This window comes from Akebia trifoliata, chromosome 8 (assembly GCF_017979445.1).
Source record: "Akebia trifoliata isolate Shusen 1 chromosome 8, ASM1797944v1, whole genome shotgun sequence".
NCBI classification, from domain to species: Eukaryota; Viridiplantae; Streptophyta; class Magnoliopsida; order Ranunculales; family Lardizabalaceae; genus Akebia; species Akebia trifoliata.
The window spans coordinates 33,679,084-33,738,518 of NC_141382.1; the positions used below are offsets into that span (position 1 = coordinate 33,679,084).

The 59,435-nt window shown below is 34.8% G+C and overlaps 1 protein-coding gene across 1 annotated transcript; it reads left to right on the plus strand.

Moving 5' to 3' along the window:
• Positions 1-2,850: 2,850 nt before the first annotated feature.
• Positions 2,851-19,447, plus strand: LOC147396570 (clathrin interactor EPSIN 3-like). The gene is given in 15 exon segments (XM_086451443.1): positions 2,851-3,021; positions 4,446-4,575; positions 4,662-4,713; positions 4,848-4,927; positions 5,004-5,082; positions 13,320-13,403; positions 13,538-13,683; positions 13,986-14,321; positions 14,579-14,620; positions 14,767-14,862; positions 14,943-15,100; positions 17,301-17,343; positions 17,345-17,474; positions 17,878-18,535; positions 18,633-19,447. Coding segments are annotated over 14 exon segments (2,382 nt in total). The 5' UTR covers positions 2,851-3,021; positions 4,446-4,540; the 3' UTR covers positions 19,076-19,447.
• The last annotated feature ends 39,988 nt before the right edge of the window (positions 19,448-59,435 follow it).

Here is a 59,435-nt window from a genome sequence, read left to right on the forward strand (position 1 = left end):
TGTGACCAAATGGATTACTACATTGGCAATTCAGCAACACAAGCTGTCTCGATTTCATTGAAAAACTCATATTTAGAAATAAAAAAAAATCTTTTTGAACTTGATCAAAGTTATTAAAAATGAACGGTTACCGAGCTCCCAAATTTAAAATGAAAATTTAATGGTGAAAATAACTTTTTTAATTTTTTTTCAAAATCCTAGAATTTCGTCCTTGTGGTATCAAAACATGATTCTAGATGCACCTAAATTAGTAAAAAAAACATTTTTCTTTAAAAGAAATTTATACATGTTCCCACTTTTTTGTGAATATTAGAGAAGTGAGATTTTGAAGATTGACATTTTGGAGACAACAATGGACCTCCCATTCCTATTAGTCCATTGTATCGAGGGCATCCTTAATTTACAAAAATCTCCATCTTAGGGCATCTTCAATTTACAAAAATACCCATACTGAGGATGTCCTCAATACACGTGGACCAATAGGAAGGTGAGGTCTCTTACAATCTCCAAAATCATACCTAGAGATATCCATTGTGTTTTGAAACTAATGACATACCTCTCTTGACATCAATCTTCTTAATAGACTAATGGAAAAAAGACTCATCCATCCATTGATTGTCTTTTATTCGCCAATCTTAATGAAATCCAATGAAAAATAATTTACACTTTCCTCTATCATTTTAAAATAAAAATGAAGTATAACAAAATAATTTTGGAGATTAGTGACGAGCCCAACATTTTTCATAGAAAGAAATCAAGATTATTGATCGATCATTGTTAGAAATTGGCCCCCATTGATAGAAAATCTTGGGCTCCACTCCTCATCATTGCATATGGTCATTCAAAATTGTGATAAAATATTCCATTCAAAAATGATCGCAAGACTAAAACCTTACGTTTGCACGCAAAATTTACAAATTTATTTATATTTAATATTTTTATTATTTATATTTAAAATTTTCTTATTATTTAAAAAAGAGAGCTGCTTTTGCCACACCAACTTTTGATAACATCACCCCAACTATGTGAAATTCTTTGGTAATTTACACAAGAATTGGTGCGACATTAACAAAAGTTGGTGTGACAATAACAACTCCATAAAAAAAATCTAGGGATTTTTCCCAAAACGTGCACAACTTATGTTCAATTTCGATTTCGGTAGACTTACCTTTTAATTGCCAAAACATGCATTTCGAGTGAATTCGTCACTTTTATAATCAATGAATTCGTTGATATATCTATTAATTCATAGATGTTAGAAGTGATGAACTCAAGAGTTAGTAGGTTATAAAAATGACGAATACATGTTTTGAGAATTAAAATGAGCAGTGTACCAAACTTAAAATTTCGTTGTATTCAGCACATGCTTGGTTGACCATTTATCCGATTTAGGCTGGTTGTTTGACGTGACCGTTAGCAATGAGTCTCTTTTCGATGTGTCAAAACGTTCGATTACTATAAATTATTAGTGATCACTGACTAATCATTTTCATCTATGTTTATCAGGCGTGTATGTGATTCCCAAATATACAAATCATTCGTATATGACCACCTTTACATTACAAGTTCATTGGTAAAGATAGAGAAGAATAAACCTAGATTCCAGTTATGACTTCACTTTCATATGCGTCCCATACCACGTATGAGCTTGGTGGTCCCTACCGTACATCCCAGGATAGTACACCACTCCGGATGATATGACGCACTATCCCTTCAGGCATTCATAGACTCTTTAACAGCTATTTATATATATTATTTTCATTTGAAAATAAAAGAGAAATTAACAATACAAGGTTGAGAATAGATATCCAGTTTCCTACCATGCAACTGTGGTCATTCGACAAAAAATAAATAATGACATTCACCCAAAAATCTATTCAAGTAAAAAAAAAAGGAGAGAGTTGCAATTGGCACCACAACTTTTATTTATTACACTCCAATTTAAAATAAAAAAAGAAGCACATGATTGAAAATAAGTAAAAGTTGGGGTGCCAATAGAAACTCTCTTGTGTTTTGTTGTTATACGAGCCTAATTATAATCGTAAACACTACTGAAATTGTTTGAACAAGTCTTACAACGTTGAGATAATAATTTGAGCCAAACCTTTGTAATAGTTAAAGAGTGTGTTTTAATCATTAATGGGTGTGATAAATAATGAGAGTTGCTATTGACACCCTATCTTTACTTATAACACCCCAATTTCTTAAATAGTTTATCACCCGAATCTAAGATTAAAACACACCATTTAAACATTATAAAGGTTTGGCTCAAATTATTATCTCAAGATTACAAAACATTATGATTTGTTCAAAAAATTTCAGTAGTTATTTACAATTATGATTAGGCTCATATAAAATCTTAAATTAAAAAAAAAAATAGAAACCTAGAGGAAAAAAAAAGAGAGATTCTATTGGCACCCCAACTTTTACTTATTCTCAGTTCTTATTTTTTTTATTTTTAATTGGATATAATAATTAAAATTTGGATGCCTATAGCAGCTCTTTGAGTAATTTGAGAAAGTAGGTGTGCTAATAACAGTTCTAAAAATAAATTGGTAAAACAACATGCACCACACGTGCGTTCCGCCAGTTGTCTTAAATTCTTAATACAACCTTACAAAGCTTTGGTGCGGTGTCTTAGTCGCTTTTTTATTAGATTAGAGGTGCATTCGCACCCACTCGGCAGATAGAATAACAAGTACGTGTCAAGAGTCAGACCACTGATGTTCGTCAGAAAGTATTGTTCGAGGAAAATGGAACGGTTCAGATCGTGGGGATGACGGTACTACGATATGTATGGAAGATACTATCATCTCTCCCTTTATTCCATCCTCTTCCGAATTTTAGGAGAGAAAAACCCTCATTTTCTTCCCTGTCAAAATACGCGTACGAGTGGAGGTGAAGGAAGAAGAGCTGATCGCAATTTCCGCTCTCTTGGTCGATTTTCTGTCTCCTTCGTTCCACCACCACAGATCTGGACTTTGATCTTCTCTTTCTGTTGAATTCTACCTACATTTGCAGGTCTGATGATCTTGATCCCGGATACTCTCGATTATATTTTGGTTTTTGATCTGTTTAGTTTCGATTATAAGGCTTCGTTTAAAATTAAATTCATTATGCTTGAATTTTAGAAGAGGATTTAGCTTGATTTAGTATTGGATAATTGAATTTAATTCGAATTACTGATACTTTAATGAAGCTTTTGCATCTTCTTAACTTGTAGATGTTTGACTGTGGATTTTATGTATTTAAATTATTCTTTTTTCTTAATTTTCGTATTAAATGGGTGGAAAATGGGCTAAATTTTGCATCTTAATTTGTTTGATGAGACTTTGGTTTTAGAATTTTTTTTGGCGCTAAATCATAATCATGATTCGAATTTTCTTTATTTAATCCCAATGAAAAATGCCTAAAAACGTTTAAAGTTGCTGTTTTCCGTCCGATCTCTGCTTGAGAAGCATGTTGGCCTTTTGAGATTAATATAAGGTTATCAGTATTGGCAGATCTGAATAGATTTCTTGGGGATCTAGAATTCATCTCTTTTTTCTTGATTGGTTGTACTACGACACTCGTAGGTTCAGTTTTATATGGATGTTGCAAATTCAGAACAGCACCATCTTTGTTATCTCCCCAATGATTTGGGTTTGGAAACATGAATCTATTTCACCATTTAATTCTATATGTAGATACATCTTCTGTTAATTGATGTTTCATCCTTTGATTTGTGATAGAGGGCACCTTTTTACTGACACGGTTGTTGGTTTTGTTGCACCTGGCCAAATTATTTGATTGGTCTTCCTTGGTAGTTTATTTCCTATTGGGTTGCTCCTAGATTCTGTCTAATGTGTTCTTCTATTCTTGCATTTACATTCTTTTCAGGTACACTCGTTTTATAAACCTGTTTATTGATTTCTTAAAATTCCATTTTGTAGTGCATAGTTGGCCATGTTTCCCAACATTCTACTGCCTTAAATTACGTTAGCACCAGTTATCCAAAAATGAAAAAGAAAAAAAAAGAAGTTTTTGCCATTTTAGAGGGCGATTTCTTCAGATGGCACCTACTTCGTGCCCACTCGTGCAACATGAAAATGAGCCTGGAATAGGCATTAACACTACTTTAGAAGGGATGTGCTTTTTCTCTACCTAATTTTTTTGAATTTGTAGTATTTTATTCAGAAATTATTGTCACCCATTTATGTAACTTTATGAAATCTTTGATTATGCAAGATTTGTTTTAGAGAGATTTGTTTATGCATAAGAATAATACTGTGTTCTGGGAGTTATTCTCTTACTTTATTCTTGATAGATTTTGTCTGCTCTGATGCTTTACTGTTTAAGCTTCTTAAAGGTTTATGAGATTTCTTTCTCTTTTATTAAAGATGCCTATTCTTGGTTTCATGTCTTACTTTCTTGTTGTTGCTTAATTGCAATTATGTTCTTTTCAGGTGATGATCAGCAAAACTTCTTTGCTGCTATACGTGGAGAGATTTTGAAGTGAATTGCATTTGAAGAGATCTGCAAGTTCTTGATTGCAGTGACCATGAAAAAGGCCTTTGATCAAACTGTTAGGGACCTGTAAGAAGCTCTCTTTATAATTTTCACCTGTTTGATCAAACTGCTAGGGACTACATTTCAGACCTTAATAATTCTGTATTTTGCAGTAAGAGGGAGGTGAACAAGAAAGTTCTGAAAGTTCCTGGAATAGAACAGAAGGTAAAGGTTTTCGTTTTAATGTCTTTGCTGTTTCTATGTGTGTTTGTCGACATTTGGGTAAAATATTTAAGGTAGGTTTGGCAATTATTATCTGTACTGAGTTCTGTGGATATCTATTTTGATTCATTTAACAGGTTCTTGATTCTACTAGCAATGAGGCTTGGGGTCCTCATGGATCACATTTAGCAGATATTGCTCAGGCTACCAGAAACTAGTAAGTCTGTATAAATATATTGGATGCTTTGACCATGTTGTGCTCCAGGATGCTTCTTTACATGGAATTTTTGCAGTCACGAATATCAGATGATCATGGCAGTGATTTGGAAGAGGGTCAATGATACTGGAAAAAATTGGCGGCATGTCTACAAGGTTTGCATATTGCCCTTGAATTATGCAAGGTTACTGTAGTTTCCATGTTTCTTACAACCTTCATGTCGCTAAGGCCCTTTGAAATTGCTTGAGATTATTATATTCGTTCTTTAGTATGATGTTCAAACAAAAGTGGGGCTGGCTCAATCTGGTTGATCTGGCAGGTTGAAACAGGTCAATCCGTTGATATCAGCTGATGCTATGAATTAAACAATTAAAATGCTGAAGTGAAATCTAAAAAAAAAAAATAAAAAAAAAAGAATTGTAGAAACATTTGAAAAAGAATATGATACAGTTAGAAAGCATTGTATAATCATAGACATTTAGTTATTGTTCATGTAACAATGGCACGACAGAGTATCACGTCTACGAATACGAGATGTCAAACTTGGTACCTTCAAGAAGCTCGAAATGCCAATACATCTCGCACACTTGTGTTATTATCTAATTGTTTAGATATATCCAACCTAGAAGTTATAAAAAAATGATTAAAATAAGGAAAGCATATGTTAAAGTAAATGATAACAATTAGCATATGTGAAAGTAAATGAAAACATTTTATACGCTATAATAACTTAATAAATATATCCATTTCATAAGATTGTTGTTGTGTTTAACTTGATAATCTAAAGAATGGCGGATAGAATGAAGAGTCTCAAGATTGGGTTCTACAGAGAAATACGATTCATGTTTCCTATCCCATGGTTCAGAGTTCCATTTTGATTGGAATTTTTCGGTGGCGCATTATTGTTTCAGTTGAGACTGTTTTTGTTTTTCTCCTGACTGAAAACATTGCATTGAGAAGAGATTTTAAACCTTGTTCGACCCCAATACTTTGGATGAGGCATAGGTGTACACATTTGTATTATATAATTCTTTGATACATCTAACGTAGAAATTATTTAAAAGAATAAAAATTAGGAAAGCATATGTGAAAAAGTAAAAGAAATATTTCATAGACTAAGAACTTAACAAATAGGAAAACACTTCCTTAGTTAGGGTTGCTAGACCCACATGGATTACCACATTGGCAATCCAATACAACAACCTTCTAGATTTCGTGGAAAAAATCAGTTCAATTTTTTTTTTTTTTTTTTGAGCTTGATTCAAGTTTTTGAAAATCGATGGCTACCGAACTCCCAAAACTTCAAATTAAAATTCAACGGTGAAAAATAATGATTTTTTGAATTTTTTTTTCAAAGTCCTTAGAATTCGAAATCAATCTTAGTTAGACTACTCTGACTCTAATAAATATAAGCTATATAAGTAGGTGTTTTAGATTATTGAGTCCTACTTGTTTTAGAAGTTTTTTACTAGGTATTTTAAATTTTGTAGAAATTTTTTGTCGAATTAATTTTTTTACAATTTTTGGGAAGTTTATATTTTTGGGAAGGTACCTTGGAGTACAAGGTTTAGTCAAAATTATAAGTCTTTTAGGTTTTAAAAATTGGTTTTTTCTATTTTAACAATATAATAGATTATTTTTTAAAGAGATTATAACAAATAAAAAAATGTACAGAATTTTTCTGTTTTATGGCTTGAATGTTGAGAGTAATCATTGGGGGTGACTCCAAGGTAAATCGATCATCTTTTTATTTATAATCTTTATTTATTTATTTATTTTTTAATTTTCTTTTATTTTGTGTTTTGAATCCATCAAGAAACTGATGCAGGATGGGAGGGAAAATGCAAAGTTTTGCAATAGTAATTAATAGGTTTAATGGGGGAAAAGGTTTAGGGTTAGGTACAAGGTTCTAAAAGGGTTAAAATTAAGGTACATGGACAACACAAGTTATGGAGAGGTTATGCCTTGGTTTAGAGAGAAGTAGGTAGGGTTTTGAGGCCCAAAGAGATGGTTTGGCCAACACAAAAGATGTTGTATTTTAGTGGCAGCATGATATAGATAGGTTTGCTGACACTTATCTCAATGCCTATGATCGAGTTAAGATGCATTAAAGAAATAAATCAACACCATCGACCGAGTCAACTCAACCCAAGTTCTAACTGGTCCTCAAGACCTAGTCCAACTTTTCTTAGGACTCGTTCTTTTATTGAGTTTCTATTTTTTAAGTTACTTAAGTAGTCCTAGTTAGTTTCTATTTCAGTTTTTAGAAGTTTCTTTTCTTAGTTAGTTTCTAATTTGTTTTATGTTCTCTAAATTTGTTTTTTTTTTCTTTAGGTTATAATTAGAAGTCTTTCTAAATGTCTAAATTGAGTTCTAATAGGATTAGAAGGTTAGTAATATGTTATAGATAGATTAGGAAGTTACTTTTTAGTATTTTAAAAGGTTTTTAAGTTTTTATGGAGTTATCTATATAAGGAGCTCCAATAAACAAATTCAGAAAGTAAGTTTTTTTGTTTTTTTTGTTTTGAAGATTGATTAATAAAAACGAAGAGACTTTTTTTTCCCTTTCTTTGATTTTTTTTATATTTTAGTATAAGAGCTTGATATTTGTTCTTAATTTTAGTGTTTGCGATTGATTTCCATCAATCTCAAACCTAAATTGAAGTTTCTAGTCTGTTTTGCTTATCATAGAGATTCTTCATTGCTGTTCTTGGGATTTCACCCTAGAATCAGTTTTTTAACATAAACTCTAAGTTTGTGTGTTGTACCCTACATCACAATAGGTTATGATATTAAGCGAAATAGAAATAGAAAAAAAAAAGAGGAAAAAGAAAAGAGGAGAAGAAGATGAGATGGAGAAAAAAAGAGAGGATAAATTGACCTCAACATGATACCAAAGATTTCAATGACCTCACACCATTGATGATGGTTCACACCATTAGAGGAATCTCATAAGAGAACCTACAATTTTTTTTCTTATTCGTCTCTAAAGAAATCCTTTTACAATGTTTTAAAAAAAGAAACCTAATAAAAGAGACCTCCTAAAACTAGAGTTTCTAATATCCAAACCTTCTAAAACGCTAATTACTTGTAAAACAAGTAAGTACAGATAAAATAACTGAATAAAAGTTGTGGTCAAACTCGAAAACAAATATAATGCATTACAAGGAGGGAAGAAGATGAAACACAAGGGGTTAGGTTAGGGACTTTGGTTTGGGATTTGGGCTACAATAGGGCTAGTATAAAGGTTTAAGGTAAACCGAAAAGGTTTGGATTGTGGGGGTTAATTTTGATGTTTTGCATTAGAATTGGGGATTAAGGTTTAAAGGAAAAGGTTAAAAGTTGAAGTTCGTAGATTAAGGATTATATTAAGCGTTCAAGCCAATCAAGAAATCAAGAAAACAAAGTTTTATGGGTTGGTCTCTTGATGGGATAGGACTCTTGATGGTTTCTTGATGGATCTTGGTTGATACAAAAGACACACACATACAAAAAAAAAAAAAAAAAAAAAAAAAGAAGAAAAGAGAGAGAATAAGTTGATAGATTTACTTTAAAATCACCCTAATGATTTCCATGGAAACATAAGTTGAATGCACCAACATTCAAATGAGAAACTAGAAATTTTTGTAAATTTTATTCCAAAAGCTCCCTTAAACAACACAAAGATGTGTTTAAATACTAAAACAAAGCTTTTAAGAATCAAATACCTAACTACCCTTAACCAAAAGATAAATTACAAAAACTCTAATTTTCGTTACTTTATTTCTACTAAAATTTCAACTCTTATAAACTTAATAAAAAACATACTAAAGTTACCAAACTACCCCCCAAAAATCTATATCGAAGTTACCAAATTCCATCAGGTTCTCGTTTGATAGAAATGGAAGCTTCAGACTTACAAGGGGAATGAAGAGGTTTGCTAATTTTTTTGAATAAGAATCAATTTCTAGACGGTCCAATGGGAACAATTTACTTTGTCCAACAATCGAGATGGTCCAACTCTGTCTCACCTAGAGAGACTCTTAGCTTCTTTCCTCCTAGTAGGGAAAACCTTTTTGGCTTTGTTATTCAAAAACCAATCCCAAACCTAGTTTCTAATCAATTACTTTGTTTTGCTGGAAGTTGGGGTTGAGTTGAGGCGCCAAACCTCCTTTTGGTTTGAAAATACTTGGTTGAAGCATGAAATATTTTTTGAGTTGTTAGTAGGTTGGTAGAACAATTTTGAAGTCTTAGGTTGACTAGGGGCTAGATTCAAGACAAAGTTGAAATTTCTCAAAGAGAAGTTAAATGTATGTGTAGGAATAAAGAAGTTTTTTATGTAGTAGGGGTTAAGTTATAATATTTAGATGTTTGAGGGGGTTATTTGTAATTATTATTAATCAAATTTAAAAGGTAGAGAGAAGGGTCGATTAACCCTAATCTCATCAATTTTCTTCTCTCTTCTTATTTCTTCTTATTCTAAAACTACAACTTGGTATCAGAGCTCTAAATCTATCAGGGATCCTTAAAAAATTTTCACTTTTTTTTTCTTCAATTTTTCTGCACATTAGGGTTGATGTCAGCTTACGGATGCTGATGTTAGCATGGTGATGTCATCAGGTTGTAGCCACAAAGGCCATGGTTCAAGTCGTTTTGATTTTTGGTGATTTTTGCCTGAATTTTTGAAGTCTCTTTGATGTCTTTTTCGTTGAACTCCAAGAAAAATCTGAAAATATTCATTTTCGCAAAAACAATTAGTGCGCTTGCATAAGAGTTTTTTGGGTGGCTTCCTTGTTTAGATCTGGTTTGTATGAAGTTTTTATAATCAATAAATCTACGTTTGGTCAATTTGGAAGAGGATTGAAAGTGCAATGAGTATTTCTCTCTTGTATATTTGCTTGCCGCCCAACCCTAGTTTTCCACTTTTTTCTTCATCGATCTGCTATTCTTCCCTCAAATCAGATTGTTTTTCACTTTGTTGATGCCACAATGTCGAATGATAGTGGTTCTAACATCCGTGGCTTGCATTTTGGTGTACTCGGGACTATTTCGGTTGTAGGAGGTTATAGCGCTAACCCTGGGGCTCAGATTACGACTATAAAATTAGATGGCACAAACTTCCTAGAGTGGTCTCAATCTTTTAAGATGTATATCGGAGGATGAGGCAAGTTAGGGTACTAACAGGTAGTATCAAAACGCCTGATGAGAAGGATATTTTGTATTAGAGGTGGGAACAAGAGAATTTAATTGTGATGTCTTGGCTCCAGAACTCAATGCAAGCTCAATTGAGTAGAAATTATTTATTTTTGGAGACTGCTCACCAGATTTGATAGAAAGTAACGAGGATCTAAACATTGCTCGAATTTATCACCCTCAGCAAGAAGTTACTAATCTTCATTAGGGGGAGAAAATCTTAGCCACTCATTATTCTACTCTCCAGGCTCTCTGGGAATTGAATCATTATCAAGTGTTTAAGTGGAAACACGATGATGTTGAAGAATTCCAAAAATTGACAAAATCAGAATCGTTTGTTTCAATTCCTTGTCAGGTTGAGTCCTACTTATGAGTTTGTCCATGTTCAAATCTTAGGGAGAGATGTGATCCCACCCATTGAGGATGTGTATTCTTTTATCCAAGGCGAGGAGAGGAGTGTTATGCAACCTTCTAGTGATGCCCCTCCTACTACCTTTATATCTTCTTCATCTGATAAAGGAGGATCCCGAAGGAATGTCAAAAGGGGAGATGGTAAAGATAAGCTACGTTGTGATAATTGTGGGAGATCTAGGCACACCCGGGAGTAGTGTTGGGATCTAATTGGCAGACTACCCTAGTTCACTAAAGGAAAACAAACTCCTCAGCAACAACATCGCTCCAATGCACATATAACTAGTCAAGAGCATCTACAACCTCCTAGCTCTTCTCATCAACCAGTTTCTACTCCAAAAGTAGCTCCCACACCCATTGGTTTTACTTCTTCGTCTGAGCTATTCAATGCCCGCAAGGAAATAGAGCGTCTTAGCCAACTTCTTACTAAGCTTGAAGCTTGGGGGATCTACTGGTTCTTCCTCTTTGGCCCAATCAGGTATATGTGCCTCTGCATACTCTAGTAGTTTCATATCCTCACGTACCTCCTAGATTATTGACTTAGGAGCCTTTGATGATATGACTGGTACGTCTTCATTCTTCTCTTTCCATCAGTTGTCATCCAGTAGGGAAAATGGTAAAATTGCAGATGGTTCTTTATCTACTATTTTTAGAAAAGGAGAGGTCAAGATTGATGACTCCCTACCCTTAAAATCAGTTCTTCATGTTCCGAATATGCCCTATTAATTTGCTATTTGTTAGTTGTCTTACCAAGTCATTAAATTATTTTGTCACATTCTTACCTGATCATTGCCTTTTCTGGGATTTGGCTTCGAGGAGGACAATTGGTAATAGTTGAGAAGCAGATGGGCTTTATGTCTTGGACTCTTCTTCATCGCCTTCTACAACTCTTCAGTCTGTTAGTCTAGATCGATGTCATACTTTAATTTAGTTATGGCATGTTCGCCTAGGTCATTTGTCTTTTCCATCTTTGAAAGTTTTATATCCTGAGTTCAAGTCTGTGTCCATCTTGAGTCTTCAATGTGAAGTTTGTCAACTTGCCAAGTATTGTAGAACTTCTTTCTATCCAAGTAATAAAAGATTTGATTTTTCTTTCAATATTGTGCATGTTGATGTGTGCCTTATCCTATTGTGTCTGATGGAGGCTTCTAATACTTTATCTCCTTTGTTGATGATTACAACAGATATACTTGGACATATCTCATTTGCACTAGAGATGAGGTGCCTATAAGAATAAAAATGTCCCACAAGATGGTCCAGACCCAATATGACAAAACTATAAAAGTATTCAGGTTTGATAATGTTCGAGAGTATTTCGAAGGTGGATTGGAACAAATTTGGTAGAATATGGAATTTTCCATTAGAGTTCGTGTGCATACACTTCTCAACAAAATGGAGTAGCTGAACGAAAGAATCGTCATCTTCTAGAAGTAGTGTGTAGCTTGGAGTTGTCTATGCATGTTCCCAAACAATTTTGGGCTGATGCTTTACTCACAACCACATATTTGATCAATTGGATGCCATCACGAGTCCTCCAGTTTCGATCCCCATTACAGTTGTTGGCTCTTGGTCATTCTCCATTCCAATTGCCTCTGCGTGTTTTTGGGTGTCTTTGTTTCATCCATTTTCTTGGTCCCAATCAAACAAAATTGGATGCAAAAACCATTTGGGGTTTTTTCTTGGAACACTCCTTAACACAAAAACTTCTCTCTATAATACTAAATACTACCACAAATTATTTATAAATCAAACCAAATCAATTGTTTTCCTTGCATATATAACTATTGTGTATTCGAACTTAATCTAAGTATTCCCATTGTGGTGTATGCTAACAATAAAGAAATCAAAGTAAAGAAAAATTTATACCATCTTGCTTAGTTAGTAAGACAAAGAAGTAGATAAGAAAAAAAATGATAAAGGATGAAAAAATATATTATTTAAAAAATGAGAAAATAGCAAAATTAATGTGAGGTGCATGCCTTTGATGAGCCTCTTGGTCTGAGGTGTGAGCCTTAACTGCTTTTATGTTTCAACCTTATGCTTCAGAGCGTTTCTTATGAGCTTCATCCTGAGGCGTGCCTCTAGACGTAAGTCTCACATGCCTCTAAAGGCATAGGATAGAAGTCCTCATCATTCTTTGGCTGGAAAAGGTTTCTTTGGAGCCTTTTTCCCTTTGTCATTTGTTAGGGCTTGTGGAAGGAGAGGAATGAACGCACTTTCGTTGGGAAGGACCACTCTGTTCGTGAATAATAATTCATATTCTAGGTTTTCTCTTCTTTTGGTTTAAGCAGTCTGAGGATTTCAGAGACTTATTCTTTGAGGATTTTATGTTTAGATGGGACCTTGTTAGTACTGAGAGAGGTTAAGCTCATTTTTGCTGTCCCTGGAGAACATCTTGTCCTTTTTTTCTTATCAATAAAATTCTTTCGCTTACCAAAAAAAAGTTTTGTTCATTTTTTTTTTTTTTTTGGGGGTTGGGGGGGGGGGGGGTTGTAATTTGTCTGTCTTTCTGGGAACTTTGACCGAAAAATTAAATGTCATCATCTAATCTATCTTGAGACTACACAAACCTTTACTGGAGTTGACCGGTTTTGGTTATATTTGGCATTGGAGGTCCAACTGACCAGCTAGAGCTCCAGTTCCCAGTTCAACTAGTCTGGGGTTTAAACATTGATTTGATGGTAAACCTTTCATATAATTTGTGGAAGTGAAAGCACTGGAAGGGTTTTTTATTTTTTTAGTTGACTTATCTTATTCACCTGCTATTCCATTTCCTTAGCAACTAACAACTTTTGGTGTTCTTCTTCAGGCATTGACTGTTCTGGAATATCTGGTGGCCCATGGGTCTGAGCGTGTCATCGACGATATCAGGGAGCATGCATACCAAATATCGGTAATTTTTAATTCCTCAGTTCTAGTTTACAACTTAATATTGATGATGTAATCTTCTGCAACCTTTTCCTAGCATGATCTGCTACTTGTCTAAATTTACCAAGTTAACCATGGGATTTATTCTTCATCTGGCAGACATTATCCGATTTTCAATATATTGATTCCAGTGGGAGGGACCAGGGAAGCAATGTTCGAAGGAAATCTCAGAGTCTTGTGGTACTAGTGAATGATAAAGAAAGAATTATAGAAGTCAGACAGAAAGCTATTGCAAACAGGGAAAAGTGAGTCTTTCCAGAAAAGTTGAACTAATTTTAGACCGTTTATGCTTTTATCTTTTAGAAATTGTCTTCTTTCTCGTTTTCCTTTTTAGTTCGAGTTTCATAAATCTTTTGTAAAGTGTAGTTTGTTTCATACTTTTATTAAACAGTTTCATTTTCTAAATATTTCCTTATACGAATTCCAGAAATTTAAATAAAAGGTATAAATTTTACGTATAGAAGGAGATGCTTTTTATATTGCAATAATTTCCCTTCCTGGAAGTTAATCTGTAACAAGGTTTGTGACTGTTGATAAAACTGCACAGGTTTCGCAACACATCCTCAACAGGTGGAATGTATAGGCCCAATTCATATTCAAGTACAGGTGGATATGGTGACCAATACGATGATGACCGAAATGGTTATGGAAGAGAGAGAGAATGGGGCAATAGGGATGATGACCGATACGGTCGAGGTGGGGATTCATACAGTCGGGATGGAGACCGTTATGGTAGAGATTTTGATGAACGTGATGGTTACAAGGATGATGATTATAGAGTAAGAAGTCGAACAATTGAAGAGTATCAATATGGCTCAAGAAGTAGGAGCTCTGATAGATATAAAGACCGCGCCTCTGATGATGATGATCGCTATTCATCTCGGTATGTCTCTACTTTCACAAGCAACCTATCAGGACTTGGCAAATGAAAAGATTAGTGTTATTTTATTAGTAGATAAATATATTTCTTCCTTGGAGGTAACCCTTTGGCCCTTTATTTGATCCACTTTAAAAATTACTTACTTGAGATGCATTGTATTTGGTCGAGATCCAATTTCTCTTATCAAGGTTATGCTTACCATTGCTCTTTGTGGTATCTTGACATGAAAGACATTTATATATAGCTTCTTCTCATCGCAGAAGCAGTGGTGCAAGAGCTGAAGACCGTCCTCAGGATGAAAGGTGAACTTTCAGTTGATTTGTTTTCTTATTATTACTCTTTTCTGCTAGTTCTGTTTCTGGATGCTGTTTTGTCCAATTGTTAGTTCCGGACCAAATACAAATGTAGGTGTTTCAGCCCATTCTATTTTATTTATTTTTCTTGGCAGGCGGCTTGAGCGAAAATTCTCTGAGCAAAATATTGGTGCTCCTCCTCGTTATGAAGAAGTAATAAGTGATGCTCGGAGCCCAGTTCAGGATAAAAGGTATGAGTTTGCATCCATTGGCATGCTATTGTGATTTTTCGATCATCTTCATCTATTTCTGACATTTTCTTCGATGAAAGGGATGGAGAAATTTCAGGAGCACCTGATCTCAAAGCATCCTCTCCAACTGCCAACACAAGCCAAGGTCCAGTGACCACTGGAGCTGCACCAGTTGCATCTCCTGCAAACCAGGAATCGAATGCTTTTGATGAATTTGATCCCCGTGGTTCATTTACAGGTAGACTCTCTCTCTCTCTCTCTCTCTCTCAATATATGTATATATGTTCAGGATCCGGAGACGACTCATGAAGATTAACTTTTGTGGAAAAACACATGATCCCAACCATTTAAACACAAAATCTAATGATTGAGATTTATCCTCGAGATACTTTTGAGATGTGTGTTATCGGGATGCATATAAATCTCAACCGTTGGATTTCGGGTTTGTACTGTTAGGATCATGTGTTCTCTCATGAGTCACTGGAACCCAACCCTACATCTATATATATATATATATATGTATGTATGTTTGTTCAATGCCGTTGGATACCAAATTTAACTATGCCATTGTGATATTTTCCAGGCATTCTGTGGTTAGAAATTGTCCTGGAAAGTACCATTCTTTTAAAACATTCTTACAAAAGAGTAAAGTAATCTTTTTTGTTTTGCAACAATGTAGAACTAATTGGAAAGTTTTTTACACATTTTTTTTCCTGCAATTTGGATGCTGTTCTTTCCAGCAGAATGATTTTGTTAATAATTCTTGGATGATGATTACAATACCCTAATGGGTTTATATAGATTCAAATGTTCTAACAGTATGGGAAGACCATCAATCATTCCAAATTTAGTATATCCTAATTGAGGCAATTCTAAATCTTTAAGTTATGTGATGAGATGCACCGTAGTAATGATATAGTGCATCTCATGCACACTATTGTATTGCATCTAACAACTTATCTCTATTATTTCCATAAAAAATTATTCCCAATACACTGCCTTAGAGAATATCTCTCTGCCAGAACTGTGATGCCAGTGACCCTTTTGTTGAGTGAAGCCAGTTGGTATAAGTTTCAATTATAGATCATCCATAATATGCTCTTTTTCTCTGACTGACTTCATTTGATTTATAATTAATTATTCCCAGCTGTGGTCACCAGGGGAATAATTATAGTCTGACTAGGGTCATGTAGCTATGGCTATGGATGTATATGTGGTACCAAAGCTGAAGCGGAATGACAGCAGCTAGGTGGAAGGTTCCTGCAACTAAAAGTTGGTCCAATTATTGTTCATTAGAACTCTTTTTAGCCAGTTTACTCTGGAGTCACATCTCTAAAGCCATCCAATTCCTAATCTTTGAAAACCCAGGTGGATAAATGTTTAATATTTCTTAACTTGACATTAATGTGTAAATATGTAATTGAGTATTTATTTATTGTCGAAGGTGCCTCCTAGGTGAGATGGTTAAGTCTGTGGTAATACTAAACCCACCTTCATACTTAATATAGGAATGTGCCCTGGAGAGAAATGTTTTTAGTCCAGGGAGATGATTGCTTGGCAGCATCTCATGATTTGGCCCAAGAGTTTTAGTAATGTAGATGAGACAACGCAAGTTCTTGAATCTTGCATTCCTGTATATGTATGCACTCATACTTTAAAAGAATCCTTACAAGAATTGAATTTTTATGATTTCATTTGAATGATTGGTCATATTACAGTCCTTTAGCCATCAAGTGCATGTCTTATGTTCAATACACTTTTGTAAGAATTTGAAACAATGTGATGGAGTGGATAGTTGAGGATCCAATAGATTGGTTTTTAGCATAAGAGAAACTCTTGGCTGATCTTGGTTAATGGTGGGTCCCACTTGCTTGCACATTCACCACATTTTCAGGTAAATTGTCCTTAGTATCTAGCAAAATGAATATGTTTTACAATTACAAGTAATGACAGATTTTTGTAGAGACACAAAGGAATGTGGATTGAGACGGTGAGACCAAATATGAGCACATTTACAATAACACAAGGCATGGCTTTTGACAGAAATAAATGGAGGAACAAGATTCATTCAACTAACCCCAATTTTTCGGGATAAGGCTGTGCTGCTGTTGATAATGATATATTTTTGTAGAAAAATAATGAACTTAATTGAAAATGCCATATAGCTTTTTGTAACTCATTTTTAGTCATAAAAATAAAGTTTTAATGGCATCATGGTAAGTGAATCTGCGTGCTTTAGATGGTAAAGACATTCGTACAATATTTTGGTAATGAGCGAGGCTTCGGGAGTATTGCTTTCTTAAGTGGGTCTGGTTATTATCATTGTATCTTGGTTTATCATTTATTACATCTGTATGAAAAGGTGTACGTTGTCGCCGCTTCTTGCCCTGTAAACACTCCTACATAGAACTGATATAATAGTGCCTTATTTTGTTCAGCTGCCCCACCTACTGCAAGTAATGGAGAAATGGACTTACTTGGCGCTCTCTGATTCTTTGGCTCTCGTTCCTGTGACTTCTGCAGCCACTACCTCTGAAGCTGATGCACCCATGACCTCTAGCCCCGGACCCGCATTTGTGGCATTATCATCAGCATCCACTGTGTTGAACCAGGTATTCTCATTTTCCAATTTGACATGCAGAAGCACTGTTTTCCAAAAAAAAGGGGCTAAGAATCTACATTTTTTCCCTGAAAGAATAAGAACAATGTAGATTCCAATGATGGCAAGATACACAACTCCTGGAAAGAAGCTTATAGTAAATAATTCTGTGCCATGGACATAGTGAAAGATTTCTAAAATGAGAAAATAATCCTGCTTCATCCAAGATCGAGGATGAAATCCAATCATCATCTTAAATTATAGAACAAATTTAAAACTATAATAGGTTTTAGAAAATTGAATGGAGGAACATGATTTGTTCAACCAACCACAAATTTTTCGAACAAGCTTTGATGATTTCATCTTATTTTTGCTTTGTTTTAAGCTAATATATGTTGTGTAAACCTCTCTTACAGCCTAGTGGAGATCCATTTGGTGATTCTCCTTTCAAGGCTTTTCCGACTTCAAATAATATCCCATCTCAACCTCAGAATTTTACTTCCTCAGCCATCTCTCAGCCTATTGTCATGAACCAACCTTATGAACCTATCCAACCAGCTGCACCAAAGATGGGAACGGGCTCTGGTTTTGACTTTGGAGATACGTTTCCAGGCATTTCTTATACTCCCAGTGTCGCCAATGTTCAAATCCCTTCCATAAACCCTCATGTTTTGTCCTCAGAGTTATCAATTGCACACCAGAACACTGACGTTCTAGCAAACATCCTCCCACCATCAGGGCATACACCTCAAATACCTTCAACTGGGCCATCAGTGCAGCACAGCAGTATCGTTCTTGGAAACCACCTGCCCCAGTCAGGTTATCCAGCCCCGGTTAACTCACAGGCAGCTTTTCAATCTCCAACTGCACCGCCTGTGCAGTTAAACAGCGATGTTCTGGGGAACGTACTCCCACAGATGGGAACCACAGCCCTGTTAGCTTCCCAGGCATCTCCTTCTGCTCCAACTGGATTGTCTGCTAAAGCTCAACCGTCGAAGGACAAGTTTGAGACCAAATCAACAGTTTGGGCTGATACACTGAGCAGAGGGCTTGTCAATCTGAATATATCTGGATGTAAGTTCTTGTGGTTTCTGCATCAAATTTTTTGGGTAAACATCTTCCAAAAAATTTGCCTAGAATTTTTACTCTGTTTTAATTTCTTTATTTGCAGCCAAAATTAATCCAATGGCAGACATCGGAGTCGATTTTGATTCCCTTAACCGTAAGGAGAAGAGAGAGAAACCTGTTTCAACTCCTGTAACATCTAGCATCACAATGGGTAAAGCTATGGGATCTGGTACTGGGATTGGCCGTGCTGGTGCAAGTGTTCTTGCACCTCCTTCAAACCCTATGATGGGTTCAGGGATAGGCATGGGAGGTTATGGTGCAGGTGTGAATCAACCCATGGGTATGGGTATGGGTATGGGCATGAGAGGGTATGGGGGAGGTATGAATCAACCCATGGGTATGGGGATGAATATGGGCATGGTTCAGGGAGGCCAAATGCGTCCTCCCGCAGGATTACCACCTGGTCCAACCATGCTAGGTGGCTATAACCCAATGATGGGCTCTGGTGGTTATCCTTCTCAACCACCATATGGTGGCTACCGATGAGCTTGAGCTAACCATTAGAGGAAATGTCAAAGGAAAAGAAAAAAAAAGGGGATATAGTTGAATTTTGGAGCGGCAGCACATACCCTATCATTCATTTACGGATTCTGTATTTGGTATCCTAATGTGTAATTTTGATTGCTAGTTGTATTAGTTTTATCCAAAAATGACAATGTACCTATCTATGTGTTCATTCATGCCCCCCTTAGCTGCTCTGTTTTGTCTATTGGGTTTCAGAGTCTTTATAGGGTTGCTTTTGTGAAGTTGTAATACAGATGTTATGATTGACCTTTTTTTAATAATTTTTTTTTTTTTTTGTTCAGTATATGGCATATCTGTTGAACAATAAAATCTAATTATTCATTTTTAATGTTCCTTCTTGTTTTTTTATTTTTATTTTCCTACGTTTATTCTTCATTTTCATCCTTGTCCTAAATCCTAGTCTAGGAAGAGATGCTTACTGGTTGGATTCTTGTCCCATTGGGGTTCTGCTCTTGAGACAAGTGATTGCTGGATTTGCTCTTATTTGAAACGGTAATAGAGGTTTTTATAATTTGGTCGTCTGTATACATTCGTCTTATATACCCTTCCCCTTGTTTTATTTAGGAACATTTTTCAAATAATTATTCGTATTTTATTTTTATTCCTAACACCCCTCTTTCCCATTTCATTACAATAGGGCAAGAAAGCCCTTAAACCTGATGAAAACTACAGATGTGTCATGAAACACTTATAATAAAAATCAGACTGTGATGCGTCAAGGTGGTTCGATTATGAATCATCTAATAAAATACACAATTTATTTATTTTTCATGATGGGATTGTCCCATCTTACATCTGACTAGGGGACTGCAATGCAAGCATGTCACACGCAGCAGGTAAGTGAGGGTGTGTCCACACGGATGGCCATACTAGTTATCAAACCTTACAACCTACGGACTCTCACTGTTTATTGGATCTGAAATTGTCATTGAGCTAATTAAAGAAAACACAATTATTTTGTATTTATCCAAGAAAAACAATAATAATAAAATTTAAATTATCCCGCAAAATGCAAGATAAGGTCTGCTCCCGTGACTTTCGTTGACTTGGTTAAATCATTAATGAAAATATTTATTTGATAAAGAAAGTGTGAAATGACTAATACCCCATTTAAGCAAAATTATCAAAATATCCTTTTTGTTCAAACAAAACCTAATGGAGATCAAATCCCTCATTAGATGTAGAACATATTGAAATTTGGAAACACTAGATCCGACGAATTGACTATGGTGTCTAAATCCTGACCCATCGTTGAATGGGGACTTGACAGTTGGATCTCTCCCTTCTTCTTCATCTTTGTTGCTTCTTGTTCTACTTCATTCGAGAGGGTTTGGTGTGGATACTCGATGGAATCTCCCACAATTCATTAATTGGAGATTGGGCTGTTGGATTTCTTTGTGCCAAGGGTTTTGATCTTTAGTTGTAGAGAAATCGTTTTGTGGGGATGCCGCCATTACCAACTGAGTCGTGTAAGTTGCAAAGAGATCTAATTAGAACTGAAATTCAATATGGGAAAGAGTCTGACTAACCTGACTTGGGCTCAACTTGTGGAATTCAAAAACATGTTCCAATGCTTCAAGGTTGTAGAGGATAAAGTTCTATGGATTTTGAAATTTTTTTCTCAAAAACTAATTATTTGTCACCATTGAATTTCAATTTTAAGTTTTGGAGTCATGTGGAACTCCAGTAGTCGTCCATTTTCAAAACCTTGGATCAAATTAAAAAAAAAATTGTTTTTCTAATTTTTTTTTATTTGAGTTTTTCGAAACAAATTAGAGGGTTGTGGTGTTGGATTGTTGAGGTGGTAATCCATTTGAGCAAAACGACGCTCAACAAGGCTCAAATCTTTACTAAGTTAGGCAAATCTTTCTTTTTGGTAAAAGAGTCACGATCCTGAACGGTGTCTACATGTCATGTTTTGTTTTGATTTAAAATACATAGGGCTGCGTGCACGACTTGTTCAGGAGCCCAGTGTGTTTTAAACACTAATAGAATCTTGCCACATAAACATTGTTCTGGATCTTGACTCTAGGGGAAAAATCCAAGTTGAGATTATACGTATCTAATGAGGGTATTACAATCATTTCACAATTTTTGTTAATAGAAAGTGAGGAGGTAAAATCTCGGATGTCATCGATTCCTTGAGATTTACCCATAACAATCGATCTTCATTGTTCTTGGTGCACTTAAATGATAAAAAATCATACAGAAAAATAACCAAAGAGAAGAGAAAGATATAGAAGACAAGAACCAAGATTTGTTTATGAGGTTCGTAAAAAAATCAGACTATGTCCTTAGATTCCAAAGAGCCATTCCATTACTCTTCAAGCCATTACAAGATTTACAAACCCTAGCCTCCTTTCCTCTTTCTTTCTCTTGAGTGCTTCCCATTCTTCTACTTAATTGTTCTCTTTATATAGATAGAAAGACAAACTCTAAAAGAAAAGTCAAACAAATCAAGATTCTCTACCAAATCTATCCTTATCTAGATAAGATTACAATCTTAATCAAAAAAGAATCTAATAAAAGATATATTAATCAATGCCTCGAGATATACATTAATTATCGTGTGATCGATCATTGTTATTTGTCTTATTTTCGCCATGCGTCTAGACCGATTTTACCCTCTATAGTTAGCCCCCTTCTTGTTAGTGGAAATTGATGAAGCCGAGATCTACTTACGAGAATATTACACTACTCTTTTATCTTTACTTTGTTTTATGAAAATATTGCTCTCTCCTCTTCCTCTGAGGAAACGATGGTCCCTTGGAACCCTGTGGTTATTTAGGACATTTTGGTTATTTAGCCCTTATCCTTTCACTACAGAGTTGTCACTCGAGACATTAGTTATTTAAGAGCCTTAAGCCATTCAGAGCTGCTCTTTCACGCAAGATATCTTGGTCACTCATAACCTAACTATACCAGGGACCCAACCCTGCTCTGTTTTGCTTTACATGCACAATCCTGCTTATTCCACCTAGCTATATTAGGAACCCAACTTTTCTCTTTCTACCTTGCTTTGTTTTGCATGTACAGTCCTACTTAGTCCACCCTACTATACTAGGGGCACAACTCTGTTTTGTTTACCTTGCTTTATTCTGCATGCACAGTCCTGCTTAGTTCACCCAGCTATATTAGGAGCCCAACTGTACTCAGTTGTCCCTGCTCTGCTCTGCATGCACAGTTTTGCTTAGTCTACCTAGTTATACTAGGGACCCAGCTTTGCTCTGTCCGCTCTACTCTGTTTTGCACGCACAGTCTTGTTCAGTCCACCCAGCTATACTAGAGACCTAGCTCAATGCTCTGCCACTCAAGACAGAACAAGGTAATGAAGACCCTTGACCCCCAATGGGGCCTAACTCAGTGCTCTGCCACTCAAGACAGAGTGAGATCATGAAGACCTCTAACTCCCAAAAGGGCTCAACTCAACACTTTGCCACTCAGGATAAAGCAAAGTCATTAAGACCCCTGACTCTTAGAGGGGCCCAGCTCATTGCTCAGCCACTCAGGACAGAACAAGGTCAAGAAGACCTCTGACCCCCAAAGGGGCTCAACTCATTGCCCTGCTACTTAGGACAGAGCAAGGTCATGAAAACCTCTAACCCCCAAAGGGGCCCAACTCAACGCTTGCAACCTCAACTTTTAAGCAACACCAAAAAACAATAGCACATGTATAGAATATAACGTGATTACTAGCCCCCAATCTAGTCACGTGATTTGACATAGTCTCCTAACTTGATCAAATTCTTGAAGATAAGCTCGACTTAACAAAATCTAGTGACTCGGCCAAGTTCACGACTTAAATAAAAACATACCTTATTTTCTACCTCCATGTTGTGCATAAACCAATCATCATAAGAAGAAATCAAGCAAGGCTAGGTAGACCAAGTCAACTTTTGTGAGTTGGCACTAACCAACTAGAATTGGTGATCTCCCTATGATGTATATCTTCCAAGGAGTATATCACAATGTCAACTACTCCCACGTAAACCTAGCCATATCCAAAGTGGTCAGGTGATAACAACCCCATAAATTTTTATACATTCTTATTTGTATCCCCACGTGCAATACATGAATGATACATATACTTAGCCATATCAATAATATCCCTGACTATATCACCACCCTTAGATGCATTTTACTTTTGCCTTTTCTGTACATCATACATTTCACATAGTCATGTTAGAATACCTTAGTAGCATCATTAGCATTACCTTTACATTTTTACCTTTTGTATTGATACTTTTTTATTCCTTACAAACTTTGCTTCGTAATCTGCACATTTCTTTCTTTCGCGGATCTTCCAATGATTGTCTCCCCAAAACAACACTAACTTATCACCTTGTAAAACTAATCCGTTACAGAGACTCTAAATTGATCATGACTAACTGATCGTCGCCACCATCACGACACAAATAAATCGTTACTTGTGATTTCTTGATGTGTTACTACTTTTGATCTGATTAAACCTATGCCGATCAAAGGGTTTAACAACCAAATTAGAACCCAATGGGGTGCTCAAAATTCCCCGCACAGATCATCGATCCACCCTACCCATAGATTTCTTTTAACTATTAAGAACACGCACCATAGTCTCTAATGTAGATTGAGATCATCTTAAAAGTGATTCTTATTTTATTTCACCTCGTAGTTTTCGTGAGTGTTCTTCATTCGTTCCCACGGATGACACCAATTTGTGGAGGTAAAATCTCGAATGCCATCGATTCCTTGAGATTTACCCCTAACAATCGATTTTCATTATTCTTAATGCACTCAAATTATCAAAAATCATACAAAAAAATAACAAAAGAGAAGGGAAAAAGAGAAGACAAGAAGCAAGATTTGTTTACATGGTTTATCCAAAAATTGGACTATGTCCCCGGGCTCCAAAAAGCCAATCCACTATTCTTCAAGTCATTACAAGATTTACAAACCCTAGCCTCCTCTCATTTTTCTCTCTCTTGAGAGTCCCATTCTTCTACCTAATTGTTTTATTTATATAGATAAAGACAAACTCTTAAAGAAAAGTCAAACAAACTAGGATTCTCTACAAAATCTATCCTTATCTATAAATAGATATTTTTTAGTCAATTAGGAGACTTTCCATTTCTAGATAAGATTACAATATTAACCAAAAAAGAATCTAATCAAAGATGTATCCATCAATGCCTCAAGATATGCATTAATTATAGTGTGATCAATCATCGATATTCGTCTTATTTACGCCACACATCCAGTATCGATTTTACCTTATACAGAAAGCTTTTAGTTAATGATTTGACCAAGTCAACGAAAATCAAGGGGGGAAGACATCATCTTACATTTTGCACGGGGTATCAATAATATCGCCTATATTACATGGGGCAATACTATATTACCCTTAAAATAAAAACAATTTGATGTCAATTTAGAGTTTTGTAAATCGTAGATTATTTAAAAACGAAACTGATCAAACTATTAAGACATTTGTCAATTGAAAAATTAAGAATAATTTTTTTATTTTTATTTTATCCTTAGAGAATGATTTGTCAATATTATGTGATAGTTTTGTCAACACTTAGAGATATGAATGTTCACAAATTTTTTTTTTGCTTATCATGGGTATCCCCACCTTTCGAGTGAGACTAATCCCACGACCTACCCCCTCAGAAAGTCCTATGTGCAACTAGGTACACACTATGTGTTTACAAATCTTTCACAAATTAATCATTGAAGCAAAGCTTGCTAAAATTTTGTTACATTCAAAAATTCATATAATCATAGAATATTTGGGCTCTTTATGTGCTTATTCAACTTAGTGATATGATCAACCTTCCATCAAAGCGATATCAAATCTTCTACACAAAAGGTTGATAAATACTTCAACAAGTCCACAAAATCTTTTCAAACGTGTTGTTAACTCTTTTTGGGTTTGGTACTTCATTGACTCCACACAAGTGATATTGTAATTTTATTCAAAAAGGTCTATCAATACTTAGAGAAATGGATGCAACTCTATGTGATAGATTTGTTAACACTTAGAGAACTAACGTCGGTTTACGTCATTTATGATTATTTGATGTGAAATAGGTGTGGTTCCCATGAGGGGCATTTCGATAATTTGGTTAATTTTTGTGAAAAATGGCAAAACAATTTCTTTGGTTCCAAGTTGTAATTTTATATGTTAAAAATGGTCTTCCTAAGCATAATGTAGGCTCTAAGGGTGTTTTTGTGTCGGTGGTATTTTGGTCATTTGATCATTTTTGAGGATTTGTAGCGTAAAACTTCTTTTACTTCCAAAATAATGATTTATATGTTTCGAGTCACATTTTCCTAATATAACATAATTTTTAAGGTTTTTTTTTTTTTTTTTTTCGCGTTGAATATCTCATATGAGCTTTGGAAACATGTCTAGCAACGAAGAAAAACTTTTAGAATATTTGTTCATCTTTAGGAATCTTTGTAATTGGGTAACGAGTTGTCGAATCAAACGGTCACAAAAATGGGATGTCTACTGAAAGCGCCCTCAATCCACGGGGTGCGTGGATCGGCTTTTGACCCTTGAGGTTTGGGAGTCGCCACCTAGTTCTTACGGTCTAGGAACCGATCAATGACTCTAAACGGATAAAGGACTAATCTAGAACAGAAAAAAACTGAATTCGGGGATCATGTTACGGGGTTGGAAGGTGTTAGGCACCAACCCCGCCCGGCCAAAGCCGGTCTCTACTAACTTCCCAAATAGGTTACATTACTAAAAAACCTAGATAATAATAAAATAAAAAATAAGAAGTTATACCTTTCCGATAGCAAAGACTTTGTTCCCTCAGATCCGACAAAAATTGCTCCTTGTACCGTACTTCTTGTTTCGTTCTGTCTCCGGATTTGATTTTCGATCTCCGAGACAAGGTATCTCTTCTTTCTTGGATCTGAATTCTTCGAGTTTGTTAATGGATTTTGAAGTGTTTTTGGAGGACTTTTAGGTGTTTTTTAGGCTAAAATCGAAGATGGATGTTAGGTAAGGAGTTGAGACTCCAAAACTAGGATTTATGGGAGGCTAGGGGGGCTTTTAGACCTACTTCTCTTAGGGTTTATGACTTGATACGAAAATAGGGTGTGAGGACCCCTATTTATAGATTTTTTTAAGGGTTGATTTAGATAGAGTTAGTGTTTAATTAGAGTTCTTTTAGTTAGAGTTGTCTTTTAGTTAGAATAATTTTAGGTAGAGTTGTGTTTTAATTAGAATTGTTTTAGGTAGAATTGTGTTTTAGTTAGAACTCTATTAGATAGAGTTATTATTTAATTAGAACTCTATTATGATTTTGACTTTTGGTCTTATTTGATTGACTTTTTAATATTTTGACTTTAGTCTTAATTGATTGACTTTTAATATCTTGACTTCAGTCTTGCTTAATTGACTTTAATTTTGACTTTAGTCTCACTTGATTGACTTTAATACCATGACTTTAGTCTTGCTTGATTAACTTTAATTTTTTGGAGAACCCTCTTCTATTATATCTTTAATTCTTCGGACCCTCAAATGGAGGGGTCCTTAAAGAAATATCTCACGAACCCTCAACAATTTTTCATGAGAGCCTGATTGATCGATTTTTTTAGTTCAAACTTTTAAATTAATTTCATTAATGTTTCACCTTAATTATTTAATTTTTTATTTATTAATTTCAAAAATTTTAATTATGAAAATTGTGAAATTATCGTTTTACCCCCGGAGATGACTTTTCACGTTTTAAGTCAGTTTTTAATGTTCTAGGATGTTTTAGAATCGATTTTTCGTAAGGAATTCAATGAAAATATTAGTTTGTGTCATTTATGAAATTTTGTGTGAAATGGTTGTGAACTTTATGAGGGGCATTTTCGTAATTTTGTCAAATTCTGTTAAAATTGGCGAAATGATTTATTCGATTTTGATTTATTATTTTATGTGTTTGAATGAGTTTTCCTAATCGTAACGTAGCTATAAGGATATTTTGATGTTAGGGGTATTTTGGTAATTTGGTCATTTTTTAGTGATTTTTATCGTCGAGCTTCTTTTTGTTTGCAAGATGATGATTTCTATATTTCTGGGATCGAATTTTCCTAGCGTAGCGTGATTTCTACAGTTTTGTCAGTTCGAGATACCTCATCCAGATTTCTGAAACATATCTGGTAACAAAATAAAACAATGGAAATAACATCCATCATTGGGAACCATTGCGATCGGGTTGACAAGTTGATTAATCAGGCGAGTGCAAAAATGGGGTGTCTACATCTACAGATGCCCCTCTTTGACAGAAGGTTGAAGCAAACTAGATAGCAAATCTATTTTGGTAGATAGTGCGATATCCGATGCCAAAGCTAGTGACAGTTCATTTTGCAGCCTGATTTAGCAATTCGTCGAGGTGTTCGGATCCTTGAGGGTAAAGCTCTCCCTGAATTAAAAGGTTGTCAAGTCCTTGAGCGCAAACTCTCACTAACGGTGTCAGATCCTTGAATTTTAGAAAAATTCTCCTTGACTGATGTAACAACTGTGCAAGTGTGTGATTTAAAATCTAAGAGATTAAGTTGGAACTTAATAAAATCTAAGCATAAACTGAGCATAATCTAAGCATAAACTGAGTATAATTTGAATATAAACTGAGCATAAACTAAGCATAATTCCGAGAAAACCCTTGGCGGCATCTGAGCATAATTTCGAGAAAACCCTCGGCGGTAATTGAGCATAGTTCCGAGAAAACCCTCGGCGGCATCTGAGCATTATTTCAAGAAAACCCTTGGCGGCATCTGAGCATAATTCCGAGAAAGCCCTCGGCGGCAACTGAGCATAATTCCAAGAAAACCCTTGACGGCATCTGAGCATAGTTTCGAGAAAACCCTCAGTGGCATCTGACCACAATTCCAAGAAAACCCTTGGCGGCATCTGAGCATAATTCCGAGAAAACCCTCGACGGTAACTGAGCATAGTTCTGAGAAAACCCTCGACGGCATCTGAGCATAATTCCAAGAAAACCCTTGACGGCATTTGAGCATAATTTTGAGAAAGCCCTCGGCGGCAACTGAGCATAATTCCAAGAAAACCCTTGGTGGCATCTGGGCATAGTTCCGAGAAAACCCTCGGCGGCATCTGACATAATTCCAAGAAAACCCTTGGCGGCATCTGAGCATAGTTCCGAGAAAACCCTCGACGGCAACTGAACATAATTCCGAGAAAATCCTCGGCGGCATCTGAGCATAGTTCCGAGAAAACCCTCGGTGGTAACTGAGCATAGTTCCGAGAAAACCCTCGGTGGCATCTGAGCATAATTCTGAGAAAACCCTCGGCAGTAACTGATTGAGTAAAATTGAGACTAAAATGAATAAATTGGGAAAGAACGATTAAAAATGAATCTGGAAAAGAGGGGTTGGATCTGGAGATGAAGAGATCTGAGACAGAATGAATGTCTTATTTCCTATGTGAGATCCAAAATGCTTTTGTTTGAACCTCGAGGTTTTACCCCAAAAGTTTTATGAATTTAAAACCCGAGTTTTTATTTCTTTTGAACCTCAAAATTTTTTCGAAAAAAACTGTTATCAAGAGGGTAATCTTAAGTTTGGGGTTTTCATTATCATTACTCAAAAATAAAATGCCCCTAGTTTGACAATGAACATGGCATTGAAGATAATTGAACACATCATGCAAAAATTAAAAAAAAATGTCCTTAGTATAAAGGGGAAAAGTTACATTAAAGAAAATGCCCATTGTATGAAGGCTTGAAATATTTAATTACCATAAGCGCAATAAAGATCCAACTTTTAATTTTGATTAATTTTATTGAAGATTTTGAGTCAAGCTCAAAAGAAAAAACTTATTTCCTTTCGAGACTCATCATAGAATTCACCCTTATCTCCCTTGGTTCACTTGGGAAAGTAAACATTTTCAGATCGATTGTAGACAAGATACTTGTGGCTTCTGAGTCTATGCCTGGTTTAAGCTAAGTATTGAACTTGATTAATCGGACTTCTGATGTTTCAGCTCGGACCGCTCTCAGCTTGGGATCTTCTTCTGTTTTTTCTTTGTTGCTTAACTTTTGCCTAGATCGCCTTTTCAGGTTTTCAATCTATAGAGTTTGCTCTAACTTTTGCCTAGGTTGCCTTTTCAGATTTTCGATCTAGCGAGCTCTTTCTTTTTTTCTTGGCTCTGATTGTTGTCAAAGTTGTCCATTCAGATTTTCAACTTTGCGAGCTTGCCTTAATTTTTGCCTAAGTCGCCCTTTTCGGATTTTCAACTTAGTAAGCTTCATTTTTTTTAAATTTTTTTTCTTATCTTCTTGTCTTCTAGAGTTACTGTCTGATCATGCTTTGTTATCTTCCTTGACTTTTCGTACGGTACTTAGGAGGACTTTTATAGGTGGGCTTAGGACTGGGTATAAAAAGAAAGGAATTTTGAGGCTCAAAAACCCAAATGCCCCTTGTGTGACATTTCCTTTTAAATTGTTTTCTTTTTTCTTAAATTTTCTTTCCCATTTTGGATTTCTTTTTCATTTGAATTTTTTTCATTTTTTATTGTGTGGGGAAATAGATTTTTTTTTGATGTGGTCGGGCCTGAAGTAACTTCTCAGGTTGCCTACGTACCCCAGAATTTTGGGATCAGACCAAAACGTAGTTCGAATCTCCCTTCCCTAAGTTAGATGATCGGGCTGAAAAAGAAAAAAAGGCATAATTTTTATTTTTGAAAAGGCTGCAAAGGGGTTGAGAAAGGATATGTTGAACTAGGTATCTGGGTAATATGATGATTGATTCGACCAAAGATGGCCTCCTTAAATGTAGTACCGTTTGATTTGGTCAAGGTTGGTTGGTTCTGGTAATTCGATTCCATCATGATCTGGAAGTCTGACAGCTTTTTCAGACAATATTTTCTTAATGAATGAATTTCTCCAATTGGGTTCAGACTTTCTCCTATAGTCGAGGAGTGTTCAATTTTCTTTGAAGTCTGACAGTTAAATCCTTGACTTGTAAATGACGAGCTTTGACCTTCTTGTCAAATGCACGGGTGACTCTTCTTAGATAAGCTTGCACGTGGTACAGGGCTTTAACTCGTTTTCTTCGATCAAGTTTAATTCTTCATACTGCTGATGAACCCAATCTGTTTCTAACAAATGATTTTCCAACAAGACCCTGAGAGACGGAATTTCCATTTCAACTGGCAAAACTGCTTCCATGCCATACACTAAGGAGTAGGGAGTAGCTCCAGTAAAGGATCGAATTGAAGTTCGATATGTCCATAGCGTGAATGATAATTTTTTTGATTAATCTCGATGTGATTGACACATTTTCCTGATGATAGTCTTGAGACTCTTACTAACTACTTCAACCGTTCCATTGATCTGAGGACGGTAGGAGGATGATTTGTGATTCCGGATCTTCAACTTTAAACACAGAGTAATGATTTATGCTTTGATGTACGACCCATTATTAGAGATCAGTTCAAAAGGTATCCCCATATCGACTGATAATAGAGATTTGCAATCTAAGATGTAGTGAGGATAGCACTGAAATATTTTATAACATCTTCTTTGATTCCATTGATATAGACGAGTATCTATTCCATGTTGAACAACACTCAAGCTTGTACCTAACATACCCTCATATGATCACACGAACAAGTCTTTTGAAATTTAGGAGTAAATTCATTATCCTCTTGTGTTCCTCTAGGGATAGGATGATTTCTATTTGAATCTCTTTAGGATTTAATTTATGTTCCAAGGTCAATGACCTTTACCTTCTTGAGCCCGGCTTTCATCTTCTTGTTCAGGAGAAAAATATATCTTCAAAGCTAGATTATTAGTTAATTCGTTAATGCACTCGGGGTATGAATTTTTTATTATTATTTATCTAATCAAATTCAGAAGGGGCGACAGACACCTTTATAGACTCGACCAACTAACTTGACTTAATAGGAAAGAGTAGACTCAATCTAAGGAAGACATGACCTTGCTGGAAAAAAGGACTTGAGCTAACCCAAATGACTCATGAAAACTCAAGACAAGTACCCACACGAGTTTGATTAGGATTGATGACTGAGATATTGCTTACAACCGGTAGGATTGAAGCACTATGATCTTCAAAGGACAACTGGATGATGTTGAAAAATTTGGAGGTCATTTTTGACTGTTGACTTGATATTTACGTTTACTTTAACTGACCGGATTTACAATCCTAGCTAGACGATGGACGATTGAGCTTAGATACAATGATAACCCTTAAACCTCTTTGAAGGTGAATTTAACCAATTTCAGTGTCACCCCCTTGATAACATTTTAAATGAACCCTGAGATTTTATTGAATTTTGTGCACCAATCCATTAAACAATTCATCCATTCAATGATTATTCAGAAGGAAAATAATTTTATTGCACTCTTGAAAATAATGTTTTTATTGAATAACAATTTTCACAATTCTGATTATTTTTTGCAATCATTTTCTTTTTAGAAAAAGCTATTTTGATAATTTTACAAGGTCCACGCAAAAAACATATTTCAAAAACTTTCCATGCAAAAATAAATCTTTCGTAAATCATTTTCTTTTCTTTTGGAAAACATTTTTTTTTTGGAAAACATTTTTTCTCTGAAAAATAGTTTTTTATTTGGAAAACATTTTCTCTTGGAAAATCTTGTTCTTATGGAAAATATTTTTTGGAAAACATTTTTTTTAGAGAATAACACTTTTTCTGGAAAATACTTTTTTTGGAAAATATTTTTTCTGGAAAATACTTTCTCTTTGTAAACCATTTTTCTTCTTTGAAAATTTGATTTCTATTTCGATTTAAATGGCTCGATCCATCAGGATTGTTGGATCGAGTTGGGCTGGGTTATTTGCAAGAGATGGATTCTTTATTGAGTCGGTGCACCCATTTTAATTTCAAATCAGGTTAAACAACAAAAAATTTATACTTGAAGACAAACCTGCACATTCCTGATCTCATCATTCATATACATTCATCTCATCAACATGCTCCATTCAATAAACAACCCGAGAACACCCATGATAAGTTCGAGTCGTGACCTACTGGGAAGGTTTCTAGACTCTAAGCTTACTACATGCAATGCATTTTTATTTGGCCACCCTTGCCCAAGCACACCTATATACCTTTCGATACGTGGTGACTTAGTTTGATATATCGTATAGGTGATAATCTAAAACCTCAATTCACTTCTCTGAAGCTAAAAGTAGCCAGTTTGATCTCCAGTTGAGAAGTGACGCACAATGCTGAGCAAGGGTCCACTTAAATACCTCTCGTCTAGAATAGACGTAGTCTATCCCCCTCGTACAGTAGGGTACAGCGGGGTAAGATCTTGCTTAGGCACCGATTTTGACCAAGAAGTGCAATTGATATACTTAGATTATCTTTTATACCTATGGGTACGAGTCAAGAGTTGTAGCTTTCATAAATGGTTTGGCATCCCACGAGGGGACCGACCACGTACTAGTACTATGTTGGCAATCGGGACATGTGACTGTGTGGCTTACAATAGGTCAAAGGCTCAGGTCGTTCCAGCCTGGGTGCATCAATATATCTCTCAGAATCACCTGATCAGACGGTATTGATGCCCTAGTTTGATATACCCTAAGGTACGTGACTGGAGTTGTGGTTTTCATGAATGACTTCGCATCTCCGAAGAGACCGGGCCACGCACTAGTGGCACGTTGGCTATATGGGACGTGTAAGTGGGTAAAACAGTAAACGTGCATGTGGTGTGTGCAAAACAGGGTGGGGTATGCCCGGGGCCTTTTTCAAACAAATGGGCCTATGGGCCCAATCAAACGAATCATACATCGGATTACATGAATAAAAAAAATCATTCGAATCATGTGAATATTCAATCAAGATCAACACCATTTCAATCACATAAGCACATTAAGCATATCAATGTTAGAAGCAAGCATTATCCAACATTATTTCTTTATGTGTTCCCATCGAGGGTTATTTTGGGGTGACCTTAAATAAATTGAGATTTAGAGAATTTCAAATTAAGGATAAAGTGGTAATTGTTGGAACACATAGTGGTTTTACAAAAATCGACCAACTGATTTTACTATTTTTTAAAAATGGATTTAAAACTAAAGAAAATAAAAAATACCAATTTAAAATGGCCAAAAATCCAACCTATAAACTGACTTTTTTATTAAAGAGAAAAAAAAACTACACACCCCAAATCGACTTTCACGTGGAAATTCATTCATTAAAATCAACAAATAGCATTGAAAATCCAATTCTAAACTTTGGTTGCAAAATTCCCATTTTTTATTTTGATTCTTGGGTCAAACACGCATTCTGACCAGAGGCAATGATGGAATAGAGATTCCACGTGTTCAATGAGATTTGGAGTGCATGTTAAGAATTCCGTGAAATGTATTCTTGATAATTTTAACGGACTGATTTCGGGTTAAAAATAAAATAGAACAAAAATCAACACCCCCAATTTTTCACTACTAAGTAAAAAAAAATAATTAGCCAAGAGCAAAAGCACGTATTATTTTGATTTAAAAAAAAAAAAATGTCCCCACATTAAAATCTCGTAAATTAGAATTGCAACTTCATCGGATGGTTCCAATTTTGCAATCAGCACCTTCGGAAATCAATCCAAATCATCAATGAAGTCTATATCCTAATAACTTCATAAACATCGATGAATACACCAAACAAATCAGCAAGTTCAGCTTCGGGAAAAAAAATTCGTCGAAAACTCAAATCGAAACGAATGATCACTAGTTTAAATCAAACGATTTGGTGATTCGGTCGAACTAGATACATAGAAAAAATCGGTTTGTAACAATGAGACCATATGAACCAGCGTTGTAAGAAGGTGATGTGGGTTTAAAAAATCGATTTTTTTTATGTTAATCTACGCTGATTTCAATCGACTGAACAGAGACCATATGAACCAGCGTTTTAAGAGGATGATGTGGGTTAAAAAGTCGATTTTTTTTATGTTAATCTTCGCTGATTTTAATCAGCTGAATAGAGACCATATGAACCAGCATTTTAAGAGGATGATGTGGGTTACAAAATCGATTTTTTTTTATGTTAATCTTCGCTGATTTTAATCGGCTGAACAGAGACCATATGAACCAGCGTTTTAAGAGGACAAAACAGAAAAAAAAAACCAATTTATTTCTAATAAAAATCCTTTAAATCGAGTCGATTTTTTTTTTAAACTATAATTAGAATTGAAATGAATCAGCGATTTAATCAAGATTAACATTGATTGGGCCGAGATTTCAGCCGATATATCGGAGAGAGGAATTCGTTCTCTGTTAACACGTTGAACCCAACTGATTTCATCATCTTAAGAAGATTATGTGTGAGTATAATAAGACCGGTTTTGCTGGTTACACACCAACATATAGTTCCTGTGAACTGTACCTAAAAAAGCAAAAAATTTTCTTAAAAAAATTGATTTTTTTTTTATGTATACCAGCCCCATGTTGCCGTAGACAGCACCTATAAATTTTTTTTTTTTTTTTTATACAAAAAACAGGAAATGGGGGTGTTAAAAAGATTATCTTTTACATTTTATACATCAACACCCTCAACCCATTATCATTGTTAATGGAACCTAAATTTAAAAAAAAAAAAAACAACAAAAATGAAACAAAATAAAAAAAAAGGATACATCATCCACCAAAAAACTCTATTTAAAAAAAAATCGAAAAACAAAACAAACCTATGCGATTCACTAATCATCATTCCATCCTCAATTAAACTTCTTGATGTTTTAATTATTTATGATCATTCTAAATACCTCTCAATTGAGCCACATTAATGAAACGAACATACAAGGGCAGAATAATTAGGATCCAAACATATGATCAAACATTGAACAATAGGATGATAAAAAAAAAACTAAAAAAAATAAGAACAAATAAATAAACAGATAAACTAATCAACTAAAAACACTAGATCTCTTTAGCAATGTTCCCATTATTGGGGTTTTTCAAGTCTGATCCTCAATGGTCTCTAGTGGAGTCGCTACTGAAAGCGTCCTCGATCCGCGGGGTGCACGGATCCGCTTTTGACCCTTGAGGTTTGGGAGTCGCCACCTAGTTTTTACGGTTTAGGAACCGATCAATGACTCTAAACGGATAAAGGACTAATCTAGAACAGAAAAAAATTGAATTCGGGGATCATGTTACGGGATTGGAAGGTGTTAGGCACCAACCCCGCCCGGCCAAAGCCGGTCTCTACTAACTTCCCAAATAGGTTACATTGCTAAAAAACCTAGATAATAATAAAATAAAAAATAAGAAGTTATACCTTTCCGATAGCAAAGACTTTGTTCCCTCAGATTCGACAAAAATTGCTCCTTGTACCGTACTTCTTGCTTCGTTCTGTCTCCAGATTTGATTTTCGATCTCCAGGCAAGGTATCTCTTCTTTCTTGGATCTGAATTCTTCGAATTTGTTAATGGATTTTGAAGTATTTTTGGAGGACTTTTAGGTGTTTTTTAGGCTAAAATCGAAGATGGGATGTTAGGTAAGGAGTTGGGATTCCAAAACTAGGGTTTATGGGAGGTTAGGAGGGCTTTTAGACCTACTTCACTTAGGGTTTATGACTTGATACGAAAATAGGGTGTGAGGACCCCTATTTATAGATTTTTTTAAGGGTTGATTTAGATAGAGTTAATGTTTAATTAGAGTTCTTTTAGTTAGAGTTGTATTTTAGTTAGAATAGTTTTAGGTAGAGTTGTGTTTTAATTAGAATTGTTTTAGGTAGAATTGTGTTTTAGTTAGAACTCTATTAGATAGAGTTATTATCTAATTAGAACTTTATTATGATTTTGACTTTTGGTCTTATTTGATTGACTTTTTAATATTTTGACTTTAGTCTTAATTGATTGACTTTTAATATCTTTGACTTCAGTCTTGCTTAATTGACTTTAATTTTGACTTTAGTCTCACTTGATTGACTTTAATACCATGACTTTAGTCTTGCTTGATTAACTTTAATTTTTTCGAGAACCCTCTTCTATTATATCTTTAATTCTTCGGACCCTCAAATGGAGGGGTCCTTAAAGAAATATCTCACGAACCCTCAACAATTTTTCATGAGAGCCCGATTGATCGATTTTTTTAGTTCAAACTTTTAAATTAATTTCATTAATGTTTCACCTTAATTATTTAATGTTTTATTTATTAATTTCAAAAATTTTAATTATGAAAATTGTGAAATTATCGTTTTACCCCCGGAGATGACTTTTCACGTTTTAAGTCAGTTTTTAATGTTCTAGGATGTTTTAGAATCGATTTTTCGTAAGGAATTCAATGAAAATATTAGTTTTGTGTCATTTATGAAATTTTTTGTGTGAAATGGTTGTGAACTTTATGAGGGGTATTTTCGTAATTTTTTCAAATTCTGTTAAAATTGGCAAAATGAATTATTCGGTTTTGATTTATTATTTTATGTGTTTGAATGAGTTTTCCTAATCGTAACGTAGGCTATAAGGATATTTTGATGTTAGGGGTATTTTGGTAATTTGGTCATTTTTTAGTGATTTTTATCGTCAAGCTTCTTTTTGTTTGCAATATGATGATTTCTATATTTCTGGGATCGTATTTTCCTAGCGTAGTGTGATTTCTACAGTTTTGTCAGTTCGAGATACCTCATCTGGATTTCTGAAACATATCTGGTAACAAAATAAAGTAATGGAAATAACATCCATCATTGGGAACCAATGCGATCGGGTTGACGAGTTGATTAATCAGGCGAGTGCAAAAATGGGGTGTCTACATCTACAGATACCCCTCTTTGATAGAGGGTGTAAGTAAATTAGATGGCAAATATATTTAGTAGATAATGTGTTATCTGAATGCCAAAGTTAGCGACATTTCATTTTTTCTATGATTCAACAATTCGTTGGGCATCTGGATCTTTGAGGGTAAAGATCTCCTCGGACTAACAAATGTCAAGTCCTAGACCATAAGCTTTCGTTGACAGAAAACTGTGGCGCCCCGCCAAACGCTAACACAAATCCCCATGTCAAATCTCGAGGTACTAGGTGGCACCTCGAAATTTCGGCATGGTCTCCTCTATTTATGTTAGCATTCCAAGGCGTATAACCTGTACCTGATAAACGACATACAATTCTGTATATATACACATAAAATAGAATACTAGCGGTAGCCTATATACATCTAATATTGTACGATAGATCAGAGTACGGAAGAAGGAATTAATATACAAAATTATACAAAACTTTCTTACTTTAACATAAGTCTTATCGCTTAGAAAAAAATCTATAATACTTTTTGGACAAATCGACACCACTAGGGGTAATAATCCCAATACTCACCAAGTGACGAACTCTGACTGTTTATCTGACCCACCAGATGATTCTCACTCGTGCTATATACCTGCGTCGCCAAGTTTCAGATTTGAAACTAAAAAAATGGAGAAGGAAAGGGTGAGTAACAATGGTTACCCAGTAAGGAATAACACAATTTCTGCCAATAACCTCTTCTAACATGAACGAATAAGCATACTAAATCATTTTAAAATATACAAAATTTTACAAAAGAAACTACGATTAACTGGTACATATAGCGAGGGATGAACAACTAAACATTTTAAAACTCACATTACATCGATCAACAGTACTCACTATAACATTTTTTTTATACAAATCTAATTGATCAAATGGAAACATTAAACATAGATTTCATTTTATATATCAAAATAAGACAACATATACATAATACAGAATGGTGGAGTATTGGAATTAGAGAGTTGGGATTCACGACTGGATCGCTCCCAGTCGGGACATGATGTTACAATTCCTCTCTGGCTTTTAGTTCCTGATTTTGTGATCAGTCGCTGCACTTACCACATTTGGTTGACCATTTATCCGGCTCAGGCTGGCCGTTTGACGTGACCGTAAGCAATGGGTCTCTTTTCGATGGGTCAGAACGTTCGACTACTATAGATTGTTAGTAATCACTGACTAATCATCTTCGTCTATGCCTATCAGGCGTGCATGTGATTCCCAAATATACAAACCATTTGTATACGACCACCTTTACATTACAAGTTCACTAGTAAAAATAGAGAGGAATATCCTGGATTCCAGTTGTGACTCCACTCTCATACGCGTCCCATACCACGTATGAGCTTGGTGGTCCCTACCGTACATCCCTGGATAGTACACCACTCCGGATGATATTACGCACTATCCCTTCAGGTATTCACAAACTCTTTAACAGCTCACAAAATAGTTACATATATATATATATATATATATATATATTATTTTCATTTGAAAACAAAAGAGAAATTAACAATACAAGATTTGAGAATAGATATCCAGTTTCCTACCATGCAAGTGTGCCCACCCGGCCTAAAATAAATAACATAACGGAAAGGTACACAGCGCCTCGCGCTATCAGAAATTTAAATAAACATGCAACTAACAATATTATCCCTGGATATCTGTTCACCAACCTACACACAACACAACAACGTAAAATGCAGACATCACCCCTCGGGTGTGACTCTGACATTTTACCGTTTCATACCCTTTTTCCCTTTTTTTTCGATTTTTATAATTTTCAATCTCTTCAATAAAATATCTATTTTCTGATATTCATCAACTCAATATGAGTTCATTGAATATTAAATCACATTTTCCAACTATAGAATTTATTTTTATCAATAATATTGAAAAAGAATACAAATTTTATGTCAAAACGGGGTCCGAGCAGTGCACAAGACCCAATTTATGGAAATAACCTATTAAAATACCCTACCCACGTATAATTTATTAAAAATATAATTAAACATATCAAACATGCAATTTCTAACGTGAAATTTTGAAATAACAAAAGAATTATATATTTTAGAAATACATCCAAATTTTTTCGATAAAATCCTAAATGCAATTTTCACAATCTACGATTACTAATAGAAATTGAGAGTTCCTTACAATCTCTAGGCAAAAGGATTGAAGCGTGTGCACAAAAATCGAGGCGATTGGCATGAAAATCGAGAAGGACCAAACTTCAAAGTGACTGATTTTTGAATCTGACCCAGTGGTTTCGAAGATCTCGATGTTGTCGTCATTTTTTCCTTCTGCGGTGGAGGACGGTTTGACCCCGAAACGGATGAAATCTGAGGTTGAAGTTACGAAATCTCCGTATAAAAATACGACTGATTTTTGACGATATGGGGTAAAAAAGGCTAGAAAACGGAAGGAATTCGGGTGGATTTTATAGATGTCGAGGCTGCGAACATTTTTCCCTTCTGCGTCAGAAGACGGTTTGACCCTGAAACGAACGAAATCTGATGTCAAAGTTTTGAAATTTTCATATTTAAATATGGCTGATTTTTGACGATATTGGATGAAAAAGAAAGTGAAATGGAAAGAGGTAGGGTGGGTTTTGTAGAGAACGTAGCTGCGGACATTTCTCCCTTCTGCGTCGGTCGTCGACGACGAGCCATTTGCGAGAGATCTGAGGTGGAAGATCGAAGAAAATAATAAATTTTTTTTTTTAAAACTGTTGACTGTTGGAAGAGTTGGAGAAGACGAAGTTATATAAAAAAAATATTAAAATTTTATTTATATAAAATTTGGGACAAAATCGATATTTTACCAATTGTTTTGATCGACGATAGTTTGAATCCGAACTCCAAAACTGATAAATGAATACTCTATTTCGCCTAATTTTTCGTTTCGGATCTAATGGCGTAGTCAATTTCTACAAATTCTATCTCTAACAAAAATTTACATTTTTAGCCTGAGATGACCCCTAAACTTGATGTCGTTTTCATTTTTAACGATAATTCGATTTTTTTGGTCTCCAAAAATGACAAATAAATAATCCATGTTCAATAATTTTTTGTTACGAATCCAAGGGTGTAATCGAATCTTAATAATTTTTGCTCTAACAAAAAGTCACTATTTTAGTCCAGTCTGACTCGGTAATCGAGGATTTTACAACTTTTATATTCGGACTCGCATTTGAGCATGCTTACAGGCTAAAATATGTTTTTTTTTTATCATTTTGAATCCAATGGTAAAGTCAGATTTTATTAAAAATGGTCAGAAATATCTTAAAGTTTTACCCCTAAGTCCCACTTTCAAGATTTTTTTAAAATTCTATTATTTATTCTTTCCTCAAGATACGAATTGAAAATTCGAGATTTTACAAAACAATAAAAACATATAAACCTCGATAAAATAAAAGTAAAGTGAAGTTTGTGCTTGTGTAATGCTTTGAGCATTAATCAGATCCTCGAATGTAAACTCTCTTTCATTAAAAGTGTCAGATCTCGGAGCATCGAAACTTTCATTGACAAAAAAGATGATAAAACATTGATAAAGAACTCGATAAGACTCAAGAAAGATTCTACAAACAGTTCACGTGTGCGATAAATGCATGCAATGATAAAAATGATATAAGTTAACTTCTTGGATGAGAATGAATAGAGTTTTAGTATTTCTAACTTTGGATTGTGCAGCCTCAATATCTTTGGGTTGCAACTTGATGAGAGTATTGAATGATTGCACTTAGATTAATTGGAGCCATGGTATTGTTGGGCTTGAGACATCAGAGTTACGATATTGTCTAACTTGCGATGATAGAGTGTAGTCGTGGTATATTCGCACTCAGGGTCGAAGCCATGGTATTTTTGGGCTTGCGAAATGGTTAGAGATACGATATGTTTGGGCTCAGGATGATGGAAGTTACAATATTTTTGGACTCAAAGTTGAAGCCATGATATTTTTGGGCTTGTGAAATCGTTTGAACACGGTATTTTTGGGCTTGCAAAATCATCTGAGCCATGGTATTTTTGAGTTCTGGATGATAGGAGTCATGATATTTTTGGACTCAAGGTTAAAGCCATGGTATTTTCAAGTTTGCAAAATCATCCGAGACTGTATTTTCGAGTTCAGGATGTTGGGAGTCACGATATTGTCGAACTCAAGGTGTTGGGAACCTCAATATTATCGAACTCAGGAATCGTTTGATCCACGGTATTTTAAAGCTCAGGATACTAAGAATTACGGTATCATCAAACTCAAGGTAAAAAATAAATGAAAACCTTGGAGGATTAATACCAAATTTTTTTAAAAGTCGAATACCTTAAAGGTCTTACACCAATGAATTTGATTTTTGAACATAAATGAAAACTTAGAGGATTTATTCCAAAAATTTTGAAAGGTTAGATGCTTTAGAAGTCTCACATCAACGAGTTTGCATTTTTTATAGTCATAGTGTTATTGGACTTTGATCAGTTAGGCCTTGATATTGGCTTATCATGCATCTGGATTCATAACTAGCATTAACTCTACCAGACTTTTAGACTTTTTAAGTAATATTTCTCTTTGATCATGTGATTAGGAGTGGAATTTTTGAACCATGGTGATTGTTTGAAAATGCCTCTAATTTAAGGTTGACCTGTAACCGGAGCTCGACCACAAAGTTGATGAACTTAATTACTTGGAAAATATGGATGAGTGACAAAAAAATTGACATTTCTTTAAATTTTCAATATTCTTAAGATTATCATATGTGTAATAAGGAACTGATCATTTTCCTTATGAGACATTCTTATATCTTCCCTTTTGAAATATTTGAGCAAATAAGTCTACTCTTGAAGATCCAACATGTTTGAGATGACTTCAATGTCTCTTTGGCTTCGTTGTTGTGCTACTTGAAGATGAGTTTTTTTACTGGAAGATCCATGTTGTTGCTCGAACACGTTATGATGTTTGCCATTGCTTTTGCTTGAGCAGTTCTCATTGATTTTCAGCTCAGTGGGATTCTCTTTTTGATGCCCTAGTTTTTTCCTAGGTTGCATTTTCAAGTTTTCCCTTAACAAACTTTTGTTTTTCTTCTAGGCCGTCTTGATTATTGCCTAAGTTGCCTTTTCAGGTTTTCAAGCTAGCAACTTTTCCCTTTTTTAATAGTTATGCCCTAACTTTTGGCTAAATGCCCTTTTGGATTTTCAACTTAGTAGACTTTTCTTTCTCTCGATGATCTTGCAGATTTAGCTCGACAATCTTTGGCTCTTGCTCTTTAACCAAATTAATTAGTGTTCAAGAAGGTTTCATAAGTGGACTTAGTACAAGGTTAAGAAGGAAGGCGTGAAAGGTTCAACTTCTAAAAAAGGCCTTTAGTTTGGTATTCTTTTGTTCTACAAATTCTTTTGATTATCTCCTTTTTGAGAATGCCCCTAGTTTGACATTATTTATTTATTTATTTTTTTCTTTTCGTATCTTTTGATAAGAGATTTTCTTTTGAATACCACTTTTCTTGAGAGAATATTTTTTGTGTAACCAAGCCTAAAGTAACTTCTCAAATTGCATAAGTACCCCAATTTTGTTCGGGATTAGGTCAAAACATAGTTCAAAACAAAAACTACCCTCTTAGGGTTGGTAGGTGTGGTTTAGAAAGAAAAGATTACTGGTTTTTTATATAGACTAAAAAGGGTTAAAGAAATGATTTTTTTTATTTTTTTTTATTTTTGTGTGGGTAAGAATGAGAAGATGATTCAGCTAAAGAAAGTCTTCTTAGGTGAAACACCGTTTGATCTGGCTAAGATTATAAGAATATGATGTCTTGATCGGTTTGTCGAGTTAGGTCATTTTTTGAGAACGAATGTAATGTCTTGGATGAGTCTTCGATCTTTAGAATTTTTACACACAAAAACTCGAGTGTAGTTCTTCTTCATAATGTTAAGTTCTCCACATCTACTTGAAATCGTTCAACTCTTGAGGATTTTCGAAGAATTTTTCTTTTCAGTAGTGAAAAGTATGATGGTTTCTTCTTCAGATGTGAATCTTGTCATTTTTTTTTTGGTAACTTCTAATGCATTACTCTAATGATTTCGACTTTGAGAATCATTTTTGAATTCATGTCTTAATTAGTCTAGTATTTGGATGCAACAAGATTCAATGTTAGTCAATGTAATGTTAATCATATCCTCTAAAGACCATGCGTAAACATTGTCATTGTCTAATGTTTCAAGTAAGTCTACTATTTTCTCATGTTCCTTTGGGAATAAAGGTAAGACCAAATCGCTCTTCTCAGGCTATTCTTTAATTCCAATATTTATCAAATTCGATCATTGAGTTTAAGGCTCTTCTTCATGTTGGATTTTATACTCAAATCATTATCGCACACATGATAATTAAAAGATTCTTTTATTTTATTAGAATTGAGAAAAACTTTTATAACAAATACTGATGGATTCAACTAGAATTAAACGACCAAATAACTAATACGACTACTAAATAAAGATTGACATGACTAACACAACTAATTGAATAAAAACTAAAGTGATTAACGGAATAAAAACTAACATGACTAGCTAAATCAAATCTAGAAATGGCTTAATGATGATTGACTTCAAAGCTAAGAAAAATACTCAAATGGATGGACCGTGATGTCGAGATCTGTGCTACTTCGAATGTCTTCGTAATGGATCACTGCTTCATACTCTGATTTGAGTCTATCATATGTTGAATGACTTATTGCTTCGACAAACTCTGTCTTCCGACACTGTTTCTGCCATGAATTCATCTCGATGAATGAAGATAGACCATTAGGATCGATTGGGCGAATGCAAGAAAATAGGCAAATTGGTTTTAGTTCTGCTAAGGAAATTTGATTTAAAACAAGTAGAAGCTAATTTTGATAGGTAGGCAACGGATTGGTAGTAACATTAGATGCAATAGGGGCGGTAACAGTGACAATCTTTTGATCAATTAGATTTTGAACAACATGACACAAAGCTATGCACCTGTCAATGTGGTGACTAGGCATTTGATGAAATTCACAGAATAAGTTGTCTTGATGGTTTTGAGGAATGGGATTAGGTAAAGGCCTAGGTTATAAAGGTGTGAGGAGACCCTTTTTCAATACATTTTGATATGTAGTTCTGAGAGAGATCTTAAGGTTAGTAAATTGTCTTTACGATCTAGGTTGTGAATGTCTAGTAGCTTGGGGAGATGGTGCTATTGATGTGTTGGTCAGTTGTAGCGCATTTGTATTGGGCTTCAACCTTTTAGGTTTAGATTCTATCGAATTACCAAAAATTCCTAAAAGGAGCCCATCTTCTACTTAACTTCTGACTTCGAAGAAAGATTGAAAAGTGAGAAGATATTGAGGCATCAAATACTTGACATAAGTATGAGTGAGATTCCTGAAGATGATCTTGACCTATTCTTTTCTTGAGGTCAGTTCCACAACTGAGCAGTTTTAGCTTTCCATCGGGCGATGAGTTCAGTGAAGGTCTCCCCTGACTTCTCCTTGGTTGTTTTTAGATATTGTTTTGTGAGTTCAATGTTTGTGTTGAACGAATATCAATTAATAAACTACTTTACCAATTCGTGTTAGGTTTTCACACAAAATGAGTCCAATAACATGAGCCAATGCAAAACAGGCCCCATGAGAGTTCTTTGAAAGAGTTGAGTCATTTGTTCCTCACTTAGTCCTTGAGCTTACATGATGCCGACGTATACTTTCACATGAGTCCTGGAGCATCTAATCCCATGAAATTTATCCATATCTGGCATGGTGAATTTTTCTGGCAGATAGATAGTATAAAACAATGTCATTGCCCCTAATCCAAGGGCGAGATCATCTGGGTTCTTGATATGCTTCAATGTAGTTTCAACCTGAGCTGCTCTATAAGCTAAGATAGGGTTGATAGATGCTTGATTTGCTTCTTAGTCTTCATCAAGGTTAAAAACATTTTGAGGCTCTTCAATTTTATCTTTCTTCTTTTAATCTTTCACGTCATCAATCTATGTCTTAACAGATGCAGTGATTTGTATTTGAAAATTTCTAAAATCTGACGAAGTATTACTTCATCCATTGTAGTTATTCCTTCACAAGACAATGATAAATTGTTATCCATGGTAATTGTTCCTTCACAAGGCAATGATAAGTTATTCAGACTTGACGACGGTATTCTAGCAAGATGATTATTTTGACGGGCCCAAATTGGCATAATAAGTGATTTAGAGCATTAATGAACAATTATGACCTAGTCGAAAGGAACTCAGATTAATAGTTGATTCAGAAAGATTGACTCTTAACCACATGATTAAATATTTAAGATGTATTAACTCAAATTTGGTGACAATGATGAGTTCGAATGTACTATAAGCTCGTAGTGATCACAAGAGTGATACATATTAGTCAGGGTCTAAACTTGATTGGTTTGAACCCTTGGTCAGACTGATTGATTAAATCACAAGACTGACTCCTTTGTTGTAAATTGGTCTAAATCTTTGAATCTAAAACCAATTGGTCTAATCAATTTAACATCGATCGGTTTGATTCATTTACCAATTGGGCCAACTGGTTTGGTTTAACTTTGTATATTTCACTAATTTTATATTGGGACAAATCGATATTACGAGTTTTAAAATTGAGTGGTGTAGATCGGTCGGCCCACTTACTTGTTGGTCAAATTGAAGAATTGCAATCTGGGAACACATAAAGTTGGGTCGAATCGTGGCCTAAAGGAATCACACCTAAGTTTAGGTCTTTAAGCTTAATATATATTTGAACTTAGGTTGGGACAAAATTTAGGTCATTTTAGCCTGAAACACCGATATACTTCCTAGTTTCATTTAGTTAGACAGTATGTGATGTTCCAATTTAATATACATAAAGGTACTGGAATGAAATTGTAGTGTTTGCATGCATCACCCGTGTCCTGAGGGATCAGGTTGGTTATGTTTCGATTATGGGGCTAACGAAGGACGAATAATGATGTAAACATCAAATATGCATGCTCGTGAATATCTGCAAAAGGATAAAGTGTGCCCAGGGCAATTTTCTCAAATAATGGGTCCGCGGGCCATATCCAAAATCACAATATTAAGCAATCCAAAATAATCAATAATCATATATCACGATCAACCCATGATAAGATATCACACGATGTATTAGAGAAAAGTAATATGCCATATGACGTCCTCATATCCAGAATCCCAGTATTATTGACAATTTCATATTAAGCACGTGTAATGGCAAACTATCATATGATGGTCAAGAGTACGTGGCAAGAGCATGCAATGTATCACATGATATCAATAGCATCCAACATTTAAGAACAATTTCAGATCAATCATATCAAATAACAAGCGTGATGCACAAAAGGTGCATGTCCAACAATTAATAACCCGAGCTCTATCTTGATCAAATAACATATAATGACATAATTATTAAATAATGCATCAAGAGATCCAACATCATGGAAAAAAAAGACAGTGCATCAAGAGAGCATATGAGGAATATATCACATTTGTGCACCAAATGTTTAATGGCCTATTGATTGATTTTTGAATATCTATTTTATTTTGAAAATTTTATCTGGCAAATCCACCTGTTGAATTTTTATTTCAAAACTCCCTTGCTTTGTTAAGTTTGTCATGCAACAAATTTAGCCTACATGGATAAGCATATGGACAATAATAACACAGCCTCGTAGATTTCATCAAAAGTTTGGATAAAGAATATATATTCACAATTATTTTATTCTTTTTTTCTCTTTGATCCAAGGTTTTGAAAATAGGCAGCTACCGAATTTCCACTGAACTCCCAAAATTAAACTTAAATTTCAATAATGAAAAATAACCCCCCACCACCCCTTCCCCCCCCCCCCCCCCCTTTTTTTTTTTAATTCGAAGAATTTCATTGTCTAGAACACTGGCATCAAATGATAAAATTAAATTTGGAGGCCATGACATTGTGAATGAAAACAGTAACAATTTAAATCTTATCGAATGTGGATCCCATTGTAAGATTTGTGAAGTAACAAACCTAACAAACAAACTTTAATCATTTAAAGATGTGGGCCGGTATCAGCCATGATTTGTTAAACAATAAACTTAACAGATTTTAATCATTTTAACTCTTTATTTTTACAAAGATGTGGGTCCCAACCAAGGTATTTTCACTAACAAACCTATGAAGCAAATTTTCCCAAATTAAAAAAAAAAAAATGGCAACAAGAACGTCAGCCTGGGTAAGATTTTTTTTTCACAAAAAAACGTTGTTTTTCTTTTTCATCTCTCCTCAGCCACACACTCACAGGACTCACTCACTCTCCTCTTTTCTCTCTCTTCAATTGTCACCAACTAGTAGCACATCCCATCCTTTACACGATTTTCTTCTAAACAGACACCCTCTAGTCTTTGAATTTTTATTCTTCAACCTACCCTGATCACATTCTCCTATTTCTTTTATGTTCTCAGATTTTCTCTCCTGATTTGATCATGGCTGCTCACTGTACAAGTCGTCAGATCTCTCCTCTTCGTTATTTTTTTCCTTTCTTGATTTTTTCTTTTTTGTTGCTACTGGTCTCACCGTACGAACACCGTAGTCCCTGTCTTTTAGTCACAACAGCCACGTAAGCAATTCTTTACAACAATTTGGGTTTGAACCATGGTTTTAAAACTCGTCCGAGACTGAGACGTATCGTTGGAGTCGTCTTGGTATCAGGCATGAACGAGACGGACGCACAAATCAATTTTTAGAACGAAATTTAATACCTCACGTTCATTTTTGGAATATCAGAAAACTCGTCCGAGATAACTCGGTATCTGGCATTGACGAGAAGAGATGTGAAACCGAGTTTTAAAACCATGGTTCGAACCTAATTGCAACCACTACCCTTCTTTAAACAACCTTTACACGACCTAAAATTTTCTTAACCTTCTCCTTTTTATTTGAACCTCAAATCTTCGATTGTTTTGGGTTGCCAAATGATGATCGTCGATGGGGATAAAATAATATACCCCAAAATAAGAGGGAGCTGTAATTTCAAGCATTTGGTTTTCAAAACCATGCAAAAAAAAAATCATAATAATCAAATAATAGAAAATATATATATATATATTGTAACACCCCGGATTTTCAACTCATATCTCGAGGAAATTAAATGGTGAGATTTGGAAGAAAATATCGAATGAGAGACTAAGAGTAAAATACTCGAATATTGCTATGATTAATTTCGAGGAAAATCAACTTCGCCATTAGATTCAAAAGGATCGAAATATATACATTAGCCTGTAAGCAAGTCCGAATTCGAATTCGGATGGAGAAGTTATAGAATCCTCGAATTTCGTGTTAAGTGGGATCCAAAACAGTGGAATTTCATTAGAGCGAGAATCGAAAAGATTTGATGATACCATTAGGTCCGTAGCGAAAAATTATTCGAAATGGTATATTCACTTGTCAATTTTCGAGTCCGAATGGTTAAGTTACGAACGAAGTTAGAAATGATGGGAAAATTACAAGTATGCCATCAGCTTTATTATAAAAGAAATCTTATTTCTTTTATTTCATTTCATTTCTCTTCTTTTCCAAGGAAACCAAACGGTAGCCACGTCTCAACCCAAGGGTTTCAACCCATTCCCTTCAAGTTCTAGCCCGAACGAAGCCGAGTTGAACCTCGACGAAGAAGACAAAGTTGTCGGCTACGTCGAGAGCTACAACTTCACCATCTTTACTTACCCGTTCTTGTTCATTTTCTCCATCCTCCATCAAAAACCAGCCGGGTAGCTCGAGTAAACCTCCACATCTTCCGTCCGAGGGCTTCATCGAGTTAGGAGCTAGGTCTATACTTCATTGTAGAAGCGAAGGAGAACGTCATTGTCGGATACCTTGCAAACCCTCGCTCGTTTCGCATCCAAGTCAGCCCAACCTCGACTCTTGAGCCATCCAACCTTGAGTTGTAGTGCTAGCTTGTACCCTTGGCGTCCACAACCATGTAAGGGACTTCCAATTCTTATTGGTAACTTTAGATTTCTCAAATGTGTATTTAGGGTTTTAAAATAAAACTTATTGTTTGCATTTAAATCGTAGAAAGTTGTTGTTCGATTTCAAATTCATGGTAGAAGTAGGTGTTTTGCTTATGTTTGATCGAATTTTGATAACAAAATCGTGGGTGGGTAGAATGGTTCGAAGAATGAAAAAGAAAATCGAAAAAGGGATCGAAAACCCAAAAATCGCGAGTGAGGTTCAGGCTGTAGGTGGGAAGGGTCGGTGCCACCGGTACCTACCGAAGGCATTCTGTCGGTCCCACCGACAGAATGGAGCTTCTGCCACCGACGAAGCTAAACAGCGCGAGAAATTTTACACTGTCGGCAGGACCGTCGGTCCCACCGACATCTGCCGATGTGTATTATGTCGGTTCCACCGACAGCATCTTGTTCCTGCCGCCGACAGCCACCGACAGACACAGTTCTCTTTAGAACAGTGTTCTGACTCTTGGCTTGACCTCCTCACACCTTATACACTATTTCTCACCCTTTATTTCATTAAAAACATTAAAGTAAATGTCCTCTTTAATTTTTACTTTCCATTTACTTTAAGTTCTTTAATGAAATTAAGGTTTTACCCCCCATTTCGGAACAATGGGAATGATTTTAAGATCCAAATCTCAAAGGATCAAAATCCGAATTTTGGTTTAAAGAACAAAACGTAATTTTCGACGTTTTCGGCAAGTTTTCAAAATGAAATAACTTTCGCATTTCTTTGAATTAGATTACAAAAACTATATGGTGTCGAATCTCATGATCGAGACTTTCATTTCGAAAAATCCATTTTCAATTTCGAAAAGTTTGAAAAATTGAGTTTCCGACACTTAGCCAAATTTCACCAGCTTTCATGATTTTTAACAGCTTTTGCCCCGTGCACATCGGGACCTTGTTTTTGAATAAACTTCGGTGGTTTTCAATGGAAAGACCAAAAGAATGACTTTGAAAGATTGAAAATGAATGGTTGATTTGAAAGGATGAAAAATGAGAATGTTGAGAGAATGGGAAAAGGGAATGAACGGTAAAATGTCAGAATCACACCCGAGGGGTGATGTCTGCATTTTACATTGTATGTTGTGTGTAGGTTGGTGAAAGGATATCCAGGTTATTAATGAAAGGGTTGCATGTTTATTTCCGATTATGTTAGCGCTTGCGCTGAGTACTGTTATTTATTTTAGGCCGATTGGCCACGGTTGCATGGTAGGAACTGGATATCCGTTCTCAACCCTGTTCTGTTAATTTCTCTTTTGTTTTAAATGAAAAATCATATATGTACGTAGCTATTTTGTGAGCTGTTAAAGGGTTTGTGAATGCCTGAAGGGATAGTGTGTCACATCATCCGGAGGGGTACACTATCCTGGGATGTACGGTAGGGACCACCAAACTCATACGTGGTATGGGACGCGTATGAGAGTGGAGTCACAACTGGAATCCGGGTCCATTCCTTTCTTATCTTTACCAGTGAACGTGTATTGTAAAGGTGGTCGTATACGAGTGGAGTGTCATTTGGGAATCACATGCACGCCTGATAGGCATAGACGAAGATGATTAGTCAGTGATCACTAACAATCTAGTAGTAGTCGAACGTTCTGACACATCGAAAAGAGACCCATTGCTTACGGTCACGTCAAACGGCCAGCCTGAGCCGGATAAATGGTTCCGCAAGCGTGGTAGACACGACCAGCCACAAAATCAGGAACTACGATGTTATTGAGGAATATCATGTCCTGACTGGGAGCGATCCAGTCGGAATCCCAACTCTTTAATTCCAATACTCCACCACTTGTATTATGTATCTGTTGTTATATTTCGAATTATAAACTGAAAAGCATGTCTATCGTTTTAATGTTGTCAACGGTATTTGCATAGAATGGAAAATGTATAATGAGTATGGATGATTGATGCCATGTGTAATCTTTAAACTGTTTAGTTGCTCATCCCTGGCTATATGTACCAGTTGATCGTATTTTATCTTGTAAAACCTTGCATGTATTAAAAATATTCAGTATGCTTTATTCGATCATGCTTAGGAAGGGTTATTGGTAGGAATTGGCTGTGGACTTGCTGGGTAACTTTCGTTACTCACCCTTTCCTTCCTATTTTTTTTGTTTCAGCACTTGCAGCTACCGAGACAGGCGTAGAGTCAGTAATTGAAGAGTATCTGGTCGGTTAGATCGACGATCAGAGTTCATTGTCTGGTGAGCACTAAGGCTACATCCGTTAGAATTGTCAGTTTCATCCAGGATGTATGTAGTTTTTGGATTGAGAGTTTAGGCCTATGTTAGAGTGAGAGTGTTTTGGTAAGCCTGTATATGATTAAATCTTCCGCACTCTGATCTACTTACATGTTAGATGTAATTAGCCTTCCGCTGTTATTTTCCTGTATCTACATTTTTATATACAGATTTTGTTATAAATTGGTTTATCAAGTTTGAGTTCTGTGAAACGCTAACATAAACAGAGGAGACCATGCCGAAATTTCGAGGTGCCACCTAGTACCTTGGGATTTGGCCTTGGGATTTGTGTTAGCGTTTGGCGGGGCGCCACATATATATATTATCCAAAGAGAGGATCACATGCCAATAAGTGAAGAGAATAGGTCAATTTTGTAATGTAAAATTTTGATAATTTCAAACTTGATCCTTAAAAATCCCTAGTGGAGTCGCCATTGAAAGCACCTTGATCAAAAGGGTACGAATCCAATTTTTTGGAGTTGTCATCTAATTTTACGGTCTAGGATGCCAAATTAACTTGAAATAAATAAAGCAAAATCTACGAATAAATTATGGGTACGGTGATCAGGTTACAAGATTGGAAGGTATTAACCACCAATCCTGCTCGATGGAAATCGGTATCTACTATTATCAAAAAAATCTACATTACAAAAAACGGCTAAATCTGAAATAAGGATAATAAGATTACCTATTTTACTTGTGTGATTGTGGCGATTGGTTCCCTAAAAACTTGACGGTGAGCGTTCCTTGTGCGATATTCCTTGATTTGTATCAGTTTCTAGGCTTGGTGGTATAGGTATGAGTAGGGACTTTAGATTTATAGTTTTAGGAGTGTTATGGGGAGTTTATGACTTATTTTCTTTAGGAATTTTGAAAACCTACAAGATTTTGTGATAAAGATGTCTTTTTATAGAAGTTTTAGATTAGGTTAGAGTTAGACTAAATTTCTTTTAGATAGAGTCTATCTCTAAGTAATATTCAAGTTGTTTTAGATAAGATTCAAGTGATATTTTATTTGGATTTAGTTTTCTTAAGTTAAGTAGAATTAAAATTTTAATCTTTTGGAAAATTCCTTGGTGGAGGGTTTATTTAATTATTTTAAATTCTTTGAAACCCTCGATAGAGGTTCTTTAATTAAATGTCAGGTGGGACCCACTTGAGTAAATGGAATGTCGCTTGAAATTGGTCCATGGGCTTAATTAATTGTATTTATTTGTTAAAAAAATTTAATTTTGATTTATTTAGATTTCACTTTAAATTTACTAAGATTTTTAATTATTGATTTTAGATTTTCGAATTTTAAGGTTGGAAAATTACTGTTTTGTCCTCAAAGAGTGCTTTTGTGTTGAAATGTCATTTTTCGATGTTTTGGAATCATTTTCTTTAAGAAATTCATTATAAATGTCAATTTATGTCATTTACAAATCTTTGTCGTGAAATAAGTGCAAGCCCCACGAGGGGCATTTTGATAATTTGATCAATTTTTGTGAAAATTGACAAAACAGTTTCTTTGGTTTCAAGTTGTCATTTTATGTGTTAAAAAGGGTCTTCCTAAGCGTAATATAGGCTCTAAGGGTGTTTTGATGTCAGGGGTATTTTGGTAATTTAATAATTTTTTGATGATTTTTATGGTAAAACTTTTTTTTTTAATCCCAAAATGATGATCTCTATATTTCGAGTCACATTTTCCTAGTGTAGTGTAGTTTCTAAGATATTTTTGCATTGAATATTTCATCTGAACTTTGGAAACATGTCTAGTAACGAAGAAAAATCTTCAAAATATTCGTTCATCATCAAGAATCTTAGCAATTGGGTGACAAGTTGTCGAATCAGACAATCACAAAAATTGGGTGTCTATAGCTATGTAGGATTTTATCGTAGATTCATAAAAGATTTTGAGAAAATCTCGAAACCTTTACGTAAACTATTAGGCAAGGATGTTCCTGTCAACTCCTCAGAATCATATCTCTTTGCATTCAACTAACTAAAGTCTGAGTTAATCTCGACTCCCATCATTTAACATCCAAATTGGAACATTTCATTGGAGGTGACGTGCAACATTTCAGATTAAACGATAGACGTTTTTGGTCAACGAATCGATAAAGATCCTCATGTTATAGAATATGCTAGTAAAACTCTTAGCGATACTCAGCTTAACTACTCTACAACAGAGAAGGAAATACTAACAATGGTCTATGACGTTGATAAGTTTTGACCCTACCTAATAGGATCGAAAATCATGATCTATATAAATCACGTTGCATTGAAATGCCTTCTAACCAAGAAGGATATTAAAACAAAACTAATCTGTTGGATTTTTCTTTTTGCAAGAATTTGATCTCAAATACGAAATAAAAAGGGCGTACAAAAGGTTGTAGCAGATCATTTGTCTAGGATAGTAACTAAATCATATGAGGAATCTTTACCTATCTCTTAATCCTTTCCTGATGAGCAACTTATGCTAATCTCTCATTCCAATGCTCTATGGTATATATGCTGACATTGTTAACTACATAATTACAGGTCAATTGTCAATCTCATGGACTAGAAAAGAGAAACTCCATCTCCTTTCAAAAATCAAGTGATATTTCTAGGATGAGTCGTACTTATTTAAGTATTGTTCTGACCAAATCATTAGACGTTGTATTCCAACTTGTGAGTAAGTTAAAATCTTAGAGTTTTGCCATATTCATGCCTGTGAAGGCCACTTCAATGGTAAGAAAACCGTTGGTAAAATATTGTGTGATTTCTTCTGGCTTACCATATTCTGTGATGCCCACAAATTCAATAAATCTTATTATCGATGTTAGAGATTAGAAAAAATCTCAAAAAATAACGAAATGCCTTAAAAACCTATCTGAATGATAAAAAATTTTGACGTTTGGGCATAGATTTTATGGGACCCATTTATATCTTTCAGAGTTACTAATACATTCTTGTTGTCGTCAACTATGTGTTGAAATGGGTTGAAGCCGTAACATGTAGGACGAATGATTATAAGGTGATGATTAGTTTCATCAAAGAGGCGATCTTTGCAAGATTCGGTACTCTTCAAGCTATCATAAGCGATGGTGGCTCGCATTTTTGCAACACAATTTTCATTTCATTGATGAGAAAATACCTCATAACACATAAGGTTACCACGCCTTATCACCCACAAACAAGTGAGCAAGTGGAGATTTCTAACAGGGAAATCAAGTCCATCTTAGAAAAAATTGTCAATCCTTCGAGGAAATGCTGGTCTTTGAGATTAAGTAATTCATTGTGAACTTATAGAACCACATTCAAGACACCTATAGGGATGTCTCCATATCAAATAGTTTTTTTCAAGGCCTGTCATCTCTTTGATGAACTTGAAAATTGTGCATATTAGATGATCAAAAGCCTTAATTTTAATTTTGATAAAGTCAGTGAGGATCGTAAGTTATAACTTGATGAGTTAGAAAATATCATAAATGACTCTTACGATTGTGCCAAATGTTACAAAGAATGTACAAAATACTTTCATGATAGACATATTCTTAGAAGGAATTTCTTCCTAAGTCAAAGAGTTTTGTTGTATGATAACAAACTCCACTTTTTTCCAAGAAAACTCAAATCTCGTTGGACTAGCCTACATCATATACAAACAGTTACATGGTATTGTTGAAGTCATTAATCCTAAGAACGGATCCACTTTCAAAGTGAACTACCAATGTCTCAAACCTTTTCTTGAGTGTACACCACAAGAGGAATACTTCTTCTTGATGATCCCGTTTATCAAGATTAACTAAGTTTTTGTCTTGCAAAAGACGTTAAACTTAGCATTTCTAAGATGCAACCCACTCTTTTTGTTTTTGATTTTGAATGAATAATATAGTTCTTCGCTTCTATTGGCCTAAAACTTGGCCATTTCCTTTATTGGGAATAGTTAGTAGTTCAGAACCATAGTGGTAGGTTATAAAAAAAAATCATAAGTAGTCTTATATGTTTGGGGTTGCACAAAACTTAATAGAACTGAACGGTCTACCTGACAATAGGTTTTTACCTTACTAGCATTTTACAAATAGTCATTGACAAATCGAAATGACATACCCGATGCACCCAAGCTCTACATGCTAAAAAGTGATGGGTTAAGCCTTACAACGTTAAACGATAATTAAAGTTACCACACCATCCAAGCCTTAGGATTTCAATTTCTTTTTATTTCTTTTTCGTAATTATTTTGTTTTGTTTCTATTTTACACAATGTACGTTAAAACTACTGGTATGTGTTTTACTGACATAGCCTAGGAACCATTCACCCAGGTTATGAGCACAATACCTTTCGTAATGCTTCTGACTTCATACAACATGACCACGATTAATATCACAAGTACAATTAACGTTGTGACAATGGTGAGTGGTGTATTATCTCATTTTAAGAGACATTGTGTTAGTAACAACATGACTGTAAGATCAATTTCAGATACTATCCAACCCACTCCATTTCTTTTTGTTAATTTTTATTTTTGCATGTGCATTTTTGCTTGTTGAGATATTGAGGACAATATCATGTTTAAGTTTGAGGGTGTAGGGTTCGATTTTCATCTACTTTCTTTTTATTCTATTCCAAAAATCACAAAATTTTAAATTTTTTTAAGAAAAATATTTATTTTAGCAGCTTTGGTTTATTATTTTAAAGATCTTAACTTGTATTTTTAGAACTTTGTTAAAAATATTAAATCCCTAATCGATTAAAAGCTTTGATCTAGAGTCCTCATTAGTGTTCTCTTAGGCAAATATTAGATCAAAGTTATCTTAAATTTTGAGTTACTTCTAATAAGATTACTAGGAGCCTAGATTGAATTGAGTGAGTCTTTACCTTCTGAAACCTAGAGTATTAGGAAAAATCGGGTTTGATGAACTTTGACTTCCTTATTCATTCGGTGGGCTGATTAGAAGAAAAACATAATTGGATTGAATACGTCTTGAATGATAACCATTGAATTAGATTTGGTGCTTTGAAAATGGCTACTTGTATTCCTTAAAGTGTGAAAAAGGAGAATAGAAAAGAAAGAAAGAGTAAAGTACAAGAAAAGAAAGAAATCCCTTGAAACAAAAGAGAAAAAATCAAAATAAAAAGTTTAGAATTAAGAGTTCAGTAGATTAAAAGTCATCAAGTGTAAAGTGAACATTCACACTTCTCACTACCCAAGACAAGATGCTAAGTTTAGAATTAAACCCTAAGTTAATCCAATTATTCCTGGTTAAATAGAAGGTTAGTATTCACTCTAAGAAATCAAATTTCTAAACTTTCTAAGTTAGAAATATCATTTCTTAAAGGTTAATTTGAATCTAAGTTTGTTTATAGAGAAATAAGAGTTGGGACTCTATACCAATATCACATCCAAATGACTGACAAATCTTAATTGACCTGTACTTTTAAATATAAGTTTTGATTTTGATCATTTTTACTTCAAGTTGTTTTGAATTTTATTGGTATATTATCTGCAAACCCTTACGAGTTAAACTCGTCTACTAGGGGTAACATAAGTTTTAAGGGCTTGTTACATTCATTAAATACAATCAAAATGCCTACGAAAATGATAATTTATATTCTAGGGACTAAAAAAAATGTAAGTAGTGTAATCAGTGTCTCAAAACACTGATTTATCTGTACATTTCCTAGACATTTGACTCAATTTACGTCCCTATTTTACCATATTAAGTAAATAATCATGTTATGCCTTGAATTATCATTTTGCATGTTTTACCATGATAAATAAATATAATTGCATGAAATAAATGGATTTGTCAAAAATTTAATTACATGTGTATTCATTGTGGAGGTCAAATATCAAATCATCTAATTTGAACACAAAAGCACCAAAATGACTTTGCATTGCAATTAGGAGGTCAAAAGAAGACCAATCAAGACCCAACCCAATTGGAGCCAAGATGACCAAGGTGCAGTGAAAACATGCCGAGATGTGATGAAAGTAACTTAGGTCACCCTAAAATTTTAGGAATTCGTTTCACATGTGAAATTACTAAAAATGGTGAGGGCATCTCTAAAGGAATTTTTTAGAACCTCGGGTTTTTTATAAATGGCGCCCTTCTCCAATAAGGAAAAGGCCCCTCTTCCTTTATTTTTCATTTTTAGATTAGGTTTCTTTTATAGTTCTGTAAACTTGTGGGAGAGTGTAACTTACTTTTATTCAATTAAGGAAGGCTTATTTACCTTCATTTATCTTTTTAGCTTACTTACAACGATCTTTGGTTAATTATCCCTTCATTGGAGAGTGGAGTAGCCTAGAGCAAGATTATTTTTTAATGTAATTTAGTTTCTCCTTCTCTTATTATGCTTTAATGTTCATGAGTTCACTTCAAGTCGTGTCCAACTCTTATGGATCAAGGCTATAGTGAACTACTACACATTATATGTTAGACTTGATGAATCATACTTGGATAAGGTCAAAATGTTTCATACATTTTTAGATATTTAGTGGTAGGAGCTTCACACTTTAGTAAGTGAAGGAGCTCTACCTTAGGTTTTCTAAAATTAAGCTTTCTTTGTTAAATCTTCCAATATAAGGAGTTAACACCAAATCCTTATAATTGAGTTACAAGTGAATAAAAGACAGTAGGATAATTTGCTATAGGTGGACTCTCTCTCCAATGGTCTCTCTTTCCATAGTTATTCCTTTTTATTAGTTTATTTTCTAGCAACTTATATTTCTATTTTTGTGACTCCAAAACCATTAAATAGTTTTATCGCTTTGGTTTGACTCGATTTCATCCTCTTTGCATTATTCAACCCCCTTGTCCTAGTGGTTCGATCCTCTTTTTGCCCAAGTTAAGATAAATGTTATAAATATTAATTCTTGGAGGAAATACAATGACATTCCATCACTTCGCGCTTGTTCAATTAAGAAGGTTGTTTAGATGGTGGTTTTGTGGTGCTTGATTTTCCATAAAGTCTTGGTATAGATTTCTTGTCTCTGAGTTTCGCATTTGATAAATTGAAAATGTTGTTTTGCTAGTGACTTTGTTGTACTTGATTTCCTGTAGATTTTCTTCTCTTCAAACTTCAAGCTTGATCACTTGAGAAGGACTACTGTATTTGTCAAGAAGGCCTTTAGGCTTTATTTTCTTTCAAGACTTTGCTGAAGCTTGTTGTAGATTTTTCTCTCTCTGGACTTTGTGTTTGATCAACTGAGAATGATTGATTTCTTAGATTTTAGGGAATGACTTTTAGGTCTAATCTTTTCTAGAAGTTTGTTGTAGATTTTCTTCTCTCCAAACTTCACGCTTGATCAATTGAGAATGATTTTTTAACTTTTGGAGAAGAGGTTTTAGACTTGATCTTCTGTTTAATTAGAGTCCAAGTCTCTTATGAAAAACTTTGCTTCTTTTTTGAACAAGGACTTAAGAGCTTCTTCTTTTCCTAGGGGAGAGCTTTTTTACTTCTAAGAAATAGTGATCCTAATGATCCCCCCAGGTATGAGAAGCTTTGGTATTTATAAATTTAGGGTAAGAGAATAATTTAAATTCTTAACATAACTGGATTTTACATAATTGATTTAAATGATATTTGATAATTAATCTTATCCATTTTAGTGGATTTTAGACTTAATCATAACCCATTTGTTGAGTGGATGGGCCCAATACTTAACGTGGATCATTTAGAATTATTGGATCATGGGTTTTATTTGTGAAAATTCAAATCCGAGACTTAGAAGGCCTATTCCCAATAAATGGAGTCCAATTTGGATATATAGCCCTTGTGCCCTTTAGGACTTTTTATTGCTATTTATAAAATTTGTAAAAGCCTTCTTAAAATTTTCATACCTACAGGGAGCCCACCATTAAACAAAACATATTTAGAGACTTTTTTCTCATAAAAGTGAAATCACCTTATCTTTATGTCATGCATTTATTTGAGGGACTTCCCATATCAATCGAAAACAATTTTGTGGGGAGGGGGGTTCCATAAATGCTAAACCACTTGATCTACATCTTCTCCATGCATTTATCTTACCATATTAATTCATTTAAAAATGTTGATTGAAAATCCTCAATCTGATCCACGATTGACTTCTTGTGGCAAACTCTAAGGAACACTAGAGAAACAAGATAGCCAATCGTCCAAAAGTCATTGTGTTTCAAAAGAGTACAAGTTCTGTCTAGGTTTGTTTCTTTAAGTGTGTTGGATCAAAGCAAGCCCTGGACATGAATGTTTAGAACCCAAGACAGTTCTCAGCCTTCGGTCAATCAAAATGAGGATCTGGAACACATTTTGTAAGGCTTGCACAAATGGTTCTGGAATGAGGATCATTG